Source organism: Lissotriton vulgaris, chromosome 5 (genome assembly GCF_964263255.1).
Source record: "Lissotriton vulgaris chromosome 5, aLisVul1.2, whole genome shotgun sequence".
Lineage (NCBI taxonomy): Eukaryota > Metazoa > Chordata > Amphibia > Caudata > Salamandridae > Lissotriton > Lissotriton vulgaris.
In genome coordinates, this window is record NC_141693.1 from 530,694,566 (window position 1) to 530,766,654 (window position 72,089).

The 72,089-nt window shown below is 44.9% G+C and overlaps 1 protein-coding gene across 1 annotated transcript; it reads left to right on the top strand.

Annotated features, from left to right (window-relative positions):
- The first annotated feature begins 10,225 nt into the window (after positions 1 to 10,225).
- On the top strand, positions 10,226 to 35,233 carry ANKRD1 (ankyrin repeat domain 1). Its single transcript, XM_086921975.1, has 9 exons — positions 10,226 to 10,363; positions 11,129 to 11,308; positions 14,374 to 14,511; positions 14,615 to 14,722; positions 23,657 to 23,755; positions 26,744 to 26,842; positions 27,251 to 27,349; positions 27,652 to 27,750; positions 34,163 to 35,233. The coding sequence occupies exons 1-9, from the start codon at positions 10,340 to 10,342 to the stop codon at positions 34,271 to 34,273; spliced, it is 957 nt and encodes a 318-aa protein (XP_086778101.1). The 5' UTR covers positions 10,226 to 10,339; the 3' UTR covers positions 34,274 to 35,233.
- Positions 35,234 to 72,089: the final 36,856 nt, after the last annotated feature.

The window sequence follows — 72,089 nt, forward strand, 5'->3', positions numbered from 1 at the left end:
GAAAGTAAACTGCACAACCACTGACTGAGTAAAATAACTGTCTATTGTTCACACGACTCTAGAGATTGACTCTTGATCTGAGGAGCAAAGTTGTCATGTTGCACGGTTGTTGGAAAACTGAATCCCTTCTTGGCTGTGCCAGGGAAGCTGATCACTTCCTATTCAGTCAAGAAAGTTTCCAGTGACCTCTGAGCTAGTTGGTAACAAACCCAATTAAGTTTAGCCTAGTCAGTGGATGCCTGGAATATCCGCACTTCTACGTCGATACTACTGTTTATGTTATTCCAATGCGCAGGGCCTATTGGGAAAATAGGAACTACACTACACCAGACAGCAGATACACATCCTAGCAGAGGCGGGCTAAAATAGTTAGGCAAGAAAATGCTGACTTTCTAAAAGTAGCATTTGCAAACACAGGACATTAAAATAAACTTTACTAAAAGAAGTATTTTATTATTCTGAGTTAGGCATACTAAACTTGACTTTCTACCATGTTCCCTGAGCCTGCTGGGATTATAGAGTGTAATAATTCCAGCAGCCCATTCTGGCCTATGAGAACAGGTATCCTTACAATAGTGAAGAACGAAAGTGGCTGTAAGTCACTATTAGGACATGCCATACACATCAGGATATGTCCTACCTTATGCTCACAATGCACCCTGCCCTTGGGCCTACCAGAGGGGTGACTCACATGAAGTAAAGGGAAGGTTTAGGGACTGGCGAGTAGGTGTACTTGCGCAGTCAGCATGACAGTACCAGACTGCACGCAGGTTCTGCAATGGCAGACCCTAGACACATTTTACTAGGCCGCTTCCGTGGGTGGCACAACCAGTGCTGCAAGCCCACCAGCAGCATTTGTATTTATAAGCCCTGCCACTCCTGGTGCACTTTACTGGGGACTGACAGTAAACCAAATAAGCCAATCATGGACACCAATCAATGTACACACATTTCATCGGGAGCACTTGCACTGTGGCACTGATTGGCAGTGGCACAGTGCTCTGAGCAGCTAACACCAGCAAAACATATGATGCACATCAGCAAAAAGTAGAAGGGAGACTCACCCAAGGTGCCAGGTCTAACACATGTCCCCTCCAGCTTAAATATGGGGAGAACTACCCTACCCCAGGGAGTTACTCATCACTAAGGCGGAAAAATCTGGACAGACTGTCAGCGTTGGCGTGGTCTATGCCAGGGCGATGTTCCACCGTGAAGTCCATACCCTGTAGGGAGATGGACCACCTCAACAGTTTTGGGTTCTCACCCCTCATTTGCATCAACCATCTGAGGGGCCTGTGGTCTGTCTGAACCCGGAAGTGAGACCCAAACAAGTAGGGTCTTAGCTTCTTCAATGCCCAGACCACAGCAAATGCTTCTCGCTCTATTGCACTCCACCTTTGTTCCCGTGGAAGTAACCTCCTACTGATGAAGGCTACAGGTTGGTCCCAGCCCTCCTCAGTCATCTGTGAGAGAACAGCCCCTACACCATGCTCTGAAGTGTCTGTCTGCACTAGGAATTCTTTGGAGAAGTCAGGAGCCAGGAGCACAGGCGCCGTGCACATGGCAGACTTCAGGGTGTCAAAAGCTTTCTGACAGGTGTCAGTCCAGATCACTTTCTTGGGCTGTTTCTTCGAAGTCAGCTCTGTCAAGGGTTCAACAATGCTGCCATACCCCTTGACAAACCTCCTGTAGTACCCTGTGAGTCCTAAAAAGGCCCTCACCTCTGTCTGGGTTTTTGGGGGTTCCCAAGCCAGGATGGTTTTGATCTTGGGTTGTAGGGGCGCCACCTGGCTGCTCCCCACCTGGTGTCCCAAGTATACCACGGAACCCTGCCCGATATGACACTTGCTTGCATTGATCGTGAGGCCTGCCTTGCGCAGGGCCGTCAACACTTCCCGGAGGTGGCGCAGGTGTTCTTCCCATGTGCCGCTGAACACTGCGATGTCATCCAGGTAGGCGGTGCTGAACTCAGTCAGCCCAGCCAACACCTGGTTGACCAACCTCTGGAAGGTGGCAGGGGCATTCTTCATCCCAAATGGTATAAACCAGAACTGGAAATGCCCATCGGGTGTGGAGAATGCTGACCTCTCTTTGGCCCCATCAATCAAGGTGATCTGCCAGTACCCAGACGTCAAATCAAACGTGCTGAGGTACCGGGCAGCCCCTAACCGATCTATGACCTCATCAGCTCTGGGGATGGGGTGCACGTCAGTCTTGGTGACTGAATTGAGTCCTCTGTAATCCACACAGAACTGGAGTTCGGGTGTGGCACCCGGCGCTGCAGCCTTTGGGACCAAGACCACTGGGCTGGCCCAAGGACTGCTGGAGGACTCAACCACCCCAAGAGCCAGCATTTTGGAGACCTCCTCCTTCATGCAGGCTCTAACCCTGTCAGTTACTCTGTAAGCTGTGTGTTTTACAGGCAAGCTGTCTCCTGTGTCCACATTATGGACGCACCAATCTGTGATACCTGGAACCAGGGAGAACAGATCATGAAACTGCCCCTGCAGTTGGCGGCAGTCATCTTGTTGCTCCGGGGTCAGGGTGGATGAGAGGTTAACTCCATCCACTGACCCATCTCGCTCTGAGGCTACAAGGAGGTCAGGAAGAGGCTCGGACTCCTCCTCTGCCCCATCATCTGTTGCCAAGAGTATGCCCACTTCGGACCTCTCCAAGTGGGGCTTCAAGCGATTGATATGCAGGACCCTCAAGGGGTTCCTGGGAGACTGCAAGTCCACCAAATAGGTGACAAGACTTGCTTCCAACAACTCAAAGGGTCCGGTCCACTTGTCTTGGAGTGCACAAGGCTCCACAGGGGCCAGGACCCACACCTTTTGTCCAGGTTGAAGCTCAACCAGAGTGGCATTCTGGTCGTACCACCGCTTCATTTCCTCCTGGCTGGCTTCCAGATTTACCTCAGCAAGTTGCCTGAAACACCGAGTCTGATTCCGGAAGGCCAGTTTGTGACTGTATACATTCTGATGAGGTTTCCTGGGAGATTGCTCCCAACCTTCCTTGACCAGACTTAGAGGTCCTTTGACCGGGTGGCCGTACAGGAGCTCAAAGGGACTGAACCCTAGAGACTTCTGTGGTACCTCACGGTATGCAAAGAGAAGGCATGGTAAGAGGACGTCCCACTTACGCCTCATGGGTTCCTCAAGACCCATAATCATGCCTTCGAGGGTTCGATTGAATCTCTCAACCAACCCATTTCCTTGGGGGTGGTAAGGGTTGGTGAACTTGTAGGTTACACCACACTCTTGCCAAAGGGATTTCATATATTTGGATATGAAATTGGTACCCCTGTCAGACACCACCTCTAGAGGGAATCCCACTTGGGAGAAAATTCCCATCAGTGCTCGTCCCACCACGGCGGCCGTCACTGTCCTCAGAGGGATGGCTTCAGGGTACCGGATGGCATGGTCCACCAAGACCAGTATGAACCTGTTGCCCATGGCTGTCTTGGGGTCCAGTGGCCCCACAATGTCAATGCCCACTCGCTGAAATGGGGTCCTGACCACAGGGAAGGGTTGGAGAGGAGCCTTGTGCTTCCTCCCACTCTTACCACTTGCCTGCCAAGTCTGGTAGGTTCTACAATGAACATCTGAGCTCCTGTGCATTTCAGGCCCCTAAAAGTGGTTGATAAGCCTTTCATAGGTGTTGTCCTGCCCCAAATGCCCTGCTAATGGTACATCGTGAGCCAGCCCCAGTAGGAAGGCTCTGAACTTCTGGGGTACCACCAGCGCACGGGCTGACCCAGGTTCAGCAACCTTAGGCTCTGAATACAGGAGGTCATTTGCCAAGTAGATGAAATGTGTACCGGACTGAGCACCATTGGCCTGTTCTGCAGCCTGTTGCCGCACACCCACGAGAGAGGGGCATTATCTCTGCTCTCTGCAGAATTCCTCCCTGGAGGGGACTCCTTCCTACTGCCAATGGGTCAGCTCAGGCAGGTCCCCCATTTTGGCTATCTTTTCCCTGGTAGGCTCCAGGGCATCCCCCTCAGAGTCTGCTTCCTCCTGGGCCGTGGGAACTTCAGGGGCTGGTCTCCCGTGCCTCCTGCGCCCTCCCTCTATGGCCGTTTCCTGGGCCTCTCCCTCAGGCTCCAGGACCTCTTGTACACCCCTACTGGCTGCCATTGACCTGGTGGTCACGCACGCCCAGTCGGGTAAACCACCATCCTCAGGTGAGCTGTCTTTCCCACCTTTTCCCAAGGGGAGCTCTCCAAATCATACACCTAACAGACAGTCTATGGGTTTTCAGTTCTCACAGCAACTTGCAGAGTACCAGCGACCCCCCCCCACTCAAAGGGAACTTGAGCCATTGGACAACGGCTCTCTGTGTTGTCAGCATTGACAACACGGCAATAGGCATGGAGTACAACCTGCTCTTGAGATACCAGGTGCTGCCGGACTGCAGTCACACTGGCGCCTGTGTCTCGAAGAGCTTCTACCTTCTTCCCATTGACGGTCACTACTTGCCCATATTTCTTAGTGTTAGAGGGTAAGTAGTTGTCAGGGACCATCTCTCTGTCTCCTAGCGAAACTAGGGTCATCTGAACGGGGTCCCCCCACCTTGGACTTCTACCTCCTCCCCAAAGGTTACACTAGCCATCTGCTGGGGCGGAGCACCAGTGGTGCTGGTTTCACATACTGGCGACACTTGGGATCATTGGCAAAATGACCCACTTCACCACACTTGTAACATTTCGGGGGCCCCTTTTGAACAGGGTTACCTGTCGGGCCCCGGTCTGCTTCGGGGGTGGGGGAGGCTGAGAACCTTTCCCTGGGTTCCCCTGGGAATTACTTTGGGGGCCTCTTTGGAACCCTTTCTGGTTTCCCTTGTCCCCCTCACTCTTCTGCTGGGGACCCTGCCCACCCTTGGCTGAGTCTCCCATTGGACCCTTGTGGACCCTGGTGCTGAGCCAGCAGTCCGCCTCCTCAGCAAGCTTCCTAGGGTTAGTCAGCTTGCTATCGATCAGGTGCTGGCGTAGCTCAGGAAAACAATTCGTAGACAAGTGCTCCCAGGCAATTAAATCAAAGAGACCTTGGAAATCATTCACTTTGCTACCCTTTACCCAACCATCCAGTGCTCTACAGAAAAAGGTTACATACTCCACATAGGTACCCCCAGGAATCTTTGTACACCCCTGAACCTTTGCCTATACAATTCAGGAGCTAGCCCATATCTGGTCATTAAAGCTTCCTTCATGTGGGGATAAGAGCTATAGACTTCAGAGGGCAAATCTAAGAGTGTGTCCCGCCCCTCGCTAAAGAACCGCCCCCACAACCCCGCTCCCCAATCTCTCTCAGGGACTCAGTGGGAGGACATGGCTTACCTCGTAGGCCTTGAACCACTGCCCTATGTCGTCATTCTTAAAATACTCTTTTACTACATCTTTCGGCATGTATATCCTTGACTCTACCTGCATCGGCGTTGTGCTGCCACCAGAGGGAGGTTTTTCCAAACTTTTGGCTTTCAGCTCCAACTCCCTCATTCTCATGTCATGCTCCATCTGAATTTGTCTTTCTTCCAGAACCATATTCTTGCTTTCTAGCTCCATTTATCTATTTCATTTCAACTCTGCTAGCTTTATTTCATGATCCCGGGTTGCCTGTCTGTCGGCCAGCTCCTCTGGCGACAGGCCTCTGCCAAAGCTATGGATGCTCTCCGCTGATTCAGCTATCACAAATTCTTCAGGCGCACTCCTTGACTCAAGCCAGGCTTTCAGGGCTTTGTAGAGATCTGGCTTGTTCTTGCATCCCAGATGTGGAACTTTAAACTTCCTGCAGAAGAACCTCAGTTCGGCTTTCTTGTAGCTGTCCAACTTTGCCTCGTCCCATTCTACCTCCATCACTTCAGAGGATTTCGATGCTGCTTTCTCTACGCTGTTTGAGCCAGGCATGACTTCAAACACAAGGGATCTCTTCCAGCAAAGCAAAAATTAAAAAGTTAAAAAGTATGTGGCTGCGTTACTGGACTGTACTCACTATGCAATGGTCAATAATCACCGTATATATACTACAAATGCAAATTCGAGATCCTTACCGCTGCCTTCCAATGTTAGAATTGGGGGTCTCTGGTTGGCACAGGTATGCACTAGTGACAAGCAGGGACCCTCTCCTCTAGTCAGGGCAAATGTCTACTCCTAGAAATAACCCCTGCTCACCCTCTAGGCGGCGTGGCGCGAGCAGACAGGGCTAAACCCCAGAGTACGTATGGTTAAGCATTTGTAATAATACACACAGCAATTAATCAACACACCACAGAGAGACACAAGGCTGATCTTATGTAAAAATATACTCTTTATATTTAAACTCTCAAGCAGGCTTTAGATACAAACTTATTAACTTGCAATCTGTTCCAGTAACTTTAAAAGCGGTTCCACAATACTTAGGTGCAAAGTTCAGTTCTTGATGAATGTCTTTTAGCAAGGTTGTGCGGGTAGTAGCGCTCTTGTGCGCTTCGTGCGTCGATGACTAAGTACGTTGCTTCCAAAATAAGATGCGCCTCGTGGACACTTCAGTCCGGGGCGCAGCACATGATGCAGAGCACTTCACAGTACCTTGGATTCTTGGAGCGAGTTCAGGGCGGACGATGCCGGGGCCAGGCGTCCTATGTCACGGTGCCTTCCTTGTTGTGGCGCTACTGTACGGCAGTAGTTCTGGTACTTTGGGCAGCGATGCGTTGTAGGTTGCCGGCTCGTGGATGCAGAGTCCGCTCCGATCCTGAAGGGGGAAGCAGCAGACGGTGTTGAAAGGGGGGTAGTGCGATCCCAAGTACGGGACGGACACCAACCGCACCACGCGCCTCGGCTGCTCAGTCACAGCAGCGGGCACGTTCAGCAGGATGCCTCACGGGGGAAGCGAGCAAGGGCAAGAAGTCAGTCCTTACTTTGCGAGCTGCGGCTCGGGGACCACAGGGTCGCGGTGCTCAGACTTGACAGGTCCTTTCTTACGTTGCGAGCTTCGACTCGGAGGGGCAACAGTCACGGTGCTCAGACAAGACGGGGCTGGTCCTTACTTTGCGATCTGCGGCACGATCAGGCAGAAGTCGCATTGCTCGGCGGGACGGGAATGCCCAGGTTCTTCAGAATGCGCAATGACGGGGCACAGCACACTCAGCTTTCCTCCGTTTGCGTTGCAGAGGCAGGCAGCACCAGTAGCAGCTTTTCCTTCAGGGGGGTAGCGCCAATCTTCCTGGGTCGTAGTTCAGGGGGCAGGCTCACATGCAAGCCCTTGGAGATCTTTTCAGAGATTGCACAAGTTGAAATAAAGTCTTTCTTAGTCTTTGTCATCTCTCCTTCTTGCAGCAAGGCATCCACCACAGGCCAGTCTCTCAGGCTAGAGACAGTAGTCCTCCGTGCGGCTTTCCCAGGTCCTTCTCTTCGGGCAGAATTTCGTCTTGGCGTAATCAGGATCTAATTTCTTAGGAGGAGGGCTCCTACTTTTATACTCCATTTCTTTTGTCTTTGCAGGTCATGGGGCCTGTGCCTAGTTCAACCCGGTTTTGGAGCACTCTGTTGTGGTGACTCTGGTTTCTTCTTTCAGTGGGCAGGGTAGAGACATCAGACGGTCCGCAGGAGGTGGAGCCAGCATTGTGGTGTCAGAGCACAGCCCTATTCAGAATCAAGGGACACTCCTCCCACCCATCCTGGTGTAATCTCCCTATTCACCACCTGGTAGCCCAGACTATCTCCTGGAATTCCCTCAGCCCTGTCACTCACAGAAACCAGACAGTAGATACACATCCTAGCAGAGGCGGGCTGAAATAGTTAGGCAAGCAAATGCTGACTTTCTAAAAGTAGCATTTGCAAACACAGGATATTAAAATAAACTTTACTAAAAGAAGTACTTTATTATTCTGAGTTCAGGCATACTAAACTTGACTTTCTACCATGTTCCCTGAGCCTGCTGGGATTATAGTGTGTAATAATTCCAGCAGCCCATTCTGGCCTATGAGAACAGGTAGTCTAACAATAGTGAAGAATGAAAATGGCTGTAATTCACTATTAGGACATGCCACACTCATCAGGACTTGTCCTATCTTATGCTTACAATGCACCCTGCCCTTGGGACTACCAGAGGGATGACTCACATGAAGTAAAGGGAAGGTTTAGGGACTGGCGAGTAGGTGTACTTGCGCCGTCAGCATGACAGTACCAGACTGCACGCAGGTTTTGCAATGGCAGACCCTAGACACATTTTACTAGGCCGCTTGCGTGGATGGCACAACCAGTGCTGCAAGCCCACCAGCAGCATTTTTAATTACAAGCCCTGGCAATTTACTGGGGACTGACAGTAAACCAAATAAGCCAATCATGGACACCAATCAATGTACACACTTTTCATCGGGAGCACTTGCACTGTGGCACTGATTGGCAGTGGCACAGTGCTCTGAGCAGCTAACACCAGCAAAACGTATCAGGCACATCAGCAAAAAGTGGAAGAGAGACTCACGCCAAGGTGCCAGGTCTAACACGCATACTCTTGGCCACTTAGGGCATTATAGCAAGCACACAATAGGCAATAGGAGGAATGCTTGAAATAAGTCTAACCACTGACTTGCAAGCCCAAGGTCTGACATGGACACTTAGGGAGTACTTTATCTCATATATATATATATATTCTAAACATGTTACAGTTATGCTTCTCTGTGCATGCTGTACAGGAAATGTCATACCCATTCCCTTAATCTGTGCTTGCTCACTTTTTACCCTGAACTTTTGTGAATCAGTCCCTTGGTACTTAAATGATACTGGAATCTTTCTCTGCTTGAGAAATGAAGAAAGTGTACCGTAAAGTATTCTAGACTATGGAGACTTTTATTTCGTATCAGATCCTCTTAAAATAAAGGAAACTTGCAGGACATCATATACATGCATTCACCATGTATTTCTTTATATAGTCCTTTTATAAAGTGCTGCACGCACTTTTCAGTAACTTTAAGGCTCTGGTTTGAAGTGAGTAATAATGAAGAGAGCTGCTTTCAAGAGATTATCTCTGTGGGAAAGACCAGGGGAAGACATGAGACAATCGGCCTCGAAACACTGATTCCTGCATATTATTCCCTCAAAACTTGTAATCCCTTATTATTTTGCTCGCCCTAAGATTTTCCAGAACCCCCAATACTGTAACGCAAAGGCGTTGAAGTAGCCAAGGCCCATGTCTTTGTATTGGCCCGGTTCCTACTAGGATAGTGTTTTCACAGGGTGCTAACTTGTTTATAACCATTGACAAAGGGCATTCTAAATTTATGCCATAGGCTGTAGCTTCTTGCAGTGAACTTGTCGCGCTACTGTCTTTTTAGCACCAGCTAAACACCTCGGCCTCTGTCCGCCTCTTCCACTCAGGGGCGTAGCTTGGTCAGTTTGGGGGGGGGTGAACTCCAGGTTTTCTGACAATCAGACTGGCATATAATGTTTCAATATATTATATGACAAGCAGGGCACATCAGAGGGTGCCTTACAGACAATGCAAAGGGATAGGCACGCGGATTGGTAAAAGTACTGAGAGAGAAAATACATTTTGTAATATAACTAATATTTTGAGGACTTTCAAAACAGAGAGGGTGTGTGTGCGTTTTTATATGTGTTTATGTAAATATCTCTGGAGAAATCCGACTGACATATCACAGTACCCGAAGGAAAGCACTTGTACCCAACTACTTATCAGAAAATACATTTATTAGGGGTGGTGTTACACCCCCAAACACCCCCCTAAAGCTACGCCCCTGCCCCTGCGGGCGTGTTCATGCCCATGAATAGAATTCAAACCGACAGAGACAGTCGCTTCGCCAGAATGCCAGCTCGTGCCTGTTTATCAGACAGATTTGACCACAAGTGCGTGCCCGTTTACCTTTTCCGGCAGCCTCTCCTGATCTGAAAGTCAGCAAATAGATGCGGTACGTTACCCGCACACAGCTGTCCCTCCAGGGCATGTGCTGGGCGGAATGGGTGGCATTGCTGAGGCCCTCTGTCACTGCCAGTGGAATGAAAGGCTCACATTTCATACCAATTCAAATATTCAGTCTGGTGAGCCTGGAGGGTCGTGTCATCTTTTTTTTTTCTGCCGGCCCCTCCCGCCCCCTAAACTCACTGTCTCCAGATGGGACATTAGATCTGGCAACTTAACATGTCTGGAATGAGCAAAGTCCAACCGCAGAGGCCGAGCCCGGCCGGTAGCGTGCGCTGTCCCAGGAAGGAATATTACCTCACTCTGCCAGAGGCCTCACAAATATATATAAGTCCGCAGACTCGTGTGCCCACAGAAGAACTGACTTGGCCACTTAGGGGGGATTCTTCTGCGCAGAGGAACACAGGCAACATCACCTGGCAACCATGATGCTGAAAGTGGAAGAACTGGTAGGTGCTGCCTAATTTTATGGTAGAAACAGGGCACTTTTTAAAGAAGAAAACACATTTTTTTAGCTCAGTCTTTTACCTTTATATATACTGTTCTGAAAGTGACAATTGTTTACTATACTTTGCACAACCAAACCTGTGAGGTTTATTTTTTCTAAAACTGTACAACTCAGATTTCTAATGTTGGTTAGATAGTGTATGAGATGCATATTTCATGTCTTCCAAAAAAAAAATCTAGGTGTGCCTGAGAATATTTCTCTCAAAGAAAGTGAAAAATAAACTTTAAGCCGAACTAATAGGTACAGCAGATTTAATTCAGTTTGTTGAACACTTCCCCGAGAAGTTTAACATTATTTAAAAGAATTCATCCACAATTTAACAAAAAACATTGTGGTCTGGATTTTTAAAAATGTGAGCCCTGTAGAGCACCCAAATCAAACCGTGACAAAACAATGATTTAGTTGTTTATGATTTTAAAGAGAACGTATGGTCTAAAGAGAGCATGTGCTGTATTAATCCATGTTAACTTGTGCGTTGCCTTCTTTAAATGTAAGTATCTCTCAATTGCACCTATTAAATCCATTGGCCTCAGAAGAGGTCCCTGGAGATGGGCATGTCTCCACCACATTAAGTTACTGGGCTGCACCGAAGAGAGTACCCAGCTTTTCCATTTAAAAAATTTTGATTTTTGAGTAAAGGGCCAATGCCTGGCTTTGTTTCAACTTCTGTCTACTTACAACTCACGATAACTTTTCTGGCCTGCAGGTCACAGGAAAGAAGAATGAAAACTCAGAAACACAGGAGTTCCTCCCAGGTGGCCTTGAGAATGGGGAATACGAAAGTGCTGTAACTTTAGAGAAACAGGAGGATTTGAAACCCCTTCGCAAATCTTGGGCATCCCTGGAAAAGACCAGTTCCAAAGACGAGAAACAACTAAAGGCCGAGGTATGGCGGGAACATTGTGCTTGATTGTTGTAGCATCATTAAAAACACCATGCACAAGGGGAATATTCTGTTTTAGAACACATACTCATAAACATTGTCTGAAAGTCTATATGCATTTACCTCTCTGGAGAGATGATACATCTGGCTATGTTGTGAAATGTTGCTTTCTGATAGTCTGATAGTACATGATCAGCACCTTCTGCTATTAAAGCCCTACATTTCTGCAGATAATCAAAGTCCGTCCCAGGATGTTGTACTTCAGAGTGGTTCATTTGCTTTTTAGTTTGATGTTTTCTTAATATGCTTCTCAAGTCCCCCCCATCCATATTGTTGAGAATAGACATTTCAGAAGCTACTGCAGTAGAACACTGGAAATACAATAGACGCCATCTTGCCTCTCCTCCAGCAGACCTGGCAGGACTTTGCACTTGGGTTGTTATAATTGTAGTATGCTAAGATTCAACACTGCCCGAATATATTCTGCCCACCAAAAGGGCACTGAGAGCAATCCTGCTCTGCCACCCTATCTGAGAACGTGTCCTAAAACACACTGTCTACCAGTTGAGTTGAGGTGAGACAAGCATTGAAGCGGGCACATGCATGTACCTTTTGAGAGTCTTTAAAGAAATATATATGCCTTATGGTGAATTTGGGTAGTCTACTGAATATAAGCACCTCACTAGTGATCACAGAAAGTCTTTTGACTGTCGTAAAAGGAATATATCTTCCTTAAAAGCAATGTCACTCTCACTATCAGAGTGGGTCATTGTACTGATATTTGCATAGGGCATTGCTGCTGGTGTGGTTCTATTGTGTGTCACAGACTTTGTGCAATTTGGTGAAAGCCAGAGCTTGAGCTCTCTGCACACAGTGTCGGAAATGAACAACTTCTTCCCTGAGTCCTGATTTTCTAATATCTACTAGAAAAGCAGTGTTTTCCTGGTTATAATGAGTCTGACTTTAAGAGTGGGTGCTATTTTTTCAGGTATAAAGAATGACAAATAAATCAGTCTGAGATCCAAATGATATAGCTAAAGGGAAAGAACTCTTAAAAACATTCAAGAGTAGAGAAAGAATTGTGAACAAGCTCTGAAATAGAGTAACACAGATAAATATATGTCTAAAATGGAGCTTTTTACTATGTTTCTAGTATGGGAGGGAAGGGCTTTCCTATGCCTCTCTGTCAGAGAGCGAGCTGTTTGCAATGGAAATTATATAACACAGAGAATAAGCAAATAAAAATCAGTTTTGGGATTTGGTATATCTATATATATTTCATTACTAAATTATGCTAGGGATTTGTAGATTTGTGTGAAGATGGTACACATCATGCAATTTGTAATTACTTCCGAGTTGCTGAGCTTCAGTTACAGAATACGTTGTCTGGGGGAAAAAAAGTTTTATAAAGCATTTTCTTGCCAACACTTTTTTATGTTTTATTTTGTGGGAAAATTCTCCCATTAAACATATTTTTTGTCTGCAGCCAACATTTAACTTAAGGTTTAATCAGCTATTTGTTTTTTTAACTTTGTAAACTTTGTGAGATTCCTAAAGATTATAAGGTTCTTTTTTAAATAAAACCTGTCCTAATTGTGAGATTCTCAAAGATTATAAGGATCTTTTTTAAATTAAACCTGTCCAAATAAAACCTGTCCTAATTGTGAGATTCCTAAAGATTATAAGGATCTTTTTTTAAATAAAACCTGTCCAAACGTTTGTACCTTTGCTTAATCCTAAAAAATACCTTACTAGTTGTATACCCCTCTGTGTAATATCTGTATATTTACCTCAGTGTCATAGTTAAAACACCCGCTAGCTGCCTGGTTTTAAAAAACCTAATCATAACTGATGACTTTTAATATTGTATATGAATCCATAAATAGGTATGTGGACTTAATAAATATAACATTTAAAATTGGGCATTCTTGCAGCATTGTGCATATCACAAAGCAAGCACAACTGTTACTAGACTGTAGAATAGTCACTGTCTATGGTTATTTCTCCCATATTACCAGACATTCTGAGTTTACAAGTGGAACAGTATATTCATTTTCAACAGTCTGTTGGAAAAGAGAATCGGTAATTGTATCAGAAAATTTGAAAAATGGCTTGAATATGTACATCTTAAATTCTACCAATTTGTATTGGAGAAAGTAATTTTCAACACAGACGGGAATCTGAGGAATGGTGTTGAACAGTCAATATTTCGCCAAACTGAAAGGCAGACATTATTATCAAACCCAGTTGCCTAATAAACTAAGCATGTAAGTCCATGTACCACTGTTCCAAAAATGATCATAATGTGCATGGGTGCTCTGCTTATTAGTGAAGCGTAGCCCAATCAATGTTGCAAGTTATCAGCTCTTCAGGACCCACCCAATGTCATTCGAATACTCAGACACAAAAGCACACACACACACACACGTGCACCCACAAATCAGTTCGTACCAACCACACTCACACATAGTGGATATATGTTTTCATTATTTCAAAGAATTAGGATACATAATAAGTTATGAGTAAACTCTAAACTTCCAGGTAAAGTAGATTGAAACAGTGAGCCCTACACAGACTGTTTAAATGCACTTGAATGGCAACATTCTGTCTGCAAAGTAGGAATAATTCACAAATTGAATAAATGTTCAAAGAAAAAAAAATCCTCTTTGAACCTGATAATCAATGGTTTTTAAGGCACTGTAAGATTTTTTTGTGGAGCTAATTGGCAAATATGACAGAAGGAGGCCCTATACTGAAATTGACAAGGTGGAGACAGTAAAGGATGTTTTACTTGTACACCATGGAGGCTGGATGGTTGAAGGGGTCTGTAAATTAAAGGAGAGAGGGAAGGGATTAACCTAATGCTAGACTATCATAAATCGAGTGAGTAGGTATGCATGAGGAAATAATTAGACATAGAAAAGGGGCTTAGGGCAGTCGGAAGAGGAATGCAGCTGCAATATTGTTTGTGAAAAGAAAAACAAATCTGCAGCTTTCCTTCAAAAACCCACAAAAGAGTTTGCCACAATTACTCCTGTCATTTTGAATTCAATGTATGTGCCTTTCAGCTCATAAAGAAGAAACTCGAGCAGAGACCAAAACTTGAAAACTTAGACGATCTTCAAACTATTATTACACTCAAAAAAAGGAAAAAATGCAAGAAGGTTAAAGTGCCTGTGGAGAAAGAACCGGAGCCGGAAGTGATAGTAAGTGTCTTGTTTCAAGAAGCCTCTGGGCTGCATTGCAGTGTTGACATTCAAAGAACTATTTATGACGAGATTTTTATTCACGTATCCCATCTTCCCTCAGACTGAATCTGTGGACCTGGTCACATTCTTGAAAGCTGCCTTGGAAAATAAGCTTCCAGTAGTTGAGAAGTTCCTGTCAGACGGAGGGGATCCTAATGCATGTGACGAGGTACTTTTATATTATACAAGGTCGTCCTGTTCTCGCTAATCATTGTTCAAAGTGAATACAATGTACTTTTCTTGTCTGCAAATATGTTCACTCGCTTTACCTCAGTTTAGGAATATTAATATAGTTTACGAGAAGAGCTACTCAGTCAGTGGATGTGGCAGTCATCATGCAGTAATAAATCAGGGGCAGCTCCTCCACTAAGGTGGAAGAGCGTCATCCCACTACCTTAACCCTTTGCACGCTGCACACATTCTCCCGCTGTATGGGCGAATTAGCGAGTGGGCGGGATTTGGACGGCCCCCGGCTGTCCTCCACACACGCCCACTGTCATATGGCGCGGCCAGGGGCCGTCCGCAGCACCGAAGGGGTTAAAGCACAGCAAAAAAGGAAAGAAATAAAATGATAATAACGAGATGTTATTATCGTTTTGTTTTCTGTGCTGGGGCAGTTTTGTGGGTCGGGGCTAAGCTGCGCAGGAGGAAGCAGTGGTGGCACCCCTCCTAAGTGCGCATGAATGTTTGGCCGGCACTCAGGGGCCGGCCAAACATTCAATACACTTTGCATGTTCTCCAACCTGGGTGCATTACCGCCTGGGTGGAAGACATGCCCAGTGTCCCATTCCCCATCTGAGCGCCGAACAATGGCACTCAGACCAAACACAACGCTGCATATCCTGATTCCTGCTCGAACAGAAGCCAAGAAGAGGACGGAAGAGAGGTGGCGGCTGGCCAGCCGGCCTGCAGGAAACTGTTTTCTTTCCACCCCATCCCCTCCTGCCCACCCCCCACCCGCCCCACTACTTATTAGCAGGAGCAGTCACAACTGCATCTAAAAATCACAATGCTGCTCCTCTGCCTTCTGTGAGTGGAACAAAAAAATCAGCAACTAATTGTGGGCTAAGTTAAATTGCTATCACCGGACACTAACTCGCATTGGAAATGTCAATTGATCTGGCTTAAGAATGGGCTTTCAAGCCACACCTAAAAATCCATGTACTTTAATGACGTCCCTTCTGCCATCTATGATGCTGTCAGAGAGAAATTCCATTTATGATCTAGTAATTTAAGACACTTTTATAGTATTGCAATTGCATGTGTGTGCCCCTAAAGGTTCAATCTCAGACAGCTGAATAAATAAACAAACGATCACAGCTGTGTGGAGGGCAAGCACTTTTTAATGGAAGCACACTACTTCTGCCCACCATGGGGGCAGAGCCAAAGCCCCTCTCCTGGTGATACTCACATAATTGTTTGGTGACTGCTGCGCTGTCAAGCCAGACCATAAAAAGGCCCAAATGCCCAACAGCTCACTATGGATAGATGTAAAGCCCAATGACTGATGTTAGTACCGAACCTAACGACAGCGAATCACAAAATGCTTGGGGGAATATTTACAAGGAAGTGGCGAAGCGAGGCGTTAGCCTTTTTGGCTTAACGCTGCGCTCTGCCTCTTCTGAAACGCAGGGCTGCCCAGTATTTACAAGAATGCAGTGCAGCCTTGCGTTTTCCCCTGCACTGGCACCTATTTAGCTGCCTAGCACCAACGCAGGCACCCTTGCACCATAGTGCAAGAATGCCTGTGTTGAGGGGAATTATTGTTAATGTGCAGGAAGGTGTCCCTTCCTGCACATGAACAATCTGAAATGGGGTTTTGAAACTTCTATGTGTGCTTCCTAATGCAGTACACATAGAAGTTGCAAAACATAATTGTTTAATGATTGTTTATGTGCAGGAAGGGACACCTTCCTGCACATAAACAATCAATGGCGTTTTTCGGTTTCTATGTGCGATGCACAACGCAGCACACATGGAAACAGCAAAAATTAGGAGAAATTAAACATTTCTCCTTGTTGCTCCAGGGTAAGACCAGGTTTTCCCTAGTCTTTATTTTGGCACTGCTCCATATTTACGCCACACTTTTAAATATAGAGCAGCGTCAAAATCAATGGGTGTTGCAGGGGAGTGCCCACCACAGCACACGTTGCTTGCCCCTTTCACGCTAAATATAGCGTGTAAGGGTACCTTTTTCGCAAGGCAGCGTTAAGCAGCTTAACACCGCCTTGTGACTAAGGCGCAGCCCCCATCACCACCACAACGTCGAGGAAAGTGATGTTGTGGTGGAGATAGGGGCTTGCAATTATGCCCCTTGGTTTGCAGACAACATATTTTTCTCAGTAGGTTCACAACCTAGTTAGTTCACCTGAAACCACTTTGGTAGAATGATTCACTTAGCCATACAGAAGCTTATAATTTTTTTCCAGAGTCACAAAAAAACACAGCTTGAAAGCTAATGTTGGCTTCAAATCCTCTGACTCACAGTGTATTAGCATGTCAGCTAGTACAGACCTTGATCATTGCTCAAGATAAGGTCACATCTTATCAAGATTTAACACTGTGACGCCACATTCAGTCTATATAGCTACTAGTGTGGAAGCTCGATGTGTCCATTGCTCAAGTCTATCTGGCACCAACTCTGTGTATTCAACGTGTTTCTTTGCTTATCTTTCCATTGGAGCAGTGTCTCTTTTTAGTGTGATTTATGTAGTTTACTGTTGTTTACACGTTGGCTGACAGAGTCACTGATGGCCATGTGTGAGTGTCTCACCACGTCATCACATAATCTTAGAGACAGAAATACTAGGGATGTGTGACCCCTTCAGTTTATTGCTAACATGAATCAATGGAATCTATCTTATGATTGTCATTGAACTAACAGTCATCAGGAGTGAATGGAGTGTGAGTTAATGCTTTTTTGTCCACCGTGCTACTCTAGACAGAGACCAACCATATGAAAATCAACCTAGGCTCTGCTCCATTAGGAACGGCCAAGCCCAAATTATTAGGCCGGGTCTCCTCTAGTTAGGCACACCAGAAACCCCAGACTTGTTTCAGCCTACTTAGGGTTCATCAGTGAAGTACAGGTTGAGTCCTATGGCACAGTAAGAAAGGGGGCCCACATCTAGACATACCCAGTGCACTTAGGTCATCTAGTACAGCAAGCAAGAAAGTGATGGGAGGAATGCTTGACTTATTTTCAGCCACAGATGATTGGTCAAGCTGCATCCCAGTTCACCATTTTTCACCCCCTGTTCAGCTTTAACCCCTTCACTGCAGCGGCTATTCCGCCGCAGTGCTAAGGGGGCGGAGGGGGGGGGGGCGCGCGGAGGGCGCATGCTGGTGACGGAACCGCTCTGTCACCAACCGCGGTTGCACTCTGCTCATGACGGAGCGGTTCCGTCACGGCCCCGCCCACTCAATGGAACGTTCAGCGCAGGCGCGGAATCTGCGCCGCGCAGGCGTTCCGAGCGGGCCATGATGGAACCGATCCGTCATCAGCACAGCGCGACCGCGGCTGATGACGGAGGGGTTCCGTCACCAGCAGGGGAGGGGTTAAACAGAGATCTGTCATATGCAAATCTGTTTTGGTTCTGCTTCTATAGGAAAAGTTGAGCCCGAACTTTTACATTTCTGTTGTTCTCACATGTGTTTAAAGGCACACAAAGTAAACTGGATTTATTTATGTTTTTTTGAATTTCATCAGAGTACGATTAAATCCAAGGATGTATGACAGAGAAATGTAGAATGCAGGTGGATGGTTAACAATAGGCAAAAGAAAATCTATTATTTCACATAGACTATATGTGTAAAAATCAATTTTATTAAGTAAACATCAATCCTTTCTCTTTCCACTCCCTCCAAAAATCAAAAAGGAAACAAGATAAATATCTGCAAATGCACTTTGCCACATACACGTTTCTTCTGTGATAGATAGGATAATTAATCATTGATCCTGTTGCAAAAAAAATGTGAATAAAACTATTTAAAAAATTAAGTGCTTTATGCAAAGATCAGTGTGTAAAATGCATGTAACATGATAATTCTTCCTATTACGATTAACTAGGCATTGTTCACTTGCACAATTCTAAACCCTGTAGATACAAAAAAAGCTCCTTAGGGAATACTGCCAAAACAAGTGTTTTTTTGTATACATGTTTAAGGGCAGCCAATCAACCGTCTAATGAACAATCAATGGTTGAAATTGCTTTCTTAGAAGATCACATTATAAAGCCACAATTTTATTTGGTGTGCATCTTCACAAGAATGCAGATGTATCAAGTATTTAGAGTTTGTGTAGTCAATGCCACTCCCTTCCTCAGTTTCAATTAGGGAGGGTTCAGCGTATACGCTACGAAAATTGTGTAACACATGATCTAGTTCTCAGGTGCTTGTTGGCCATATGTTTGTGAGTTGAGTAGATTCCATAGGGCTACACTGAATACAACAAATACTGCCATATCAAATGCGGGAACTGGGCATGTCTAGGGTACTTTGACGTTTCTTTGCGGTCTCTATAGAGAGTTGACCAAGCCCCAAGGGCTACAAGTGCTTTCTATTGGTCACGGTTTACGTTAACTTGGTGGTTAAACACAATTATGGAGAGCAATGCAGTTGTAGGCACATGCAGGGCGGAGGTCGTGGTTCTGCGAGGCGAAGTTAGGCGTATAGTGAATTAAGGGGAGAATACAGCTGTATGTCCCATTAGCAGTTGAACTGGAAGGCTGTACCAAATGATTGGGACTGAAAGGCGGGGAACGAATTTTGTTGAAAATCTCATGGAACTGGTGACCTCTACTGACCAAACCATGTTCCGTGGATGTCTAGAATATCCCCACAATGCTGTGAATGGCAGAGGAGATTAATAATTTGCCTATTTTGTATGTGAGGAGGTGGGGCCTCTGAGCAAAGGGCTAGTGGGATTCACTCAAGGACACAGTAGGTATTGACACATGTAGGGTTGGCCTTTAGCATGGGAGTGCTGGGCACAGGCCCGAGACGCAAATTTGCTGAGGGGTGCATGGAGCTGTGGGCATAGGAGCGGCCCATGCTGGTAAGAGTAGTGGGGCGGGTAGGGGGCAGTCAACAGACAATGTGGGAAAATGCAAATAAAAAAAATAAAACCACTTACCTTGCTCTTTATCTTTTTTTTATTTTTCCTTGTCGACTTCGCCCACCCCACCCTACTGCTCTTACCTGCACGGTCCACTCCTGTGTGTACATTAAGTTTATACCAACAGCAGCACCCTTCGCATCTTGCTCCAGCCTCGTCCTTGCCTGTTCGTTTCTGTCTGATTTGCCACTGAGGGGCAGATTTACAAGCCCCTTGCTCCTCATTTACGCCGCCGTTGCATCACTTTTGTGACACAGTGGCGGCACAAATCCTGCTCCATGGTGCGGGGGTACATACAACGTGACGCGTCACGTTGTAATGCCCTGTGCCACATGTAGGCGTTCCTGTGCAGGGGGTGGGGAGGGGGGCGTGCCGGCGCAGGAACGCCTCCTAAAAGTGGCTGAGTGAAATCTACAACATTTCACTCCATCACTTTTAGGCCCATGCTGCGTCAAAACCCTGCGCCTGCCTGAAGCAGGCGTAAGGATTGACGCAGCATTAACTAGATAGGGCCCCCAGAGAATTGCTGGAGCTGCGTCGTGCTTGCGACGCAACTCCAGCAATGCAGCCCTTTTTTCAGGCACAGATGCGTCTCGCATCTGTGCTGTTTTTGCCCCATGGTGCTCCGCAGTGTAAATGCGGCGCATCCATGATGGCGGAGCTGTGCGCACAATAACAAGCGCATCCCTGCTGATTTGCAGGGATGCGCCAGTTATTGTAAATATGTCCCTTAAAGTGGTTTTAGTCCTTCCTTATCATACAGCGAGTGATGCATTTAACACCCTTTTAGCTCCCTCCCTTGCCTTCCCCTTCCCCCCACCTTCTGACCCCTGCTGGCATACAACAAAATCATCATCTCCGTGAGGCAGCTAAGCTATTGGTAATTTAAGTGAGCTGGGGGAGGTCCGGGGAGGTTTGTCTTCAGGGGCCAGTCCCTGCTAATTATCATTGTACTGACCAGTGAACACAAAAGGGACCTACCCGCTGTCTCATTTAATTCACTACCATCAGCAAGAGCGCCATATTTCTCTCTGCCCATGCCCAGGGCGTTATCTTAGCAAAGGCCAGCTCTGCACACATGGCGGTACCCATGATCAATGAGAAGCTTCAGGTATGCCTTTTCCCAATGTGCGAGGCTCGATCTAATTCAGGAATATTTATAGCATCAATATTTATCTGATAATATTTTTTAGACACAATATATTATGTTATATGTGGCAAAACAGATAAAACTGGAAAACAGCTGATTCTGCATCTATTTGACAAAGTTGAATATGTATGTGCTTGGATGTATTGTCCTGTTAAATGTGAAGTGGCTGGAATTGTCTGATATGTGGCTCTACCAGAATAGAATCCCCGCTGTAATTTAATCTGCCACAGCACAGTACCCCGGTGGCCATGACAGACTTCACCTGAGGGTTACAGGTTTTACTTCTTGTAACCTTGTCATGAGAGATGCTGCAGGTTAAACAAAAAACATAACACGCCTATTAAATCACCCCTCAGACAAATGACAACATAACAGCCACAAAGTGATTGTCAAGCCTCACCGTTACTTATTTGATGTTTCTTGAAGTCAGTGCACCTTAAAAATGGCACCCACAATTATATAAAAAGATACAAATTATACAGCGCCGAAATTAAATATCCTGTTCACACTTAATAAGAAGAACGATTGGGGTACACTAAACCCATGAAGAACTAAGGGACAAGCTCGTGCTTATTTCGGGGGTACGGGCTAACTCAGTAGCCACAGTACAACACGGTCGGCCTGGTTTATGCTTGTATGAGATATACAGCTCTCCCTATCTGGCAGCCTGTCAGCGACTCCTGATGAGCGAGGATGAATATAGAAATGATTGACTTGTCCTTATTCAGCGGGCACATGTCTGCATCCCTGGCAGTGACGATGTCAGGCTAAGCAAATACGCTAAGGATAGAACGAGCTTGAAGAAGTTAGAATGCCCTTCAGAGGTAGTGGATGTGTGAAGGGAAGGAGAGATTTCATGTTCTCTCAAACTAACACCATATTTGAGAAGTAGGTGGGTAGACTAGGCTGTTTAAAACAGGCCATAAGAAGTAATTTCTGGCCATGTAACTTTGCATGCCAAGAATGGTAAATTGAGGTTAGAATGCCTCACTGCAGGACAAAATAACCCCAAAGAAGGCACGGAGACATGCTACTTGTACTGGATACCTCTTACTATTTATTCAAAGACTACCAACACTCTCGCTTATTTATATGTAATAACCCTGGAGGCCTGTCATCAGCCTGGAATCCATCCACACCAAGATAAAATATGTCTGATCTAAGACTGCACGCTCTGGGTGCAGATCCAGGCATGGCCCAAAGGCATGGAGAACAATGAACAGGGCTCGAGTCGGGGTACCACGCGAGTGGACGGCGTCCCCCCACTTATTCTACCGGGGGGACACCGTCCCCCCTGCCAAACAGCTGGACTTCACTCTTTGGCCTCTCGGGGACGAGGAGCTCGGCACCTTTCGTGACTGCCACTTCCTGTCGTGACGTCACTTCCGGTGACAGCGTCTCCGCACTTCTTTTTTTACGACTTGTGCCTTGACAATGAATGTGTACATTTCTGCACACCTTGTGTTAAGCTGTTTGTTTTACGTACACATTGATCCATACCTCCAGGAAAAACCACATCATATCTCCCTGTTACCAAATATCTCCCCATGCCCCACCCGCTTATCTTCCATCAGCCTTGTGTTGGCATCACACCCAACAGTACGTGCCTCAAGACCATCACTTAGGTGATACTCGTGTGGCTGTGAATAGCCGTCCAGGCATCGAAACTCTTACACACACACACACACACACATATCTCGAAGTTGCCTGCTTTGGTGGCACGCAGTATTGTAAATGAGATATCCTACGAATTCAATGTTAATAATATTATCTCCATATGTAAACTGTCAGTTTAATTAGTTCATGGGAAATAAAACAAGACTACAACACCCAGAATCCAGTAGGCTGATGCACAAAGCCCAGGACTGGAAACTCTGTCCGAAATTACATAGAAGGAGCTGCTCACTCTAATTGAAGATGAGAGAGCCAAGAAGTACATCTAAAGAGGAAGTGCATTGAAGGAAAACAGGAAATGGTTTGCTGTGAGAAGGGTAAGGAGTGGATGAAGTAGAGGGAATTTGGAAAGGGAAAGAGAAATGAGGAAAAAGGGACATCAGACCAATAAGGATCCAGAAGAGAACAGAAGATTTGAGAAGAGATCAAGTGAAGGAGAAAGCAGAGAATGGTATTAGAGCAAAATGGGCAAAGTAAAAGAGAGAGATGAAGGTGAAAGCGGAGAACATGCACCAGTCCAGGGGAGTCTCACTGTGACATGTCCATCAACCTCCTGACCGAGTGTCAAAAATTGCCATTCTTGTACTAGTTCGTCGGTGGTGTCATTTTTTGCCCCAGTGGACTAGTGCAAATATTGGTGTAAAATTGCTTTGCAAAGGTGCAATTCATGTAAGTGATCCAGAGAACATGTGGCACCTCACACACTCACTAGACCATTCTCTGACCTTGCATCAATGTGATGTTGCCCGGGGCGTTGTTGTTACTGGTGCCATTTGTGATGTTATGATCGATTGTAGCACAGAACACCATTATTGGGTTATGAGTGGATTCCCAATGTAACATATGTGCACATGCCTCCCCAGTACAGATTTCTTTTACAGATAGACGTGGATGTGCAGCACTCACTGTCTCGTTGCTTATGAAGAAAAAAACGCATTGTTTTTTCCATATATCAACATGAAATTATACATCAATTAAAGACACCGACGACTAATGTGCTTGATTAATATATGCACCGCATATTTTGTGTTAATAATATAAGAATTATAGTAGGATATTTCGCATCAAAGCCGTATGTCTGTCCAATGTTAATAAAGCAATCATGATTGTTGTATATATCTTAAATATATTAATGCATTTTTGGGTCTCCTATTTTTTTTCAGTACAAACGTACAGCACTGCACAGAGCATGCTCAGAAGGACACATGACCATTGTAGAAAAGTTAATAGAGGCCGGAGCGAAGATTGAATTCAGAGATATGGTACGTGATTCTGATTTTTTTTTAATAAGAAAATGAAAATATACTCGATTTTATGACTCAATTCAATTAAAAACTTACTTTAGTCGGTACATAATAGATATCAAATAAATATCATTCCCCACACTTAGCCCTAATAACCACCCTCCATTATTCTCCTGGAACTTACAGCAGCTTTTAAGAAGGCACAGACCCCGAAATATACTTCATCTGAGTCTAAGAGAAGGCGGTAAAACAATGCATCCCTGCACTTCCCAAAACCTCCGATTTTTAAAATCGGTTTAATAAATAATTTGAAATATGGTCTAAAATACATACAAAAGAACATAAAATGCATTACGGATTGACCTGAATGATCATCGCAAGGGCAGGTAGCCTCTGACGCTATCTCCTGGGCATTGACACTCGGGAAAAATAGAAGCCTAGCCATGGAACCTGCCGTAAATCGAAATTCAAGTAAGTCACAATATGCTTTTACAGTCATCTTGTTCAGTTTGTTTTCAAATCTCCGAGAGCGACAGATATCTGCAAACAGTGACTTACCCTTCATTTTATGTGATTTCCTAATTGTGAGTGGCGAGTCACATAAAATTGAACTATTCAGTGCATCACAGGCTTTATGTATCTAGGCCAACCACGGAATGGAAGTCTCTTATTTAAATTCAGGCAGTCCGTGATGATTTCCTCATTAAAATTTGCCTCAGGATTAGACTACATCCCAACCCACAAAGCTGAAGTGGAGCTGTCTGAGGTTACCAGTAACCTCAGACAGCTCCACTTCAGCTTTGGCACACAGCCACCGCTGAGCATTAGACGGCATTACCCGCCTGTCTTCAAAAATCCTTGATTGTACGAAGGTTTTGTAGTGTAGTTCCTATATTCCCAAGAGGCTCTGCGCATTGGAATAACATAAACAGCAGTATAGACGTAGGACTGAGGTCATCTAGGTCTCTACTGACTATGTTAGACTTCATTAGTTTTGCCAGCTAGCTCAGAGGTCACTAGAAACTTTCTCGAATGTTCAGGAAAGGGTTAACCGTCCTGATTTAGACAAGAAGGGATTAGTTTCTGACAACCGCATAAACATGACAACTTTGCTACCTCAGAATAAAGAGTGTATCTCTAGAGTCGTGTGAAAACAATAGACAGGTATTTCACTCAGTCAATCGTGCATCCTTAGTTTCACCAGAGTGCAGAGAAACAGAGAGACGGGCGTTTTCAATAAAAGGTGTTGTTTTATTGAGCAGTCTTCTTTCTCATGCAAGAGAAATGAATTGCCATTATTGCAATACTTATTATAAAGTAAAGTGCGTACAGTAAAAGTAGTATTATGAAATAATACTGTTAAAGCATTGATATGGTTTCTTAGCCATATGATACTTTAAAATGGATAAAATATATACATACATAAAAACATTGACTAACAAACTCAACTGGTGCTTCTAAGATACGCCTACCCCGGTGTACCTGACCTAAGCCTAATACGTGGAAGGAGTAAGTAAGTTGCAGTTTTAAGTTAAGTTAGGTTTTTGCCAAGTATCGGAATCAAGAATTCTCTCTAAGGCTTTAATCAGCTCCGTACCTTGGTTATAGAATGAAGGAGGTCTTGTATCTCGATTCTCAGGACTCGATCTCCCAGCAACCCGCGAAGGTGACTTGGGAACACCGGAGCTGGATTTTCTCGGCTGGAGAAAAAGACAGCGTCTCTCTCAGTGCGTCGAAGGGAGGGGCGTTCTCCTTTTGCTCTGGCAACAGTTGGGCTCTCGGGCAAGTAGAACGTCGCTCTGCTCCCCACCACCGTGTGTTTGCTTAAGGCAACGTTGGTATATTTATACCTGAAAGGTGCCGGGTTTGACGTAAGGTTGGACATAAGACGTCCCTAAGAACTAACAGTTCTTTCTGGACTCCAGGAGTTCTTGTGCAAATCAAAACAAAAGCAATGGGAATTCCCGGGCTGCTGGAGGCTTGGTTTGTTTAAAGAACACGTTGTGCTTTCTGGGAGTCTATGGGAGTAGCCTTGCCGTGTTTTGGACTGCATGGGCTATTACTAAATATGGATATGATTCTTATGCCTTTATACTGAAACTATTTGTTATAACCACATAAGGGCATGAATCGGGAATATCGAATTAGGGTCCTAGATAGAAATACAACAGCTTCACCTCGTACTGGCCGCCAAAGGTCCATTTCTTTACTTAACCCGACTAGGACCGGGTTGGAATTATCACCGGTCCCCCGATATTGCTTTTCTTTCACACGAACTCAGCCCTGAAGATTCACAGGTAATTGCCCGTTTTGACGAAACACGTGTCGGCTGGCCTTTTTGTTCTTTGGATATCCTTTGATAGGACTACCATTTTTTAATATAAATAAATTATTTGAGAGAACCATCTGTTGACGATCTTATCCTTTGGTCTTGATACATGTGATAACCTTCACAGAAATCCAACCTTGTTTGTGTGCTCTAGACCTTGCTTGAATAATTCGGAGGAGGGGCGCCTCCCCACTCTCTCTCTTCTCAGAGGTTGTAGTTCTTCCTCTGACGAAGACACACCAACCTTACCTCTTTTACCCCTTACCTTTTCTCCTTAGCATTACCGTTGAGTGTTGAGCGCCACAATTTTCTGTATACTCAAAAAAAAACGTTCGCTGAACTCGCATATAATTGGTTCCTAATACAATCCTGCAGCAGCATTACAATCCAAAATCTCAAATCCATTTGGATAGACAAGCAGATGTTCCATTGACTGTAATAAAGTAGGTGAGTGCAGGATTCACTGATAGGTAAATTATAATGCGTTTCAGAAATGTGACTCGCCTTTACCTGGCGGATAGTTTGAGTGATCTACTCTTAGTATCGCAAGCTTGAAACTGGTTGGAAAGAATAAACCTTTTTTTCAAAATAACGTCATGAAGTGTTCATTGGCTTATGAAGATATAATGAAAAACAACTACATCTCTTTGCGTGCTTTTCTTTATTTTTAATTTCAGCTGGAATCCACCGCTGTTCACTGGGCTTGCCGAGGTGGGAGCTTGGATGCTCTGAAGCTTTTATTGAACAAAGGAGCACACATAAATGCCAGAGACAAGGTATGACGTGCGCCTTGAAGGCTAATATTTCGGGGACAGGTTTTGAAAGGCACAGTGCATTAGAAGCACTATCCAAGCCAATATTTTCCAGCGTGTTCCTTCAGTCTAACTTCGTTATTTCCCCTAAGTAGTTTTTTCTTTTTGCAAATGTTGATGGGAAGCTGGGACTTTCTTTTAATTGACCAAACCTTGCAAACATTGCACAATAATATAGTTTATTGTGGAAGCCTTACTTCTGGATTACATCGCGTGGAAATTCTGCGTTAAAGTTAAAATATTAAATATATTTTTGAAACAGTTCATTGCAAATTTGACTTACAGACGAATGTTACTAGTGTAGTGTTTTTATTTTAATTTTAATTGCATGCATAAAACTAATTTCTTTGCACACTCTATCCTAAAACGCAGTTGCTCAGTACTCCCTTGCACGTGGCTGTCAGGACGGGGCAGTACGAGTGTGGCGAGCATCTTATTGCCTGCGAAGCAGACCTGAACGCCAAAGACAGGGTGAGTAAACCGAATACACTTTACAGTAGCCTCTATTTCAATTGCTCGTGTGATGGAAATCTTCTCCACTGGTGTGGCATTGCTTCAGACACCAGACACCCTCCTATTTTTAGTCCTGGCTCCGGCACAAGATTATTGCTTTTGGATGTATTATTTATAGCTTTATGTGCTGCAACCTTCCAAGATGTCACCATCTTTTCCCAAGCCCTGAATTCTTGTAGTAATGTTATTCAGCCATGTGTTCAGTAGAGCCAGTGTGGTGCACAAAGAACCAGGTGTGACCGCATGCTTTGTCCTTTCAGGAAGGAGACACACCGATGCATGATGGGGTGAGACTAAATCGATACAAAATGATGAGGCTGCTGATTACTTACGGGGCAAACCTAACAATCAGAAATGACGTAAGTTTGACTTCTAAATATAATCTAGAAATAAATGCGATTTGACAGTCCGTTGATTGTCTAAAGCCAGTAACATGAACTTGAGTGCACAGCACAAAGGTTTAGGTAGATACATGTTTTCAAATTTCTCTGACGTTTAGTTACCCATTGGAACATGGGGTCTATTTGCATAACAGTGGTTTCATTAGAGAAAGTCAGCCATCTCATTGCCTATCTTAAATGGTAAATACTACCAGCTGTAAAAACCAGGAGCGTCAACCACAATCTGTAGTGCGGGCAAGATATTGGCACTACAGACCTGGCAATGGCAACAAGTGTCATAGAGTTGGATTGGACCGGTTCCCTTCACATGTGGTAAAAACCTACTACTGATAACAAAAATTATTGATATGTTAGTTGTTGAAAAATGTGAAATTGTTGTGCACTGCTGGTAGCAATAAACACTGCTCTACTTCTCAGATTTTCACCTGCAGATTAGTAAACTCAATGGAGTGGTACAGCGCTTTATAGAATGTAATGGCAGATAAAGACAATTACATACCTATGTTTATACTCACGATACCGGCTCAATCAGATTTCAAATAAATATTTGATTCTTTGATACCCGTAATTTGTAATACTAAACATGACACCTTGATATAAGCTAGAGGGGTAGACACACAGTATCATATGCCTAACTCTATCACACACACTCAACATTGGCATCACAATCTCATCCTTCAGTTACTAACTGATTAACACACTCATCTGTATTGGTGAAGATAGTATGACTTGACATTGCAGCATGGCGATCCCTGCAGGGTTGCACTTAACCACATCCTTAGTGCAGATCCCATTCTTTGACTCCCTCTTTACACAGAAACACATGCACATTACACCCCTTGAAATAATGCATGCACATCCATTTGTAGGACACCACATACCATGAAACATTACACCTGCACGTAGAGACGGTTGTTATGTAAATTCACAACATATGGGCATTCAAACTTGTACCCAAAAGGACCGAGAAACTCCTTTAGAATCTACTAGCCACACTCTCGCATTCCCACTGAACATCCATCTTCCAGTCTAGATCTCCACCTTGAACTCCTACTTTAGGACTACATGCCGGAGTGTTGGGGAACGTCCTCCATCTTGATCCTCCAACTTTCTTGCTACATTGGGGCAATAACCACAGGCTATCCCAACATACAGGCGCAATATGGATCCCTTATTCACACACAGATAGTTGTTGGTGAAGGTCACAATAGGCGTCATGCATATGCGACTCTCAAAGTAGGGCATCTCACAAACTGCAGATGACACTGCTAATGAACTCATCACAGTTGTTAGTGTCTTGTCTGTATCCCAACCTCTCGCTCTAGTAGTACTTACCTTACAAATGACTGCATCTTCCACTTAGTTTATTCCTTAACAAATCTGAAAATCACTAAATTAACCACATTCCCTTTTCACCACAAGCAGTACAGTGTCCGCCCTAATATAGCACAATAATTTTAAATAAGCAATTCACATTCTCCCAAAAATCCAATAATATTTTCACAGATTTGAACTCTTATGATGAAAAACAGTGGGAAACAATTAAATCCATCTGCTAAACATGATCTATCATGCTCAAGAATATTACTCCTTAAAATATATTCGTAATATTTCCCCAACATTGGAATATATATATATATATTGCACACATCTCTCCTCAAGAAGAAGAATTGAATACGCACTCACAGAGTCATTCTATCACGTATACTACATGGGTACTTTGACAGTTTATTAGTTCCTTTATTTTCCATATTTTGTTATTTGGCATTGTCACTTTCTTTTTATTCACAGCTATTTGACACACCTTGCAGTGTTTGCATTTGATGAATCCTTTTGTTTTCATCCACTGTATGCCTTTCTTTTTTTTGGTGTGGTCCTTGTAATGGCTCTGTATTAGTCTGTCTTTGAGATTTCTTGATCTTCTATAAGTTACTTGAGGGTGCTTACCCATTATTTTACTTGTTGTTGGGCAAGTAATGCATAACAAAAAGAGACCGGCCCACTGGAGGGCAGAAACTATTATTATTTTCTTCTGATGTGTAGGAAAATGTGCGTAAATCGTAATACAAACAAAAGAATGAAGTAAATAGACATAAGATATACGTGGTATCATAATGCCTGATTGTATGACCTGAATTATAACATTATAACATTACTTTAGCATCACTTGTGAAATAGTAGTCCAAAATGTAATTAGAACTACAATTCCCATGTCACTTCCGCTGTAAGGTACACAGGAAGTGATGTTTTTCAAAGTAAAGTTTTGGCGGTACCCTATTGAAATAGGAGGGGCTCAGTAATGTCTGTGTATTGACCGTGAGAAAGCTGTGTGTGCACAGCGAAACGCGTCAGTGCTTTGTGCTGGGAAACTGAGTACCAAATGGAAATAAATCGTGGGAAATCATAATGTCTCTGTGAGTGCGTATTCAATTCTTCTTTTTGAGGAGAGATGTGTGCAATTGATTAAGGCTGGGCTCGGCCGAGGAATACTGCACCGGAGTAAGCAGCGCCAGGGGTTTGCTAAACTGGAGCCGAACTGGTGAAATATATATATATATATATATATATATATATATATATATATATATATATATATATATATATATATATATATATATATATATATATATATATTACACACCCACAGATATGAAAATATACTAATAATATAGTTTATCTTCTTTACTGCAAATGTTGCTCAAAAGGTAGGAAATACATAAATATGCCCAAGAACGCTTCAACAGACCGATCCATGTTAAGAAATAATAGTTACATCAGTGCTGTGGAAAGGTGGCCAAGATTTCACACGGATTTCTTCACTTGACAAGTACGGCTGGTTCTTTGCCACGGTTATTTTTGTCACCTTGCAAGTGTCAGCAGTTAAAACCTGGGCTTGCAAATGACAGTAAGTCATTTGAATGAGATGCTATGTACAGTCAGTAGTTCACCAGCAAGGCATCTGCAAGTGATCTTTCTTCTTTTTTTAAACTCGATGACCTCATGCGGCTGGTGGAGCCTGAGAGGAGTTCTCCAGACTCCTGCTACCACAAAGCATTGGAAAAGGTTCACACTGAGGTTTAGGAACACAAAAAGGAAGTACATTATATAACTGGGAAAGCTGGGATTCTCATCTAGATTTTCTTACACATCTCTAGAATCCCAAACCAGGTCGACTGAACCTTTTTCCCTGATCTAGAAGTATAAAGGGAAGATTTTCAATGATAACTTTGAACAGCTTTACAATCAAATCCAAATAGAACTCAAAAGACCACTGACTAAGAACTGAAATTTTGAAGATTTATTATAAAGCCAAAAATAGTTGAACATACAAACACCTCAGCAAGAGGTTCAGAAAATAGACTAGCACTAATACAAACATAATCCAACCAGGATTCTCAGACGACTCAGAATAAAACGCAAACTCAATTCGAGTAACATTAGGCAAACCCAGAACAGTCCCCGCTTGAAGTTTGGACTGCATTTACAGAAGAAAAGGAAAATGATTAGTCTGTCCCTACACTATTCTAAAGTGACATCCCTACTTAACAATCCCTTCAGATCAGAGTAAAGGTGTCAGCAATGAAGACTTCCAAAGAAGTACATTCACTTTCTTTAGGCAGATAATCTAACTATCGAGATCGTTCTAAGATGGTCCTTCTTACACCCCACTCTGCCCTAAGTTCCCAATACTCTCTCTCTCTCTCTACAATTACCTACATCCTGATCTGTCAACTTCCTAACAAACTCTGCTCTCCACCCTCGGGTGCTGTTCCTATTACAAAATCCCAAAAACAGTTGACACGCCCAGAGGTACGCCACTCTGGCAGGTACAGATCTTTGGATTTTTCCAGCATGGCACCTCTCCATCAAGCGTCCGTTGGTGTGTCCTTAGGTTCCCGGCACCTTCTCAGCTGAATGCTGCACTCCCAAATTCTTTGGCAGCTGCTTTACACTCGCGCCTACTATCCTAACTCCTAAACAATCAACCCTTCTACCTAACGAGCCTTGTGGCCTTGCACCTTCAAGCTGAAACACATGGGAACATCTCTGCAAACATTCAAAGTTACAATTTAATATTTGCTGAGGACAGCTTCTTTCCCGAAGAGAGAAAATCATTCCTTCTCGACTCAGATTTAGAAATTACAGTAAGGCCTCTGCTGGTTTCAACATCTCCTAGACCTTTGCACATTAAATGCATTTCTAACATATCATGACATTTACAATTTCTCACCTTTAAGCATTAATTCTATTTTCAATGTAAGCAATATATCTTTCATATTAAAAGCCTACGCTAACTCACTCATTAATAAGCACGTGCATACTTCAAAAGCATTTCATTACAAATACGACATTTCACATGTGATTATATTTCTCTTCATTAAACACACATTATTTTTTAACCAAAACACTACGTTAGTCCATGATTAATGAACACCACTCTATATGTTATTCAAATCTACCTTAGTAAGACCCTCTAAATATGCGGGTGCTGACTACTCGGGATTATGGCGCACCCCTACAATTTTCAAAATAACATGGCACTCTCTCATAACTATAAAACTATAAATCTGAAAGTCAGGATTTGTTGCTTAATTTGGACCCATTCAAGAGAAGATACTGAGCTCATCCCCAATTTGCCAGAAAAAAATACAGACAGTAGTATGCCCACTCAGAGCTTCCAGACCCAGACACCAAAACAGGAAATTATTTATTGGGGTTGGGGGGTGACATCCCATACAGGAGCTATGCTCATGGCTTAGTAGAATGACATGTCCGCTATGAAGCTTATGTTTGACCTTGTAGTCCCAGGTTCAAATTTTCATCCTTTTGTTCTCACTGAAACTCACTGAAAGTCCCACTGAGTTGATGAAATGTTGCCAGCGTCAAGAAGTCCCTTCTCTGCTGAATGAGCACTTAAGAGAATAGATTTATGTTATGTATAGAAAGTAAATTTGACAGGTAGGCCTACAGCCAAGACCTCCCACCACATATCCCATGTGCTTGTTGTATATTCGAACAGTATCTGAGCTAATCGCAACAAGTATTCTTTACTCCTCCTGTATGTCACTCAGCTTTGTCATGAGTGTAATAAGCACCTTGTCATTCCTTTATCATCTATACATAAAAATATGTACTATGATCGTCAGTGGTATCATCAGGCAGATAGCCAATCTTGTCTTCTGTAGCTCCGCATATCATTGTGTACATGCGAGAAAGCGCCCCTGCTATATGTTATTAGAATATTGCTAATTCTGAAAAGTTCTGTGACCATAAAGAGGCACAATAGCAAGGGACTTTCAAAATTCCAATAATATAAAGTATTAACTTATTATAAATGACAAGGAGTGCCATTATCCTCTTAAAGTCACATTTTCCCATTTAAGGCTAATTATTTGGCTAATCTAGACAGGGCAAAGACCAATCATTACTCTCCAACTAGGTCTTACGGTACTTAGATTGTTACATGAGGCCACATGTTTATTTCACACCCAATAACGATTCAATACTTTTTAAGGCCTCAAAGTCACCAAAAAGGCAATTTTATTGACTGTTACTCATCCTCAAGACCTTGTGTCTGGTCTCTTTTAGAGCATGAAAATAATGCTAAACATGCTTATTTTAGCTCCAACACTGATGATCCACATCCAAAAGTAATATATAGTTGAAAGATGCTACATTTTAAAACAAATCACTTTCAGCTGTTTTGAGACGTTTCTGAAGGTCTGACATTTTTTCAATTCATTAACTACAAGCTTTACTGTTCTGAAACCATATATTATCCCATAGTCATTTATACAACAAAGAGTGCATTGTCAGTGCTAAAATAACACTTACCTTCTGCCGGGTCCCGCATCCCTGCTCCTGCTCTCGTCAACTCCAGGAACAGGAAGCACCCGGCACACAGGCTCCCCTGACCAACATTGCTGCATTGTGATTGGTCTGAGCACCGTGACACGGCGCTCAGCCAGTGGCTGGAGGGGTGGGCATGTTCTCCACGCAGGCTGTAATGCAGCCTGTATGGAGAACAGGGACAATGTGCATCACTGTTTTGGACGGCCCGAGAGGCCAAAGAGTCATTGCGCACTGAAGGAGAGTTTTAGCACTCCTCCCCTGATCTGCCACCCCGCCCCTCCTGCAAGCTGCCGCAGCAGGAGGGTAAAATATAATGAAAATATTAAGTTATTATCATTTTATTTTTTTCCTTTCTTTTCCTGCTGGAAGGCAGTAGGGCGATGCTCCTCTGCATTAGTGAAGGAGCCGCCACTGCCGGTGCTACATGCAAATAAAACATGGAATATGAATCCTTGAAAATGTTTTGAATCCTCCGTGATCTTCAGCATAATCATTTCTCTCCATTTGTTCACAACAGGCAGAGAAAACTCCAATGGAGCTGGTTCTTCAGTGGCAGAATGGAACCAAGGAACTTCTCAATGGACTTCAAGACAAGCCATACAAAAGCTCCCCTATAGACACCTTCTGAAGAAAGTCGCTCAAGCACTTTAAATGAATTCCTGATTGATTTTGTGTTTTGCATTGGAACAACCACAAACACGAGAATACAACCACAACGATTATCCAAAATACAAGAAAAAAAATGAGAAACAACATTCAATTTATAAATCTTATAGCAGTTGTCACCATTTACACTTTACAGTGTTTGGCAAAGATGTGTGGTTGATTGTCCTGATTAAGACTGACTTTATTGAGAACATTAAATATTCCACCACATTCACGTAAAGTGGCTTAATTTATGAATTTATATTTATTTATTTATTTATTTTTACTTCTTTTTAGGTAATGATCTATAAAGGTTCATCCGTAACTTTGTAACCAAAAAGTCATTATAACTGCTTTTTATTCATTTTCACATTTCTGTTTAAATCAGTCAATAGCACTGCACGGCTTTTTCAATGGGAAAAAAAACTTTCGGACTCATGTTTTAATAGCAATTTCTTGTAAATAGAAATTATCGGGATAATATTTCAGCAAATTCAGTTCTCCGACTGTGAGACAGTAGTGAGTTTTGAAGGCGGCATTGGTGGCTGGGGCTTCTTTGTGTGATGCACAAGTATAAAATACTAAAAAATTCAAGTACAGACAGCAATTCCTGCCTTACACAATTTGTTTAAGTAAGTGGCAGAAGTGACACGAAGAGAAGAGGTATTTCATTAGAATCTAAAATCTTACTTGGAAATGTTTTTGAGAAAGATTAGGTTTTAAAGGTTAATGTTAAGGACCACGTGGGCAGGGAAGTAATGGAAGTCAAGCAGGGCATTGGAGAAAAGAACCACACTATGGCTGTGGTAGGTATCGCACCGAATTCTGCTGTCAACGTAAGCAAAATGAGTGATGTATTTTTGTACAGTTTAACTGCAATTTCTGTACATTTTGTATTAATGGTCTGTATTTAAAAATTAAATAAATTGATTGGCTCTTTCTACATTGTGTTTCAGAGTGTCAAATGATGCTGAATGTAGTCGCACATTCATTACTGCCCACAGAAACTCAGCATGCCCATTTTCTTGTTATATGCAAACACAAGGAGATGATGGACGGAGCGCTGAAGCTTTTCAGACACTCATCCCAGTCACAGATCTGGGTGGAATCCATTATTTAGCTCATCACACCACCCCAGTTCAGATCCAGCTGTATGCAACTCAGTCTTGACCCTGTGCCTCATGAGAACTGGCCAGCCCGAATTTTCCAGCCAGTTTTTCCCTGAACTGGAAACAATCATCCTGTGACCGGTTTCGGGGTAAGACCCCTCATCAGCTAGGCTAGCTTGAATCCAGTGGCAAAGTGAGCAAGAGACCCACATCTGAGCTTACCCTGCCAACTCATTGCGAACAAAGCAAACACAAGGAAAAGCAGAAAAGGAAAATGCAGTGCTCGTACATGTGTCCCTCAAAATGCACAAACAGCTGAAACACATGCAAATTGCAATACAGCATATATGTTCTTCTATATAAAATTAAATCTCAATGCAAAAAGACAAATATTTGCAAAGGCATTCATGTGTGGCTGTCTACTTTCTAATAGGGCAGGTCCCCTTATATTTTACATTTTAGGTCTATTCTACCAGACAGCTCAGCACTCAGGTTGCAAAATTAATATTGTAGGCATACCAAGGACATAGAGGGGTTTGCAGCCTGACCATTGCTTGACATTTTCTTGTCACTCTTGTTTGTCTGTTTCATATTCAATGGCTTGCCTTGTCCGTCTTGTGTCTGTCTCTCCCATGGAGCATTGGTAATTTATTTGTGTGCTTCCACTGCTCACTTTTAGGGAAATCTGTTTTATTTTGGCTTAAATTCCGCAGGATTGCATATGTTTTCCATCTCCCTAGTGTACTTCTCTTCCTCCCGCCATGCTCCATGTTGCTCTTTCTCGTCCTTGTGCGTCTCCCCTACCCTCTGTGATGCACTCGCCCTCGTGTGCTTCTCCACCCTGCGTTTCTCTCTAACCAGTGTCATTCTCACGCCAACTCCCCTTTGCTCTCGCTCTCTATCTCTCACTTTCTCTTGCCCATTTGGTTCCCTTTGCACTCCAAATAGTTCTCTCTCACCTCTTTGGTTTTCTCCTCCTGTCTCCCACACCCTCCTTGTTTTTTCCCTCCACTCGAGCCCCTGTGTTACTTTCGCCCCCATGCTACTTTCCCCTTCCAAGTTTACAAAACTCTTATGCCGATCTATTCACATCATGAGCTACTTTTGAATTCTTCTTTTGCCATGTTGCACAGCATCAGAAATTCTGTACAGTATGGCTACAAATCATTGGCAAAGACAATGGGTACCCTGTTTCCTTTGCCAATGCTTGTTCTATTTGCACTTTCTGCAAATGCTCTACCATCACAATACTTGTGCAGTCTGCGGCTCATCTGCCTTCAGCAAATGCAACTTTGCTTAATTGCAACTCACAAATTTAAATTACATGAACTTTCAACTTTGTATTTTTAGGTGCGGCTATAGACAACATTTTCTGTGTTGCATAGTTAATAAGATGTACACAGGTAGGCAAACTGTCATAGCCCTGCACCACTGGCTGTTATTGATATAATTCACATAATAAGTCGCCCACATTCAGCAGCCATTGAGGATTGAGGTTTGCCATTGTGGTGGCAAAAGGCCCTTTTATTGATGGATCAATCTAATTAGTCCATTCGGGCTCAATTCTTGTCTTTGACATAAGATCTTAAAAAACCTGGTTGCCTCTGCTCTAATTCAGACTTTAACAAACTTCAATATGTGATGACCAAGTGAGGCAAGCGGAAAGTGATGCTAATGGTCGCGTAGGGTTGGGTGTGAAAAAATACAGATCTGCTCAAATGCGAGTGGAAGCTCGTGCATCTTCATCAAAGGTTTACAGAGCATAAAGTGTGGATTTTCAACGAGGTAAAATACATACAACTAGCAGAAAAAATTACCCATCCTGGAAAGCACGACCCAATTTTACTAGACACAGAAATAAATGCTGCTGCTGCCTCAGAGCAGATAGCTTGGCAGTCAGGTTGTCAGCAAACCAACCCTATGGAGGTGGCGCAGCAGTCCCTATAGTAGCACTTCCAGCTGTTTCTCCTGAGCGGGTATGACATGGTCTAGGTGACTGCGAGTGGTGCAGGGAGCAGTCAGAGAGACTTCCTCCTGAGAGGACTGGTCCCCTGAACCAGCAAAGGGACCACCACTTGCTAGAGACATCAACAGAAGCCATCATCTGCGGCTATGCAATGGCGTGAGGGTTTAAGGAGCACCTTATGCTATAGAAAATACCAGAGTCAGATTCAGGCTGATGCTAGGAATAAGGTAGGAGTGGACCTGTCCTGGTTTGTGAATAGCAAGGGAAGTTCACTCAAAGGGTTGGCCCACAATGGTGAGCAGCATCTTTGCCTGGCTGTGTTAGATTGATAGAGTTTAGTATGTCTGACCGCAGGATTAAAAATACATCTTTTAGTAAAGATGATTTTCATAATATGTGTTTGAAAATCCCACTTTTAGAAAGTAGGTTTTTTCTTGTCTAACCATTCGGTGTGCCTCTGCTGGTTTGTATATTGACTGCTTTTGGAGTGGCAGAGGCTGGGGATGTGCATTCACTTTAGACAGCCACAAGGGGGGTTCTGTTATGTCCTGGCCCTTCTAGGTGACTCATAGTTGGGCTCAATAGTCTTGTTCTGCATTTAGAGTGGTGGGAGGAGTTTTCACTAGCACCTGAATAGGCAGTGTCTTTTTTGCACAATGCTGTCTCCACCTCCTGTAGCGAAGCTGAGCCAGAGAGGGTAGAACTGGTTTGGACAGGGCTCCGAGAACCTTGCCACAAAGAAAAGAAAGAGTAAATGTGGTATAAATATTGGGGCGCTGACCTCAGGACTTTAGAACTCTTATGGATCAAGGAACCTTCCAAGAAGAAGAGCAGAAAAAACCTGTGAGGAGGAACTACCACTTTGCTGTGTGCTTTGCAGTGTTGGCCTGCAGTCGCTGCTTCTGTTTTGGGCAGAGAAAAGACTGAACTGAACTTTCTGCAACTTCTTTGTTTGAGTGGCTCCAAGGGCTTGAGGAAGAGCTTGCCCCCTGTTCAAGAAGTCTCAGGAACGGCAAAGACTTCAAGTTCATCTACTACCAGCACTGGGCGCTGTGTGCTTTATGTTGCAATAGAGGAAAAGGCAACCCAACGCCGTCAACGATGCCACTGCCGGCTCTGTGTCCTGAAGGCACCACAGAGGGAAACCCCTCACTTCACACCAAAACCCTGGTCTCACCGATGACGACACCCAACGCCGCTACTGAGCCGCTCCTTGCACCGTGACCTGTGGGCACCGCACTTCGCACCACCTCACTTCATGCCGCTGCCCTGGTATCCCCAACTATACCTCGTCATACCGACATAGAAGTTACAGCCTGCACCGAGGTTTGAGGGCACTGTTCGTAAGTTACCCGAAGCACCGCCCGTCCCTCACCACAGCCGTGGCCTACCAATGCCAGCGCCTTTGACTCCGGTTCCCTTCAAGGGCCCGATGACTCCTGTACCTACCTCTAGAATTGACGTTTGCCGAGGCCGGCTCCTCATAGCTCACCGCGAGTCCCCCAACGATCTGTATTTCTAAAAGTACTGTTTTGCGGATCTTCTCAATGATGTAGCTGGCCCACGATGCTGCGGTCAGTCATAACTGTTTGGATTTGTTGGTAATGACGCTGTGATAGCCCCGGATGGAGTTATCAACTTCAAGGAACTGTATTTTAAGTCTATTTTTGCTTATTAATATTTCTAAGAACTGCTTGGTGGATTTTTTTAATTTCTGGTCTTGTTTTGCACAGATAAAATATTGGATATTTTTCTAAAACTGGTGTGGTGTCCTTTTGTAGTGTTTTCACTGTATTATTGTTGGTTATGTGCAAATGCCTTACACACTGCTTCTGAGATAAGCTTGTGCCAAGCTACCAATGGGGGGCACCCACTGGTTATTTCAGTAGTGTATCCCCCCAACCCTGAAGAAGGGTCTTTACTTGGACAGGGTAACAACCTGCGAACTAGAGACCCACATTTCTAACAGCCCGTGTCTGCCAGAGGTGGTAGAGAATAAAGGATTTAGAGAAGAGGTACAACAGGAGATGTACAGCACTTTGTGAGCTGCTAGCAGATGCAGTTCTGGTAATGGTGGGTGCCAGCTCTAGGGTCAGAGCTTCAGATTGTCTGTTTCAGGCTTATGCCCAGGGCTTTAAGTTAGCTGGGTCCCTCCAGGGCTCAGACCTGGTAGTAACTGAAAGTGGACATATAAAGGGGACACATTGTTTACAACGCATGCGATTCATCGTGCGCCATGACAACGCAAGCTGTTACAATGATGCGCTGTTACATCGCATTCCATTACAACACAAGTCATTACAACTACTTGCTGTAGGAGCCAGAAGGTGTTGGATTTTTTGGATTTTCAATCCAACACCTACCCTACTGTTTCACACACTGAAGTTGGAATAGTAAATTATACTATTCCAAACTCCAGAACCCGCCTACAGCAAGTCGTTGTAACGACTTGCGCTGTAATGGCATGCAATGTAACGACGCGTTGTTGTAACAGCTTGTGTTGTAAGGGCATGCGTAGAAATGCATGTGTTATAATAAGTGCTATACATATAAGGGGTCCCTATTGGCCTCTACATTCTGTCCTTAATGTTAAAGGCAAAAACACTGATTGATGTCTGAACAATGAATGTAACAAACCTCACTGTATTCCCTTTATATTTGTTTATATTTCCTGTTTTACTTATGCCTACATTCCCTAAGAGTGTTTACTGTTTCCAGGAAGGTGTGTTTTTTTAATTTTTCCACGTAGCATAATATTCTTGTATAGTGCACACTTTGAATTGAGTTGCATCCAGTTGTTTAGAATGGTCCACAATTTAGAGCTCTAGAGTTGAGGCTTAAGGCAGTACAAGTTTCTCACAGTGTTTGTCAATGGGTCAGAAATGTGTTCGGACTATATGGTCATCCAATCCTCAGCCACTCTGCAGAGCAAACAGAGCAATGGCCATGTATTCCAGTTGCAATTGTGATTCTGTGCAAATATGTGTGAAGGAGGTACACAGTTGTCAATATTTTTACAAGGATATAGAAAATGCAGTGCTTACAGATGAGTGGGTGCATTATGTCTTTGGGGGTGGTGAAGAGATGTAAGCAGTGCTTTAAATGGTCCTGTACTTTCAGATACTAAGTACCTGCACTTCTTTATTTGGAGAGGAAGAGTACCTGCACTTCTTAGCAGAGTTAAAATACTTTTAATTAGATAGCACCTGCACTTCTCAGAAAATAAGGAGGTACTGGGGTATTGTAATTGCATTTATATAGGGATTACTACCTCAGATGAGGCGTCAAAGCGTTTTATTTTGTGAGTAGCACACTACTCTGAAAATCATAAAGGATTAGTGGTGAATTAGTATAGTGAAATATGAAAGTAATTTGAGTGGTGGATATGTTAGTCAGTTATTTGGATCGAGAAGGATCGCAAAGGGGTAGAGGAGGAAAAAGGTTTGCATTTATATAGCAATTGCTATCCTGAATGAGGTGTTGAAGCACTTTTTCACTGAGTAGCACGCTACTCCGGAACTCATAATGGATTAGTGGTGAATTAGTATAGTGAAAACAAGAAAATAATTTGAGTGGTGGATATGTTAGTCAGTTATTTGGATTTAGAAGGATAGTGGAGGGATAGAATAGGGAAAAGGTGTGTATTTATATAGTGCTGGCTACCCCTGATGAGGTGTTGATGTTCTTTTTCGGTGCGTAGCATACTACTCTGGAACCCATAAAGGATTAGTGGTGAATTAATATAGTTAAATATGAAGTAATTTTAGCTGTGAATATGTGAGCTTGTTATTTGGACTGAGAAGCATAGTGGAGGGTTAGAACAGGGAAAAAGGTTGGCATTTATATAGCACTTGCTACCCCTGATGGGCTGTTAAAACGCTTTTCAGTGAGTAGCACGCTACTCCAGAACCCAAAGAGGATTAGTGGGAATTAGTATCGGGAAATATTCAATTAATTTGACTGGTGGACATATTAGTCTGTCATATGGATTGAAAAGGAACTGTGGAGGTATAAAAGAGGGAAGGGTCTAGAAAGGGTTTTTGTGTGGGGATTCTATAGCTGTAGGGGGGTTGGGATGAGTAAAGGGGAGGTGGAGGGGTTAGTATAGGAAAATATGAAATTAATTTAAATGATGGACAAGTTGGTATGTTATTTGTATTAAGAAGGAATAGTGGAGTGATAGAAAAGGGAAGGGTCTAGATTTCTTTTGGGGGAGTTCATAGCAGTAGGAGGTGGTTTGGTGTGAGTAAAGGGGTGGTGGAGGGGGAACAGTTAGAGAGAAGGGTTTAGAAAGGCTTGTTTGGTAGATCTGAATAGTAAAAAAGGTATGAGATGATGCAATGATGAGTAGAGGATGGAACAGTCAAGAAAGGGTTATTTTGGGGATCATAGTGGTGGTAGGGGGTTGGGATGAATGAGAGAGTGGAGGTAGAGGATATATTGATAGAGGTCTAGGGTGAGAAATAAGGTAGTGGATTGGAAAGAGTAGTAGAATGAGGTTTGAGATGAGTCAGAGAGATGAGGTAGAGGATATACTGAGAGCAGTATAGCAGTATAGGGTGAGAAATAGGGTAGTGCATTAGATTTGCTGAAGTACATGGACGGTATATATACATAAAAGGAAGGTAATATCACAGAAGAACTTAGAATATCACAGTCACAGTAGAACTTAGAAAAGACCGACTAAAGAATCAAGGATTCCATGACACCTCTATCCACCTTATGCAGTCATACCTGGGCAATAGGACATTTGTAGTCGAACTGGAAGGATCCACCTTCAAATCTTTTGACCTGCCATGTGGGGTACCTCAGGGCTCTTCCCTGAGTCCCACACTTTTTAACATCTATGTGACCCCACTGGCAGAGATCATCAGACAAGGAGGTTTCTCTGCCATATCATACGTCGATGAAACACAAATAGTGGTCTTAGTCTCAGATAACATCGATGAAACTGCTGACCGCTTTAATGCCTGCATGACGAACATCAATAGGTGGATGCAAAACAACTGCTTAAAACTGAACGGGCAAACAACGGAAGTCCTCCTTCTGGGTGCAAAAACCCCTTTTTGGTCCCCCAGATGGTGGCCCAGTGAAATGGGAGATTGTCCTGAACCAGTAAAAAAAGCTAAGAACTTAGGGGTAATTTTTGATGACAGATTAACCTTTGAGCACCAAATTCACAAACTCACAACAACCTTTTGGGGCATCCTTAAAATGATCCAAAAAATTCAGCATTTTATTCCACCCGATTCCGTGAAAACAGTCGTCACAGCTTTGGCCCTTTCACGACTCGATTATGGCAATGCCTTATATGTCGGCATACAATCCCAGCTGCTGACTAAGCTTCAAAGGATGCAGAACGCAGCCGTAAGATTGATCCTCAATATACCAAAACATCAACCAGTATCACATCGGCTGAAGGAACTCCACTGGACAAGAAGATAGCTTTCAAGTTCCAGTGTCTAGCATTCAAAGCAGGACAGGGATAAGGTCCCCTCTATTTGAGAACCCAACTAAAAAAATACACACCTGCCAGAAACTTGAGATCCTCCCAGGCACTTTTACTGAGCACTCCCAGACACAGGCAGGTCCGTTGGGGAGGCAGGAGTTTCATATTAGGGGCAACGAGAATCTGGAACTCCCTGCCACTACAACTAAAAAACTGCAAATCACTACTCGAATTTAGGAAACAGCTAAAAACATGGATATTCACTAAATAGAAGAAATCATACATTAACAAAGCAATCATGGTTTTCTTTCTTTTCATCAGCTGGACATTAGCGCCAAGACACCTTCGGGTAATCGAGCGCTTAACAAGACTCAAATCCATTCCAATCCAACATATGTAAATTAAAGATGCATTTAATAAACTCAGGTTTTCAAATGGTGTACTTTAAAATAATTTGTTTTTATTTTTTCAATTGTGAAGCGATTGTTGATAAATAGTTACAATAAAAGATTTACTTATTTCTGCAGACACTTATATGCATGGTACAATAGAATAATGTAACTATAAGTAATATGTACATTTGTTAAGCAGAACTAATGAATATCCATATTTTTAAAAACATAATTATTATACATGTTTATATGAAGCAATACACATATGTAGGTATATATCTATAGTCCAAATATATGCTTATATACAGAGGGATATACTGTATATTTATGTTTTCGTATCGTGATTATGTGGGGAAGAGCCAATTCTCAAGTAGTTTTCTGAAGATAAGGTGGTTATCCATGGATCTTATGTTCGGGGTAAAGAGTTCCGCAGCTTGGCTTCTTGAAAAGTTAAGGATGTGCCACCCATGTTTATTTTTCTTGTATGTTGGAATTTTGAGACGTGGTGCCATTCTAGAGGGGAGGTTCCTTTGTTGAATGTATTTGGTTATTTTATTCTTGACGAAGAGTAGTCCTGTTCCATGTATCACTTTGTGGGTGATACAAAGCGGCCTGAACGTGGATCGTCTGGCAACCAGTAACCAATCCAGGGCTTTGAAGGCAGGGGAGAGGTGGGCTTGCTGCTTTATATGTATAAGTTGTCTGGTAGCAGAGGTCTGAATCCGTTGTAGTCTTTTCATAGCTGCTAAAGATGATCAGTGTCAAAAGCTATTGGTGTAATCGAGTTTGGACAGAACAAGAGAGATGGTAGCCTGGACCTTGTGTGGAAATCCGAGATGGGGGAAAATTAATTTTCCGAGTTTTTATAGTAACAAAGCTTGATCTTGCTACTTTGTCCATTGGGCATTCATTATTAGCTTGGAGGCCATGGCCATTCTGAGGTTTCTTACTTCCTTTCTATACTTTAGGCGGTGTTCCCAGATTATCATGTCAGGGGGCGAGTGGGTCATCATTTTTCCAAACCCCACACATAGCAAGCCCACTAGAAATATGGTATTCTGCAGCAACAGTGTTTTTTGCATAATTGTGGATTTGCCACATAATCCATTATCTGCTGCATAATCTGCAGATTTTAACAAAAACAACATTTGTTTCTAGCTCAAACAAAACAAATGTTATTATAAACATGTCAACATGTGTTTCCTGCCAAGTAGAAGACCCTTTGCAAAGGTTAACTTGTCATCTTCCAGTTTCGTATTCCTATATTTGGTTGTTAAACGGGTACTAATGAGGTAAAATCTTTCTCTAGACAATATAACCCTGTATAAAAATGACAAAATAATAAAGTAATAAAAAAATGTGGAGCACTATGCTGCATAATTTAGTCAACACTGCTGCATAATTCCAGTGTCCCTGGGTATAGGGTACTTGTACTTCTAATTTTCCATTTTAATCACTGGATGTAAGGAAGTGCATTCAGGAGAGAGTGAAAAGAGGGTGCTGAAGAGATAAAAGAGATGAGGGGTAATATATGCTGATGGAGGATATGGTGACAGAAAAATGGTGCACTTCTAACATAGAATCAAATTAACAGGAGTAATGGAGAGGCTCTGAAGACAACTACCTTTTCCGCAAGCCTTAGTAATGTTTAATTCACAGTCTCACAATTTCAGTACTGAAAGATTGCCATTATTATTTACAACAAAGTCATTGTTGTTGTTGATTTATCTTATACAACTAACAACCATTGACAAAGTCAAAAGTCCTTGCTGATTTTAGGTGTATGTCAGTTGTTGTTTAACCCCTTGCATGCTCATGCTGGCCCGACCATCATGCATCACGGTGGGGTGTGCGGAGGACTGCCGGGGGCCATCCAAATCCCGCCCACTTTTAAAAACACCTGCACAGCGTGAAAATTTGAAGCGCATGTAAGACGTTAATATATCTGTATTCAATAACAGAAATTTCAGAGAGGAAAATACTTGGCGGGTGGCACACTATAGGAAGCACTGATGTTTAGTATACCTGTTTAAGACATTTCATTAACTATATAGGCCATGCCCTTTCAGAGACTCGTCTTCCCAGCTTTTTCAACCCACATAATCCACTGCTTATGCCAAAGGGTGCAACAGAAGGCCACTGGATGTTAGGAAATGCTAGTGTCTGGTGGAGGCTATTTAGAACATTGGGCACAGCAGAGGTCCTGGAGTAGCCTATGAACTGGTAAGAAGTTCCAAAGTGATAGTGTCAGAGGGTGCGTCTCTCTCCCAGGCTTAAGGGGTGGGGTATAGCAAGGATGTAGAAATCTCAGACAAGTTAGAGGCTATAGTTTGTATTTCATCAACCTCCATGCACTGAGGCATGATACAGAAGGTGTGTATTTGAGCCTCAGGACAGGGTATTGTTTGGGTAGTGGCAGGTGCGAGTGCAAGGCTGCATGTGATATGCACATTGGGTGGAGGGTCCCAGAGTGCAGGATGTCCTGTAGCAGTTTGCTCTGGGCTGCAGCACAAATAGACATTGGTTCATCAACTCAGTCATCATTTTACCTATCCCTTCACTCACTTATTGATGCAGCCATTCACGGCTTATTATACTGCCAACCAGCCAGACATCTACTCACACAGCTATTTATCCACCATTTATCCATCCATTTCTGCACTTATTAATCTATTTACACTCTGACCAATTCATCCAACAATGCACTTACAAATCAATCCATCCAAGTTTGCTCTGGGCTGCAGCACAAATGGACATTGGTTCATCAACTCAGTCATCCATTTACCTATCCCTGCACTCACTGATTGATCCAGCCATTGACTGCTCATCATGCTGCAAAAGCTTGCATTTATTCACCCATTCATCCAGCCAGACCTCTACTCACAAACCCTATTTATCCATCCATTTCTGCACTTATTCATCTATTTACTCAATGACCAATTCATCCAACAATGCACTTATAAACAAATCAATCCATTCCCTTTTTTACATATTCAGCCCCATACAAGCTCACCGATGAAGAATCATTTTCACTTATAATAAAAAGTCAGACCTGTTGACTTTGTAAATGCTTGTTTAAAAAGGCTCTTTATTGCATTACAGAAGAACCTAACTTAAAATTCGTATTCAATTTCTATAAACGCACAATAGATCCTATTGCACAGGTTCTTGAACTTATTTAATAGCCTTTTCTACTGTCCATTGGGCCACAATATAAATCCTTCCTAATACTGGGATTTGTAATTTGTTTTCTTGTCCATATGTGTACATTTACTAATTTAATTCCAATACTTGTTGCATATAATTTCTTTGTTATATTCTTCTAGACAGGTACATAATAAATTATTTGAACTTGCCTAACATTATTTGAGTATAATTACAAACTACCAGAGAGCGCAGCTCGACTCCCTGGGCCGATTGGCCCCAGGGACCCCATCCCCCAGGGCATGGCCTTAAAAGGAATACATTTGGGGGGGGGGCATGGCTTGGTAGGCCAGCATGGCGGACATGAACTGAGCATGCTCCTTCCAGCCTCACCTTAACCCTTTACTTATCCTGCCTATCCAGCGCTATATTTGGTCCCTGGGTTGCCCCGCCACCTTTGACCGCTGAGGACTATCCCCGGAGCCGGTTTTGGGAGCCGTGGAAGGCTCTCGGGCGGAGGTGCGGCGATCGGCGGCAGCTGTGGCCTACCTGTGACACGGCCCCATCCTGAGCCGCGGTGTCGCTTTGTATTCCTGCCCCATTGCCTGGCTGCCGCCGCGGCAACAGAGGGAGCGCGCCCTGAGCTGGCAGTTCTGTGGGCCTCGGCGGAGACTTATGGAGCGGGGATTGCCCTGCAGTGTTGGTGGTCCTCCGGTCCCCAGTAGGGGTGCGGATACTGTCGGGGGCCTGCTCTGGTCGCAGTGCTGAGTAGCGGAGATATCAGGAGTCCGGGGCGGGGCAGGGCAATCATGGTGCCACAGTTCCACCATGGAGGCGACCCGGGCAGTTCCCGGTGGAGAGGGGACCCCCCCGGGACCACCGGAGTTTCTCCTAACTAGGTGCCCAGCATGTGAGTACTGCCGCGCAGCCTGGGAGAGTGGCCCGATGGCTGCCTGCACCACCTGCTTCTTCATCTCACCCCCTCCTCTGAGTATTTGAGCCCACTGGAAATCCGGTGGTCTTAATGGGCCGCAAGGGGGGAGCCTGCATCCTTGCCGCACCACAGGGATCTGGTTTGAGCGGCATTAGGAGGGGGAAGACCCTGAGTGGCAGCCCACAGGCGTGTCCACGAGGCTGGAGCGATCCATTGAACTCCCTCTCGCAGCCCCCACAGGCTATACAGTCCAGTACGAGGGATCTTGTAGGGGGCAATCATCCTGAAAGTGGCACGCCCGGTAAGGAGTATTAAGGAGTATTGGGGATGTGCCGACCTAGTCGGGTTGCGGTGGGGAGCGCCCATAAGTCCATCGTTAGGGCCCTGGCTTTCCCTCCCCCCCCCCCCCCCCACCATTTTTTACTTCTTCGGGGGTGGCTCATTCAGGGGTTTGGCAGTCATGTCGGGCCGCTGGGGATCTCCGCTTGGCCGGCCAGACGAGAGGAAGTTTGGGGAGGCCTGCTTCTATCTAAACGCCATCGGGAGTGGGACCCGAACTCCGTCGGATCAGCTGTGAATCCACCACCTAGAGGTTTTTTGGCCTGGGTCGGTGGCAGTGACTGGGACACTATGACCAGAGATAAGCCCTGTGGCAGCTCGACTAAACAGAGCATTATGGACAAATTCACAGGCCAGGGGGCTCTGGCGGTGCCACCCGTGGAGTCTCAAAATGCTGTGCCAGACAATGCGGTCCTCTTGGCTGCCATTACATAATCCAGAGACACCCTAAAAGCCAATATCAGGGCGGTCAGCTCAGATGTAATGCTCCTGCACCAGGACCTGAGGAATGCGGTCGCCCGCATCACAAAGACAGACGAGGATCTCAGGTGTGGAGGATGTGGTCGCCACACTGTAACAGAAGGTATCGTCACTCGATACTGCACATCGGGGCCTGACATCGAGAGTGGAGGATGCGGAGGGGAGGGCGCGATGCAACAACCTGCACTTTGTTGGTTTCCCAGAGGACTGCAAAAAGGGGAATATGGAGCGTTTTCTTACGGACTGGCTTGAGGGCTGGCTCCCCCCTGGGTAATATTGACTTGCTTTGTGGTGGAGCGTGCACATATGGACCTAATGCAAACTCCCCTCCCCGGGTGCCTGTCCGCTGCCTGTCATTGCTAAGCTCAATTACCATGACAGGGACATCATCCTGAAACAGGCCCAGGCTAGGGAACCGTTGCTATTCAACAATTCACACATCTTAATCTTTCCGGACTCGACTAAGCTAGTGCAGCAGCTGCAGCAGTGGTTCCTGGCCGCCAAGGCCCGCCTCCGTGAACTCAAGCTCCCTTACGCCTTGCTTTATCCAGCCAGGCTGCGTGTGGTATACTGATCCCGCACCCACTTCTTTGATACACCGGAGGAGGAGTTCCACTGGACAGATGAAACTATGCGGCTGCGTCCTCACTCTCCCCCAGGAAGGGAATCCGACTCCTCTTCGGGTGGGCCTGCCCAGAACCAGCACGGGCCGAGGGGAAGAGGGGAAAGGCACTCCAAGTCCAGGCGTCGCTCACAGTCTGCAGGTGCCGCGGCTCGTGAGGGGTCCGTTTCTCGGCCACGTGTTCCGGTGCACTGAAACCAGAATCACCATGCGACTTTCCGAATGTAAAAATCTTTTGTAGACCGGAGAAGCGTGTATGATGGCCAGTCTCTCCGTGGGGCTCTACAGAAGGAGAAGAGGCCAATAGACAATGGGCTGTGAATTTGGGATCCATTGGCGGGTGAGGGGTGGGACATCCTGTTGAGGTCAGCCTGCTCTGCCTGCTGCGACAGGTACTTCACCATTCTGGAGTTACAGGGTGGGGGGGAATTGTTGGGTTGTGTTTTGGGGGGGGGATTGTGGGGTTGCTGCACTGTCTACCTGTGTTCTGGACTCTGTTGCATTACGCAGAAGATTCTTGATGCTGCCATTGTACTGTATAGTACCTGCATGGAGTAGGAATGTATGTTAGTACACAGGAAGCCTCTTATTAGAGTCCTTAGTTGGAATGTTAGAGGGGCACTTGACAAGATCAAATGGGGGGCTATCCCGATGTCAGCCAAGTGGGCCGGTGCAGATGTCATGTTGTTGCAGGAGATCCACCTCATGGGGACTAAGACATTATGTTTCCAGCTCTTTGGATTTACACAGGTCTTTCTTTCCTGGTTTGTGAGGGGTTCCAGAGGGGTTACTATCTTAATACACTGTAGAGTTGTACACACATGTTAAGACCTGGGGAATCTTCAGGGAAGGTACATGTTTGTGCAGGGCACAGTAGGTGGTGAGATCTTGGTTCTGGGGAGTGTTTATGAACCCACCTCTTTCCTTGGGGCTGGCGGAGAAAATTATGACCCTGTGGGCGGATATACCTGAGGGCCTAGCGGTTGTTGGAGGGATTGGAAGGATGTGATGGATATGGCTAGAGACAGATGGAGGTCGGGGGTCAATCTGAGGCCCGCCGCCCTACGAAATTATATTGCCTAGTGATGAGTCTTGATTTGGTCGACCCCTGGTGCAGGATGCATGGTACTACACAGGGTTACACAGATCTCTCGGCAGTCCATGGTTCCTTTTCCTGCCTAGATTATCTGTGTATTCCACGGGTCTTTGACAGCAGAGTGGTGGCGACGGCCATTCTCCTGTGGGGACTTTCCGACCACTATCTGGTGGCACTTACCAAACAAGCGGGGAGCCTGTGGGCCATTCCGATGGCGCTCATCAGTCTGGAACCTTCAGATGGAGGAGTACAGGGTTCGAATGGTGGATGCCATTGATCAATATCTGGCCATTAATTTGGGTTCGGTCTCGGGAGCTGGGGCTCTTTGGGAGGCCTTGAAGCCCACCATTCGGGGGTACACATTTCATTTTACACTGCTGCCCAAAGACTGTGTAGAGAGGCCCCGGTTCGTGCGGAAGCTACTATTCTCGAGTTGGAGGCACGCAGCGGGGAAGAGGAGAGCGACTGGCTCGACATCAGTTAATGCTAGCACAGCAGGAATATTCTCATATCCTATTAGATGAGGCTCACCAGGCTTGGCTGGCTACTCATAGTGGATCTACCAGTGGGGCGACAAATCTGGTAATATGCTGCATCGATTGTGTCAGGGTTCGCTTCGTCCCATGCCCTCCCGGGTGTCGTGGAGTCGGATGGGCTACCTTGGTCTTCCACGTCGGCTATTACAAGTAGTTTTGCAGAGTATTATGCTCAGTTATATGCCCCCCACGGAATGCCTCCTAGCGGAAGTCATTGATTGTTTCTTGGACGAACTCCCGCCAAGGGCGCTCTCAGATGAAGTTAGGGAAGTAGTGGAAGGCCAGCTTACCAAAGAAGAACTGGGGGCAGCCCTGGGAGATCTAAGGCTCCCGGCTCTAGATGCTTTCCGTGCACGTTTAAAAAAAAAAAATCTGCAGCTGGGGCCACACTAGAGCAAGGTGATGGAGTAGGCCAGGGGCCGGGGGTGTCTGCCCAGTGACTGGAGACAGACGGAAATAGTGGTTTGTCATAAGCCCAGTAGACCGCCAGAGCACCACGCCTTGTATCGCCCTATCTCCCTCCTGAATGTGGAGGCCAAGATAATAGCTAAGTCATTAGTGAACCGCCTCCTCCCCAAATAGTCTTACTGGTACATCCGGACCAGGCTGGGTTCATGCCCCAGTGAGCAACCCGCCATAACATTAGGCGGGCACATGTGGCTGTTGCGATGGTCCAGGGACTGGGGGAACAGGTGGCGCTTCTGCTAGAGTTCGATTCCTTGAGTTGGTTCTATTTATTTGCACTCCTTCGGCGGCTGAACTTCGAACAGCGTTTCCTGTCCTACCTAACCCTGTTATGCACTGACCTGATGGCCTCGGTGCGAGTTGCGGGATTCGTTTCTTCTGCATTCTCTATCAGGTGGTGTCAAGGAGAGTAATCTCGAAGTGTTCTCTTGCCATGACTTGCACAGGAACAGGTGGTTGCCTTTTTCCCAACTCGACCCCCAGAGCACTCAGAGTCTGTTATTATATTACACTAGAATCTCCAGAACTCCTGAGGGGGAAAGGGGAATTGGATAAAATAATAAACCAAGAAGAGACTGCTCCGGATCTGTTCTGCTCAGCTTCTTTTCTCTAAGTCGATTTTCTTCTTCAACTTATAGAAGTCCTAATGCACACATAACAAGGGAAACTTAAATTCTCTTCCTAACTCTCCTGAAAACTTCTACCTGTAATTCAACTCTTCTTACCTAATTATTCAGATCCTAGTGCTACTCTTGTGTTGCCTTTTAATGTCTTCTCATTCTTTTCAACTCTGAGCTTCTAAAGATTTAAAAGGTAAGGATTCAATTAGTTTTCTCTAACTTCTATATTGTTCGCTCTATATCTTAATATTATTTGTTTCCTGCTCTTACCTTTCTCAATGAGCTCTTATTATTGTAAATTGTCTGGAAGATAACTTGTCTTTAGTTGTTGCTCTCTTATCTTTTGTGATTCTTCCTTGTCTGTATTTCAGGTTTTTCTTTGATGCTGACAAGTCTTATTAGGTGAGTACTACTTGTATTCTTCTTATTATTCCTTAATGTTACCTAGTAAGCTTTTCCTATTTAGTTCTTGTCTTTAGATAGAGTCTCTAGAACTTAGGCAATACCCTGTAATTTCCAAAACTGTACAACTCTCGGTCGACAGTCACTTATCTTTACTCTTGTCTCCTTCCTTTAGGTAACTCGTGAAGCTCCTCGAGTCTTCGGTTTTACTGGCTCTGGATACGGTGAGTATTCTCTGGTTTTCTTTCTCCTTTAATTTTCATAGGTCGAACTCTGGATTGTAGTGGGAATGAACTCTGTAGCGCTATAAATCTAAATACCTTGAAACCCCCACTCGGCTATGCCTTTTCTCAGAATTTTCACCGGTGTTCCTAGAAGCTGACTGGTTTTCTCAAGAAACTCGGTGAAGTGCGCATTTACCGTTCCGCGCGCGCCTCACCTAGTCTCCAGCACCTGGCATAGAGAGAGAGACTAGACCGCCAACTCGTTTCCCGAGTCGGCGGCCATTTTGGATTCCATTCACGAACCACCAAACTCCAACAGCGGTTCAGAGCTTTTCCCTTGTTATTGGATCTCCTTCTTCTGTTCCTCTGCGCACAAATTGTGTGGTCTTGCCTCGAAAGCCCTCCAACAACCTTCACAGTCCTAACAGTACCCCCCAACAAAGGGGATTCTTCCTCTCGGGGCTTGATAGGACATTTTCTGTGGAAATTCTTAACCCATCAGGGAGCACGTACATCTGAAGCAATCTCCCAAGACTGCTCCTCAGGACCATACCCCTTCCAGTCTACCAGATAATACAACTTTCCACCTACTTGTTTTGAGTCAAAGATTTCCTTCACTTCAAATTCCACTCCTGACTCTAACTGAATTGGTTTGGGTGGAGAGTTTTTTCGTAATTCTAAGGCTGCCTTCTTCAATAAGGAGACGTGAAATACTGGATGGATTTTCATTCTGACAGGTAATTTTAGGCAATAAGTTACCGGATTTGTTTGTTTCTCTATTGGATAAGGCCCTATGAATCTGGGTAAAAACTTCCTATTGCCCTTCAATCTCAAGTTCTTAGTACTTAACCAAACTTCATCACCCTCTTTTAAACTAGGGCCTTCTCTTCTTCTCTTATCAGCCTGAGTCTTATATTTCATCTTCGCCTTTTTTAGATTTTGAGAAGCATCTAGTTGAATTTCTTTAAGATGAGCAACTAAGTCTTTTACTGCTTGAACAGAAAGTTCTGTGTTTCTGATGGTAGAATTTGGGTGCTGGCCATAGTTTAAATAGAATGGGGAGTACCCAGTGGAAACGTTTTTGGCATTATTGAATGCAAATTCTGCCGTCCACAAATAGTCTGACCAGTTCTCATCTTGTTCCAACAGAAACAACCTTAAATACTCTTCTAACTTCTGATTCACCCTCTCAGTCTGCCCATCGGTCTCTGGGTGAAAACTGGTGGAATATCTTGCCTCTATACCCAATCCTTTCTCAAAGGCCTTCCAGAAATGGGACAAGAATTGAGGCCCTCTATCTGAAATGATAACTTTTGGAATCCCATGTAGCCTTACGATATGAGTGCTAAAATGTTCCGCCAGCTGTTTAGATGTTGGGACCCCTTTTAAAGCTAGGAAATGTGCCATCTTAGTAAACGCATCTAAAACCACCCATACTGTAATAAAACCCTGACTGGAAGGTCAATCCACTATCAGGTCCATAGTGATTGTGTGCAAAGGACCAGGAGGGGTGGGGATAGGTTGCAATAGTCCCTTTGGGACCTGCCGTTCTGATTTTCCCTGAGCGCAAATTTCGCATGTCTTCACATAAGTTTCAATATCTGTGGTCATATGTGGCCACCAATAATGTCTTTTCACCAATTCTTTGGTCTTTTCTTCACCCTTATGACCAGCCAACAGATTGTCATGACATTCTTGTAACACCTGACGTTGCAACTCCTTGGTTGGTAAGTACAAGGCTCCTTGATGGTAAGGTAGTTGACATCGGATTTCTCTTCCTTCATCTTCTTTGACCCACTCTAGTTTTTCATCTGGACTCATCTTTTGAACGATTTGCTCTTCAAAATCCACCTGGGTAGTAGCACAAATGATCTTTGAAGTTGGAATGATGACTAGGTCTTGTTCTAAAGATTTCTTGTCATCCGTGTCAATCCTTGACAAGGCGTCAGCCTTTCCGTTCTGGGTTTCAGGACGATAAGTGATCACAAAATCATACTCTGAGAAATACAAAGACCACCTAAGTTGTCTTGGAGTCAAGGTTTTGGCTGATTTCAAAAATTTCAAATCCGGTGATCGGAAAAAAAAGTCACTTGTTGTCTGGCAGCCATTAGGTAATGACGCCATTCTTTAAAGGCATCTTTAATAGCCAATAGTTCCTTTTCTGTAATTGTATAGTTTTGTTCTGCTGGTGTTAATTTCCTAGACCTGTAAGCTACAGGATGCAACTGCCCTGTCTTCTTGTGTCTTTGAGATAACACTCCTCCAATAGCCTGATCGGAGGCATCAGTTTCCATGTAAAATGGCTCTGACGGGTCCGCATGCAATAAGACTGGAGCTGAAGCGAAACTTTCTTTCAACAATTTAAAAGCCTTCTCTGCTTCCTCCGTCCATTCAAATTTTACACCTTTTCGGAGCAATTTAGTAAGTGGCAATAACTTCTTTGAGAATTCATCAATAAACCTTCTATAAAAGTTTGCAAAGCCTATAAAACTCTGCAACTCCTTCACAGAAGTAGGAGATTTCCAGTCTACCACAGCTTGGATCTTGCGTTCATCCATATTCATTCCGTTGGAGGAAAGAACAAATCCTAGAAATTCCACCTTTGACGTGTTAAAGGCGCATTTTTCCAGTTTTACAAATAAACGATTCTCGCTGAGCTTTTGCAAAACTCCCCTCACTTTCTCTTGGTGTTCTTGTGTGTTTTCAGAATAAATTAGTATGTAGTCGATGTAAACAACTGCATACTGATCTATATATTCACTCAAGATGTCGTTTATGAAGTGTTGGAAAGCTGCAGGTGCTTTACAAAGGCCATAAGGCATGACCTGATATTCAAACAGACCAAACCTCGTCCTGAAGGCTGTCTTCCATTCATCGCCTTCTTTCATCCAAATTAAAGGATATGCCCCTCTCAGATCCAGTTTTGTGTAGATTTGCGCACTCTTTACCTCATCCGGTAGGACAGAAATAAGAGGAAGTGGATATCGATTGTTTTTGGTTATCTTGTTGATGGCACGATAGTCAATACAGGTTCTTAGATCGCCCTCCTTCTTCGGCACAAAAAACAACGGGGAAGAAACTGGGGACTTGGACGGTCTGATGAAACCATCAGCCAAATACTTGCCCAGGTACTCCCTCAGATGCTGGTGCTCTTTTTCTGTTAGGGCATAAACTCGACTGCAGGGTAGATTCGCGCCCGCCTCTAATTCTATAGAACAGTCATAGGTTCTATGAGGCGGTAGTTGTTCTGCTTCTTTTTCGTTGAAAACATCCTCAAAATCTCGGTATTCTATAGGTATTTCTTGTGAATTAATCACACATATCGAAGCTCCATTCATGCACAAAGAATAAGCAGGGTTTTCTCTGCGGTCCTTCTCCTTCTCTCCTAGACAATTTTCCTGACAAAAAATCAAATTCATCGTGATTGTTCTTGTGCTCCAATCTATGGTGGGATTATGTTCGGTCAGCCAGGGTAGCCCCAGTATGAGCTCAAATTGCAGTGCATCGATTAAGTTAAATTGAATAACTTTGGTATGTCAATCCCTGGAGGTTAAATGCACAGGTTCTGTAGGACTAGTAATGGGTCTTGACGAGAGATTTGTGCCATCCACAGCTCTCACAGGTTCACTTTTGGACTTAGGTATTCCTATCAGACCAACCTTTGCTGTGAACTTAAGGTCACAAAAGTTTCCGGTTGCCCCGGAATCTGCCATCACGGACACTTCGGTGAGGGTTGTTTGGTGAAACTTGATTTCCATAGATTGAACCAAATGAGGTGACGAGGACTGAAGCGTGTTCGCCAACTGATGTTCTTTTGGAGTTGATTCCGGATTAGCATCTACCGATCCAACTCCTCCTACCGGTGGTGCTACTAGTTTTCCTTCAGCTTGAATTGAGTTTTGGGCTTCTTCGGACAACCTTTTACAAAGTGTCCGTTTGAACCTCAATATATACATAAATTGCCAGTTCTCCTCCGCTCCTTCTCTTCCGTAGTCAGTGGTGCATGAATTGTCCCTATTTGCATAGGCTCTGGATTTGGTTGTCCTTCTACGGGTTTACTATAGTCTGATCGAGTCCGATCAAATCTGGGTACCACTGGTCTAAAATCCTTCTTCTTATCACCCTTCCGTTCTCCATGCCAAAAATCAATCTCAAGCACCAAATCCACCAATTCCAATATTTCTGTGGGTCGGTTAGGAATCTGTGCTAGTACATCCTTCAGCTCATCACGTAGTCCTCGATAAAAGACTAGCTCTCTTGCTTTCGGGCCAGTTTGTTTCCACAACCAATTTATTAAACTGGGCTAGATAAGCCACTAACTCCCAATTACCTTGTCTTAATTCCAATAATTCGTTGTCGACATCTCGTGAAATTATCCTTCTGTCGAAGATACTCAGAAACTCCTTCTTATACTCGTCAAAATTTTGCAAGATTGGGTCGTCCCTCGAGACCAGGGGCATAGACCATGCAGCGGCGTCACCACTTAAATAAGACAATGCAAATGCTTCATTTGACTGCGCATCTGGGAATATCGAAGGGCGGCACAGGTAGTGGAGAGAACATTGGGAGAGGACAATTTGGGCCTTCTGGGGATCTCCACTAAATCGCTCAGTGTTCTCTTGCCACGACTTGCACAGGAACAGGTGGTTGCCTTTTTCCCAACTCCACCCGCAGAGCACTCAGAGTCTGTGTTATTATATTACACTAGACTCTCCAGAACTCCTGAGGGGGGAAGGGGAATTGGATAAAATAATAAACCAAGAAGAGACTGCTCCGGATCTGTTCTGTTCAGCTTCTTTTCTCTAAGTCGATTTTCTTCTTCAACCTTTAGAAGTCCTAATGCACACATAACAAGGGAAACTTAAATTCTCTTCCTAACTCTCCTGAAAACTTCTACCTGTAATTCAAATCTTCTTACCTAACTATTCATATCCTAGTGCTACTCTTCTGTTGCCTTTTAATGTCTTCTCATTCTTTTCAACTCTGAGCTTCTAAAGATTTAAAAGGTAAGGATTCAATTAGTTTTCTCTAACTTCTATATTGTTCGCTCTATATCTTATTATTATTTGTTTCCTGCTCTTACCTTTCTCAATGAGATCCTATTATTGTAAATTGTCTGGAAGATAACGTGTCTTTAGTTGTTGCTCTCTTATCTTTTGTGACTCTTCGTTGTCTGTATTTCAGGTTTCTCTTTTATGCTGACAAGCCTTAATAGGTGAGTACTACTTGTATTCTTCTTATTATTCCTTAATGTTACCTAGTAACCTTTTCCTATTTAATTCTTGTCTTTAGATAGAGTCTCTAGAACTTAGTCAATACGCTGTAATTTCCAAAACTGTACTAGAACACGTATTTGACAACTCTCGGTCGACAGTCAGTTATCTTTACTCTTGTCTCCTTCCTTTAGGTAACTCGTGACACTCCTCGAGTCTTTGATTTTACTCTGGCTCTGGATACGGCGAGTATTCTCTTGTTTTCGTTCTCCTTTAATTTTCATAGGTCGAACTCTGGATTGTAGTGGGAATGAACTCTGTAGCGCTATAAATCTAAATACCTTGAAACCCCCACTCGACTAAGCCTTTTCTCAGAATTTTCACCGATGTTCCTAGAAGCTGACTGGTTTTCTCAAGAAACTCGGTGAAGTGCGCATTTACCGTTCCAGCACCTGGCATAGAGAGAGAGACTAGACCGCTAACTCGTTTCCCGAGTCGGCGGCCATTTTGGAATTCTATTCACGAACCGCCGAACTCCAACAGCGGTTATCTTTTTGCTTTAGCAATGGAACCCTTAGCTGCTTGGGTGCCGGTGGACGCTCAGGCGGCTGGTTTTGAATGGGGGCATGGACTGTCCGATCGTATCGCCCTTTATGCGGATGATGTACTGTTTTTCCATACCAAACTGGAATTAACGGGGACCCGGTTATTGCGTATCATGCAGATCTTTGGGGAAATGTCGGGTCTACATACGAACCCTCAGAGGTCCATCCTGTTAGTGTTAGGAGTTCGGGCGAGCTCGGTTCTTGGGCCTCATCGGTACAGGTGATGTATGGGGGCATGAAATATTTGGGGATGTATTTGTCCAATTCTCCCACCACGGCTTGGGAGTGAAATCTTGCACCTGTATGGGAGCAGGTGCGCAAGAATATTAAGACCTGGTCCCACATGCCCCTATCTATCAACAGCAGGTCAGCCATTTTTAGGATGTGTCACTCCCGCGACTACTGTATCAGTTACAAAATCAACCCTATCCGATTCCCCCGCTGTGGTTCCGGCAGGTGAATTCAGTCCTGAAACAGTTCCTTTGGGATGGTGAGGCGGTGAGGGTGGCGGGCCGGATGTGCTTCCTTCGTATTGCAGGGGGCTGGTAACCTCCAATATTTGGTCTTATTATGTTGCATCGTATCTACTTGTATTAAACGAGTGTTGGTATGGAGACAGGGTGGACCCAGACTACACCGTGGAGCGGCGCTGCATGGGCTACCAGTCCCTTCACACTATTCTTTATTCTGCTCTGCTGAGGCGTCCCCTACCAACTGTCACAAGGATTGTTTTTCAGCTTTGGAGGCAGGCATTGCGGAGGAGGGGCTGGTGGAATAGAGTGATGCTGTGGTGGTGCTGAGTGATGCTGTGGTGATGCTGAGTGGTGCTGTGGTGGTTCTGAGTGATGCTGTGGTTGTGCTGAGTGGTGCTGTGGTGGTGCTGAGTGATAATGTGGTGGTGCTGAGTGATAATGTGGTGGTGCTGAGTGGTGCTGTGGTTGTGCTGAGTGATGTGGTGGTGCTGAGTGGTGCTGCTGAGTGATAATGTGGTGGTGCTGAGTGACGCTGTGGTGGTGCTGAGTGGTACTGTGTTGTTCTGAGTGATAATGTGGTGGTGCTGAGTGATGCTGTGGTAGTGCTGAGTGGTGCTGTGTGGTGCTGAGTGGTGCTGTGGTGGAGCTGAGTGGTGCTGTGGTGGTGCTGAGTGGTGCTGTGGTGGTGCTGAGTGATGCTGTGGTGGTGTTGAGTGATGCTAAGGTGGTGCTGAGTGGTGCTATGGTGGTGCTGAGTGATACTGTGGTGGTGCTGAGTGATAATATGGTGGTTCTGAGTGGTGCTGTGGTGGTGCTGAGTGATAATGTGGTGGTGCTGAGTGGTGCTGAGTGATGCTGTGGTAGTGCTGAGTGGTGCTGTGGTGGTGCTGAGTGATGCTGTGGTGGTGCTGAGTGGTGCTGTGGTGGTGCTGAGTGATGCTGTGGTGGTACTGAGTGGTGCTGGGGTGGTGCTGAGTGGTGCTATGGTGTCGCTGAGTGATACTGTGGTGGTGGTGAGTGATAATGTGGTGGTGCTGAGTGGTGCTGTGGTGGTGCTGAGTGGTGCTGTGGTGGTGCTGAGTGATGCTGTAATGGTGCTGAGTGGTCCAGTGGTGGCACTGAGAGATGCTGTGGTGGTGCTGAGTGGTGCTGCTGAGTGGTGCTGTGGTGATGCTGAGTGGTGCTGTGGTGGTGCTGAGTGGTACTGTGGTGGTGCTGAGTGATGCTGTGGTAGTGCTGAGTGGTGCTGTGGTGGTGCTGAGTGATGCTGTGGTGGTGCTGAATGATGCTGTGGTGGTGCCGAGTGATGCTGTGGTGATGCTGAGTGGTGCTGTGGTGGTTCTGAGTAATGCTGTGGTTGTGCTGAGTGGTGCTGTGGTGGTGCTGAGTGATAATGTGGTGGTGCTGATTGATAATGTGGTGGTGCTGAGTGGTGCTGTGGTGGTGCTGAGTGGTGCTGTGGTGGTGCTGAGTGATGCTGTGGTGGTGCTGAGTGGTGCAGTGGTGGTGCTAAGTGAATGTGGTGGTGCTGAGTGATGCTGGGGTAGTGCTGAGTGATGATGTGGTGATGCTGAGTGGTGCTGTGGTAGTGCTGAGTGATGCTTTGGTGGTGCTGAGTGGTGCGGTGGTGGTGCTGAGTGATGCTGTGGTGGTGCTGAGTGATGCTGGGGTGGCTCTGAGTGATGCTGGTGCTGAGTGGTGCTGTGGTGGTGCTGATTGATGCTGTGGTGGTGCTGAGTGGTGCTGTGGTGGTGCTGAGTGATGCTGTGGTGGTGCTGAGTGGTGCTGTGGTGGTGCTGAGTGGTGCTGTGGTGGTGCTGAGTGATGCTGTGGTGGTGCTGAGTGGTGCTGGGGTGGTGCTGAGTGGTGCTGTGGTGGTGCTGAGTGATACTGTGGTGGTGCTGAGTGGTGCTGTGGTTGTGCTGAGTGATGTGGTGGTGCTGAGTGGTGCTGTGTGGTGCTGAGTGATGCTGTTGTGGTGCTGAGTGGTGCTGTGGTGGTGCTGAGTGATACTGTGGTGGTGCTGAGTGATGCTGGGGTGCTGCTGAGTGGTGCTGGGGTGGTGCTGAGTGATACTGTGGTGGTGCTGAGTGATAATGTGGTGGTGCTGAGTGGTGCTATGTTGGTGCTGAGTGATGCTGTGGTGGTACTGAGTGGTGCTGGGGTGGTGCTGATTGGTGCTGTGGTGGTGCTGAGTGATGCTGTGGTAGTGCTGAGTGGTGCTGCTGAGTGATAATGTGGTGGTGCTGAGTGATGCTGTGGTGATGCTGAGTGGTGCTGTGGTGGTGCTGAGTGATACTGTGGTGGTGCTGAGTGGTGCTGTGGTTGTGCTGAGTGATGTGGTGGTGCTGAGTGGTGCTGTGTGGTGCTGAGTGATGCTGTTGTGGTGCTGAGTGGTGCTGTGGTGGTGCTGAGTGATACTGTGGTGGTGCTGAGTGATGCTGGGGTGCTGCTGAGTGGTGCTGGGGTGGTGCTGAGTGATACTGTGGTGGTGCTGAGTGATAATGTGGTGGTGCTGAGTGGTGCTGTGGTGGTGCTGTGTGATGCTGTGGTGGTACTGAGTGGTGCTGGGGTGGTGCTGAGTGGTGCTGTGGTGGTGCTGAGTGATGCTGTGGTAGTGCTGAGTGGTGCTGCTGAGTGATAATGTGGTGGTGCTGAGTGATGCTGTGGTGATGCTGAGTGGTGCTGTGGTGGTGCTGAGTGATGCTGTGGTGGTGCTGAGTGGTGCTGTGGTGGTGCTGAGTGATACTGTGGTGGTACTGAGTGGTGCTGGGGTGGTGCTGAGTGGTGCTATGGTGGTGCTGAGTGATACTGTGGTGGTGCTGGGTGATAATGTGGTGGTGCTGAGTGGTGCTGTGGTGGTGCTGAGTGATGCTGTGGTGGTACTGAGTGGTGCTGGGGTGGTGCTGAGTGGTGCTATGGTGGTGCTGAGTGATACTGTGGTGGTGCTGAGTGATAATGTGGTGGTGCTGAGGGGTGCTGTGGTGGTGCTGAGTGATGCTGTGGTGGTACTGAGTGGTGCTCGGGTGGTGCTGAGTGGTGCTATGGTGGTGCTGAGTGATACTGTGGTGGTGCTGAGTGATAATGTGGTGGTGCTGAGTGGTGCTGTGGTGGTGCTGAGTGATGCTGTGGTAGTGCTGAGTGGTGCTGCTGAGTGATAATGAGGTGGTGCTGAGTGATAATGTGATGGTGCTGAGTGATGCTGTGGTGGTGCTGAGTGGTGCTGTGGTGGTGCTGAGTGATGCTGTGGTGGTGCTGAGTGATGCTGTGGTGGTGCTGAGTGGTGCTGTGGTGGTGCTGAGTGATGCTGTGGTGGTACTGCTGTCAACAAAGAGGAATTAGTGGGCACTGGTTAGTAACGCGAATTCCTCAGTTGACTAAATTGCACAATTTACACACAGCACATAAACTGAAAATGGCAGCCGGCATGCTACGAGAAAGGGAACAGGTGGCAGCTATGTTTAACGATGAGATACACGTCTCCAAAAATGGACAGAAGTATTCAAATCACACAATAATAGAAATAATTATTCATAATTGCATGAAGTCAAACTGCAATGACACTTACAGATAATGTAGGCCCCAATTTAAAACCATCATTGGAAAATCCTATAGGTCTCTTCTCTCACCTGTTGGTTTTGCCAGTGCTTTTTTGCCAGTGTTAATTAGCATCGGAAAATAGCAAAATCCTGTGAACGTGCTTCCTTGCTAATCAGATACATGCCCACATACATCATAACACTACACACTGCTGCAATGTCACATGAACCCATATGCATTGCAAGGTGGTGCCATTTTGTTGTTTGCTTTTATTTAGCATTCCCTGCATGGAAAAGTAAATAAAAAAAACATTAAACGTGTTACAAAATAACGACTATCAGCTTTTATAGTGCCCACCCCACGGAGAGTTCTCTCCAGGCGCTTGAAGGATCGGTGCCGCTTGGTGTTCAAGGCTGAAGTTCACTTCGGTGTTTGACATGCTGCGCCCCGTAAACACATCCTGCATCTGTGAGCAAGGCAGAGATGTGAATGGGCTGGGTAGGGTTTGCTCTTCCCCCCAATGTGCTAGTCTGATTTTGGAAATACAGGAACTGTCATTAATCTTATCAAGGAAGATGCGCATGACAGCACAGGTCACTGTGGATGCCGATACAACGGGTGAAAGCGCTATGAAGCACAGTCAAATGGCGTGACGTGCCATTGTAATGACACCTATTGCACGAACCAAAATTAGCTCACTAGTATCAATAAACTAGCGTGGAAAGGGGTGTCCACTGCCTGCCATCAATAATGTGTACAGCGAGAATAAAAATGTGCAAGAACTACATAGCACAGTGATACATTGTATCGACTGGGGAATGGGCTCCCAGGACAGCGATAAATATTATTAACTTGAGGAAATGGGCCAAACTGAGGAATTGGAGAAAATAAAAAACAAAATGAAAAAAAAAACGATTAAACCGCAGCCGCGAAATTAAATGAAAAGCGGCCGCGAAATGAAATTAAAAGCGGCCGGGAAATGCTCTCGGCATTGCAGGGGCGGGGGCGCATTCCTTTGAAGTGTGAAGCAGGGGGCGGGGGAGCGGATCCCTTTGAAGTGAAGCTCTCGGCATAATGAACTAGAGCACGGCCTCGCGGCCGTGAAAGTGAAACAGCAGGGGTGAAGTAGGGGGAAGGAGAAGTGAGGCCGAGCGCGCGCTGGGGTGAATGCCTGAGGCCGAGCGCACGCTGGGGAAGCTTCAGATGCCTGTGGGAGCGAGACTGATGGGTTTGATGTGGACGTGCGTTTCACATGAGTGCACCACATGAACTGTACTAAATCCGCAATGGTTTCAAAGCTTGTTTTGCCTACCAAACTCTATTTATTCCTGCGGGCTACAATAGTCGAGACCTAAAAATATATTGTGGGTAGCCACAGTATCCAGTAGGCCCAGGGTTAGTCATGGGTGCATGATACAACTGTTTCTGTGAGTTTTGTTGAATTTAAATGTGGGTGGGGGCCATTTTATTGCCTGGTCCAGGGCCTGGCCATGTGGGTGGGGGTCTAGGGGCCATTTGGAAGCCAGGCAGTGTGCTGTGTACCATAGCCCTGCACCCAGTCTGCCTTGCTTTCATCCATTATGCTCAGGGGTACTCAGTGGTGATGGACCAAGTCTTTCTGTGGGGTCTCTGGAATTTAAACATCATTTAGGGCATGGATGGCATTGGATTTGGGTCATTTTTGTGTGTATTTCGATTTTTTGGGTGTTGTTGGGGCCTGGTCCAGGGCCTGGCCATGTGGGGTGGGGGGGGGGGCGCATATTGAGGCCAGGCGGTTTTTGCCATAGGCCGGCAAGCTTGCGGGCCAGTAGGCCTAGAGTTATGAATGGGTGCATGAAACAACTCTCTCTGTGTGGTCTCTCTTCTATTAATTTAAACATCCATGTTTGATTAGAATTGCAATTTTTATTTTGTGTCTTTCCGTTTTTGGGTGTGTTGTGTTAATAATAATAAATACCTAGTTGCAATAGTATTAAGCACGACATATGCAACATTTATTTAACTGATGATCCTCTGTCTTCTTTGCTTTTAGGTGCACAAAGACTGAGAACCAGGAATCATATTCATCCTCATCACTAGTTGAAGTGCCAGGAAGAAGTCCTGCTGCAGTGTGTGCACAACATCACGTGACGTCACGTGTGGCCACAGACAACTCTGCAACTCGTGCAACTGCGTCCTGCTGTTCTGACATCTGAAGAAGATGGGCCCAAAGAAACGTGGCGGTAGCTCCTCTACCATGAAAGTTGCCAGTGCCACTGCCAGTAAGAAGGAGCAGAAGAAGCAAGTGGCGCCACTTACCAAGGAGACTGGTGTGCTGGCCGACACTTTTTTTGGGAAAAAAAAACTACGCCTGCAACAGCGGTGTCTGCCGGGTACCAAGCTGGGAGCAGCACCTCCGCTTCATTGGTCTCAGTGCCACCACACTAAGTTAGGCCCAAGCCCATGAGTGCCGCAGAGGCAGTGTCCTTAATTGCTCTTTCACCATCGACAAGTGATGTTGGCGTTGACTCATCGCAAAGTAGCATTCAATCAACGCAGGGTGTAAATCATCTGACGAGTGTTCAACCACAGCCGCAATGACAACCACAGGTGGCACAAGGAGAGGCACAAGGAGAGGCGCAAGGAGAGGCATAAGAGGCAAAAGGAGAGGCACAACTGCCCACAATACTTCTTCCTCCAGAAGTAGCGGCACATCAGGAAATCGAGATTCATGCGGAGGTATCAGCCGAGCAAGCCACTCCTGATGATCCATTATCTTCCAGATTCCCAGCAAGGAAAAGGAGGGCTAGTACAACTTCTTCTTCAAGCCCCATTCCTTCTGATGATCTAGATCTTGATTGGCACCCAACAATTCAGTCTGAGAGGGAGGCACGCCATGAGCCGACAAAGCTAGGTAAAAGGAAGGTTCCCGCAAGGCTTTCAGTTATGGGTGATGATGAGTCTGATGAAGAAGAAGTAGAAGTCGTGTATTCTGCTGCTGATGAAGAGTCTGACGATGACGACCCAGTCATCACAGTCGTCACTCCAGCCACAGCGGGTATGCAGCAGACAGACATTTTGACCCTATCCCGAAATGATGCGCGGGATGTTGGCGGCGTGGCATTGGTACCACTACCAACACAGGTAACTAATACACCAACACGACCTACAGCTTCCATATTTTCACTTCAGAAGGGTCGGCAGGGACCTCCATCCAGCTCGACCTCCATTACCTCAAGTAGTGGTGCTGTAAGTGCACGACAGAATCAAATTCCGCGACGCCCATCCTCCACTTCATCTGGCATTGAAAGTGGCACCTCCACCACCACCAGAAATCTCAACTCCCCAGTTTGGGACTTCTTTAGTATTAGCAAAAAGGCGGAAAACCAAGTTATTTAATCGATTTGTAAACAAGTAGTTAGTCGAGGTAAGCTTGGTACCAACCATGGTACCGGAGGCCAGAGAGGTCATCTCCAAAAACCCCACAGCATCCAGTGGGAGGCGCACCTAAGTAACATCCAGAAATCCTAAAGTACAAATCCAAATGTAGCCATTGATATTGCATCTGATGACAAGGAGCTGATCGTGCAGGGGGGAGGTAAAGAAGCGAGAGACATTTTTCTGGTACACACAGTACCCCTGGCAGCAGCACTGCAGTGGTAGCGCTCATACCCTCTACCCCAGCAACATCTAGGAGGCACAGTAAGAGTCTTGTAGAGACACCAATGCAACATCAATGAGCCTAACTGGGTTGAAGAAGTCTGGATCATCATCACATATGAAAACGGTCCAGACCACCATTAAAATCATGTTTTGGTTGGAGGCGCCATTTGAACGTAACCACCCAATGGCACGTCTGTATAATGCATTGCTGGCTAAAATGTTAGCGCTGGACCTTCTCCCTTTTTCTTTCGTGGAAGGGGTGGGTTTTCTAGAATTTGTGGCAACAGTCTGCCCTAAATGGAAGGTTCCTAGCTGGTCCCACTTTGCCAAAGTTGCAGGTCCAGCACTACATCAAGATGTGCTGGACGTGATTGGGGCACCTTTGCAGAAGAGTGCTGTTCACACTATCCACCTGACAACAGACATGTGGGCCAGTTGCCAAGTGATTGATTACATGTGCATCACTGCACGCTGGGTCTCTTTTTCGGGGGTTAGAGAGAAGATAGCTGCAGATGTTGACAGTGTCACAATTTTTCAAGTAACTCGGAAACATGCAACAGTAGCCATGTTTGCCATGGAGAAATCTCACATTGCAGTAAACATTTTGGAAGGAGTTTAACAGTAAGGTCTTTGCATGGCTGCTGCCAAAATGGCGCATGATTGGTTATGTTTCCACGGATAATGGCAGTAATATAGTTAAGAGAAAAACCACCACTGGGTCTGGGCTCCCAACGGCACAGCTTGCCACAAGCTATACAGAACAAAAGAGATGCACGTGCCGCTATTTACTTTGCCTACACTATTTTCTCAAAACATCTGAACTAAAACACCATGTTTCATGTGTATTATCACTTCTTTTATTTGTTTTATATTTTATTTTTATATTTTCACCAATTTGGTATATCAATTTGCCAAATTCACATTTTTATGACCTTATGTACACAAAGAAAAACATTAATATTTACATAAACAAAAATACAGTTTAAATGAACAATTAAAAAAAAGTGAAACATTCAAGCCGCCATTCATTCATCTGACATACCACTACAAACAACAAAAACAATATGCTTTTAAAATGAGGACTGGAATAAAAGTATTCACAGTTAGGCCATCTACAATTAGTATTCTCAAAAGGGGATCTATTTTTATAATTCTTGGAACCCTTTTTGTATTTTTTGGCTTATTGAAAGGTCTACGCGTTTCAAACTTGTATTATTTTGGAGTTTTCATCAGGACCGTTGTCTGTGAAAAAAGAAAGAAACATTTCTGGTAAAGTAATATTGCTGAGGGGTGCTGCCTACTCCATTACTCTAAAACCTCCTTATCTTACCTCTTGAATTTCAGAGTGTGGACGGAATCAAAAAAGCCCCCGACGTGTACAGATTATCTGAGGAAAGAATCATACGATGACATGACCTGCCACACTCTAAATGTAAAGCCACTTTCACCAATCACATATGCTAACCACTTCCTTTGTTTTCTAGGTCCGTGTTCTGCTAGTTTAAACCGTTCCCTGTCGCTCCACTCACTGAAAGAAGGGGGAGGGGGGAGAGATCCATAAATAACGATTTTATCGGGCTCTGCTTACAGACGCTTTCAAGGTTCGAATGCGTCCTACCTGGCGGGAGAGAGCAGGCGCCTGTATACGGATTTCTTGTGCCTCATCCTGAAATGAGTCAGCAAGAAAAACGGGATGTTACGAATTTTACCGGTTACTATGGATCTACCAATCTAAGCCTTAGTCTCTACGTTTTGCAAATGTCCAACATTGTGTACCTTCGGTCAACAGGGCACGGAGCTTGTAGCTGGTCTCCTTCGAAGTCAAAGACGCCGCGTAGCTGTCGCGCTTACTTCCGGGTCCGCAAAGGATCAAGGGAGTTGTAGTTTGCGGTTTCTCCTGCATTATAAACGTTTTTCCCCGTCTCATGGTACGTGCATTTCTTTTGTTCAGTAATATAGTTAAGGCCATGGCTGATGGTGGATATTTAAGAGTGCAGTGTTTGGCGCACCGCATTCACATTGTTCAAGATTTCTTGAAAAAAGAAAACGCAGTCAGCAAGTTACTGACCACCTGCCGAAGAATCTGCACACATTTCAGCCATTCTTTTAAGGCCCGGAAGCAGCTGAGGATCTTTCAACGTGACCGTAAAGTGCCAGTCAGAGGACTCATCCTGGAGGTGGCAACACGTTGGAACTCAACCTTCTACATGCTTGAGCGTCTGTTTGAGCAGTACTTGGTAATCAATGAGTATGTCTTTCACGCACAGGGTGCTTCAATGAAAAACATGAGGCTAGAGGTGGAGGAATGGACCTAGTTAAAAGCCTAACAGACATGCTTCGTCCTTTTGAGGTCTTCACACGTGAAGTCAGCAGGGAGGACTGTCCTTTGGACAAAGCTAACCCATTTGTTGTGCATGCTAGAGCACCAACTGAAGGCGGTGCCTTCAACGTTCCAAGATGCATATCGGTTGGCGGAGAGCTTATTAAGCCCCCTAGTTGACAATGCAAGGCTTATAGCAATACATTCAGAACAACATTACATTTGTGCCACTATTCTGGGTCCACGGTACAAAAAGGCACTGACCAGCAATACATTCATTCCTTTTTCTGAAGTAGATGTTTCCAAGAACAAACATTGGCTAGCTCTGTCAACCACTCGGTTCGAAAAAGAGTGGCAGGAAATTGAAGGAACCACCACAAGTACTACTGAAGCAGCAGGCCATCCGGCATCAAGGTTCACTTCTGTGACTGAAGGCAGTCACTTTCCTTCAGAGCCGTTACTGACACCAGCAACCGTATCATCATCACCTGCACCAGGCCAAGCCATAATATTGTCGAAGGTGGATTGGATAATTCATCAAGCGTTTGCTTGTTCCAGTGTTGATGCAAAGGCAACAGATGCTACGCAAAGTGGGGCACCCCTGGAGGATCTTGAGTGGATGGTGCAGGCCTATATGGATGACCCAACAGAGGTCTTTTTTGATCAGAACCCATTGGTGTATTGGTATGGGAAAAGGCCTCAATGGTCACTGATCACCAAGCTGGCTATAAATGATTTGGCTTGCCCACTCGCAAGCGTGTCTTCTGAACGTGCTTTCAGTGCTGCTGGTGCCATTGTAACTTCAAAAAGGACCTGCCTCTCGTCCAAAAATGTGGAGAGGTTAACAATGATCAAGATGAATCAGCACTTCATACCACCAGATTACAAAATACGTGAATCCACGCAGGAAGAAGAGGACACCGATTTAGGCGACGGAAGTTGTTCTCTGTTAGCTGACCTACTCCCGTTTTAATTCACAGAGTTTGAGGACGAGCTCTACTTCCCTGACACCTAAGCTTGAAATACTTAGTTTTAGTTTTTTTTTGTCCTTATTCACATTTATTTCTGTTTGTCTTTCTTTGTTTTGCAACTTTTAGCACAACAAAACTCTAATCACAACAAATCCATCAGCAGCACTGTCTTCGTCTTATTTCCATATTGAAGGTGCCGCTGTCTACATTCCTGATGTTCACAAGTTCACAACTCGATCATGCTCCTCTATCCTCCTCCTCCATACTTCCCCTATCCATTTCCCTCAAGGCAGATGGCGGGATTACGCAGAATCAAGAAACTGTCGCTTCGTAGAAGCGTTCCCTCAAAAGAAGTGGGACTGGAATGACTGACTATGCTGACTGTTACTTCTGAAATTGACACGAGAGGCTGCCCTGTGGCCCTTCACTTAAGAATAAGATGCTGACAAAAAGTGGAACAGGTAATGAATGATGAGATGGCATGCAGTGGACAACACTGGCTGTCTGGCACTGATGAAAGTAATTGGTGTTTGTTTGTTGTGCATGAAATGAATCCTGTGTTCTGTTACTATTTAATCTTTTACACACTAAATGTAACTCAAGTCGACTTTGTTTACCTTGTTCAATGCATATTGTACTTCTACTGCATGGGCCACTACTTTGCATGATTTTTTAATATGGAAAATGTCCTTGAACTCACAGTGTGTAGACTGTGACTGCATGAACAACATTGAGTTTGCCAACACCATGATGATTGATGATGAGTCATGATGACCAAAGCTACATAATATCTTTACAGTCACTCACTGGGATGGATGGATCATCGTCATCAATTTACGGAAGAACTATGGCCATTTCCTGAGTGGCAAACAGGTAAACAAGTTAACAACAGCCACAGCAGAACTCTATGTCAGTCTAGTCGTGGTATGGAGTGGTCGAGCCAGTGTAGTGTTATGCCAGAGTCCAGACAGAGGTTCATGTAAAATTGCGGCTATGTGGCTTGCTATATAAAATTAGATCTGCTTTGTCTGTCTGTGTCAAAGAGGTATGCTACATGGAGGCTGGTTCACTCAGTGGTGCCTTCCTTGACCGTCTGCATGGCCCTGGCCTGCTGTGTGCTAATTATTATCCTGGAAACAGAGACTCAGACTAGTACGCACTTTAGAAATGATGCATGTATGTAATACTGTCGCCTCTGAAAGTGAAATTGTTATTTTTGCACTACACACCGTACCTTATATTTTTCCTCCGGGGTGTTTTAATATCCCTTTCTGTTTTTCCATCGACAATTACAGGCCGGCACTTACCCTGTGCGATAGGAAAAACATTAACTCAGGCTTACCATAGCAATCCGCAATTCCGCATCTGCCAGGCAGGCATGCAACTTCCCAATTTGACCAGGACAACTACAACATATAGTTGCAGTATCCACCTCACTGGTCCTTATCTTTTAAATAATGTTATTGTTGTGAACTTCTATGAGTGCGACTCTGTGCGTTTGCTCTCTGCTTCAAATTCATCCCTAAAGCTATGTGATAAGTTTCTTTATTATTTTTAAAACTAATGTAATGTACTACTAAGTGTTAATTCTCTCTAAGGGCAGATAGGCAAGTGAAATTGTGCAATTACTGCAGCCCTGTACTGTCTAATTGTTTAGTACTAGTTAGTAAGTTGTAGTAAGTACTACTTTTCAGTAACCTAACCATCCATTTAGCAAACAACTTCATGCATGCACTTCCTTTATGTCCCTTAAAAGATTTATGGATATCTCGTATCCAAAGATTTGTTTTTCTTCATTTGTTGTTTGTCCATGCTGTGTTTTTTTTTTCTCTTTCCAAAAAACTTTCCCAAAAAACCCCATTCCCATCCATTTTTCAAACCCTAAACCTCTTCCCCCGGGCTGTGTGGTTTTCATTGAGGTGTGACTAAATGACACCAATATTTCCACATGCTTGCTGGGGAGGATAAGGTCAAAAGCAACAGAAAATCAATTTCAAGGCAGGTCAAGGATTCCGAGGATATATTCTTATTCTGCTTGACACACACCCATGAGTATTTGCAAATCAATTCAGAATTTCATGTCCGCCATTGAGTGGATTCATCATTAACAACATCCTCCTACACATGACGAAAGCTTAAGCTGCTGTGTCCTTCAGTACTAGTTCTTGTAGTAGCCATAATCCACGCAACTAGTAGTTAACTTTTGGTTGAATACTTTAGCATTGCTTAGGCTATAATTTATGGCACTGTTCTTTTGTACTGTACTATAGTACTGTTCTAATGCTCCTCTCAGGCCACTCACTGTCTCATTTTCTTTTTTTTCATATGCTGCTACTGCCAGTGTGTACCACTACTACTACCACCACAACAATGCCATTTCATCTGTCCAGGATTCCATAGCTAACCTTAATCGCCATTTGCCATGCAGCCAGCCCTGTGCCTAGCCCTATTCTCAAACACGAATCACAGGAAAGAAAAGCATTTTGGGGGAGGAAGAATAATGGAGTAGGAGGAGAGGAGAGCCTGACGGTACTACTAGTAAAGTAGTAGGACAATTGAATTCACTAACTCTGTCAGTGGCACTTTTGTACAAATTTGGGCGATTACTTAGACAATTTGAATCAACCAGCCAGTTAAGTTTCAAGAAAACAAACGTACAGTTAACCCCCCTGCCTCCCCCAGAAAACAGTAAAAACACGTATGTTATGTTTAAGTGGAAAATAAATAATGATTTCAACCCTAACAAAAATAAACTATCCCACAAGACCCGACCCACCCCCCTCCCTAACCCCAACCAATGTCCATGAAATGTCCCGAAAAGTTCCAAAACCCCAACGCCCAATTCCCACCCCCCCCAAAAGTCTTTAAAAAAAGGGGGGCAAGGGACAATCTCTACTTTGGCCGGCGGTGTCCTGTGGCCAGGTGGTCATGTAGCTCTCTCCGGAGGGCCTTGAGTAGGACTTTCTGCCTCTCCACCTCCTGCTCAAGGTAGGCCACTCGCAGGGTAAGGCGGTGCACACTCGCCTTGCAGGTACGGAGGGGGGCAGCTGTTGGTTTCGCTGCTCCGCAGCGGCGGGTGGCTGCCGGACCACGGTGCCGTACCGCTGGAGGATTGCGCTGGCTATATGACCCTGGGGCAGTGGAGGAGGATGCAGCTGTTGTTGTTGACTGAGAGTCATCTTCCTCCTCCTGAGCCACCAGCCGCCGATATTCGGCGAAAATTGCCTCCAGCTTCCGTCGCCTGGCCTGGATAGCCA

Bases quoted from the DNA above. Each gene is read 5' to 3' on its own strand.
- ANKRD1 (XM_086921975.1), top strand. From the start codon at position 10,340: ATGATGCTGAAAGTGGAAGAACTG. The intron at 26,843-27,250 runs GTATGACGTGCG...CCTAAAACGCAG, and splicing joins ACATAAATGCCAGAGACAAG to TTGCTCAGTACTCCCTTGCA. The intron at 27,751-34,162 runs GTAAGTTTGACT...TGTTCACAACAG, and splicing joins ACCTAACAATCAGAAATGAC to GCAGAGAAAACTCCAATGGA.